Source organism: Solanum dulcamara, chromosome 9, assembly GCF_947179165.1.
Source record: "Solanum dulcamara chromosome 9, daSolDulc1.2, whole genome shotgun sequence".
NCBI lineage: Eukaryota > Viridiplantae > Streptophyta > Magnoliopsida > Solanales > Solanaceae > Solanum > Solanum dulcamara.
The window spans coordinates 66,660,580-66,732,668 of record NC_077245.1 but is presented as its reverse complement, the minus strand read 5'-3'; the positions used below and the strand labels follow the sequence as shown (position 1 = coordinate 66,732,668).

At 35.5% G+C, this 72,089-nt stretch overlaps 1 protein-coding gene across 2 annotated transcripts; it reads right to left on the bottom strand.

Moving 5' to 3' along the window:
- Positions 1-32,622: 32,622 nt before the first annotated feature.
- LOC129904140 (adrenodoxin-like protein 2, mitochondrial) lies at positions 32,623-47,101 on the bottom strand. Of its 2 annotated transcripts, none has more exons than XM_055979677.1 (8): positions 46,833-47,101; positions 46,637-46,736; positions 35,928-35,995; positions 35,690-35,736; positions 34,193-34,299; positions 33,393-33,442; positions 33,173-33,279; positions 32,623-33,089 (listed from the first exon to the last, which is right to left on the bottom strand). In XM_055979677.1, the coding sequence occupies exons 1-8, from the start codon at positions 46,914-46,916 to the stop codon at positions 32,975-32,977; spliced, it is 678 nt and encodes a 225-aa protein (XP_055835652.1). In that variant the 5' UTR covers positions 46,917-47,101; the 3' UTR covers positions 32,623-32,974. The 2 variants fall into 2 exon arrangements, with proteins under 2 accessions (XP_055835652.1, XP_055835653.1); XM_055979678.1 differs by having other exon boundaries at positions 33,173-33,255.
- Positions 47,102-72,089: the final 24,988 nt, after the last annotated feature.

Here is a 72,089-nt window from a genome sequence, read left to right as displayed (position 1 = left end):
TTAAAAAATGTAAGCTTAATTTTGTATAAATTTCTTATCTTTACACCCCTTGACGTCAAATTTTTAGTTCTGATTTTAAAATTTTCTTCTTCAATTTTTATGTATGAAATGTTAGGGTTAGAAATGACAAAATCCTACCTTTCTTGAATGGAGTCCAAAATTAAATATCAAATTTGAGCCTACATACTAAGTACATAATTGAAAACTATAATTTAGGTGAGAGGTTAAAGAAGGTGTGAGGTTGGATGTAGAGAGTTATTTTATTTTTGTAAAGTTAAATATTTTTGGGAATATAGTGACATCTTATTTGTGTAAAAAAAAAAGAAGAAGATGAAAATGTAAGTGGTAAAAGTTAATGGAGGTGGCCCTTTTTGTAATAAAAGTGTGTTATACACCGCACGTTAATTACCTGGACAACGATGTCACGTAAACATAAAGGAAGCACAAAAATATAGAAATAATGTGTTAGGGGGTAATGAAAGCCACATAAAATTTATCACTCAAATTTCTAGTCTAGTTCGGAGTGATACTTATGTCTCATCTCTTTATACAACTGAGACGTATCTTTTTTGACTGTAATGTTAGGATAACATGTTAGGTGAGCCTGATAGAAAGAAAGGACAGGTTGGAGATATATCTTTCTCAGAAAAAAACATAAGTTGATTTTAAATTTATTCAAAAAAAGTTATTTTAGCACGAATATCTAAGCAGAATTTTTTTTTATTTAGTTAACTCGAGGCATATCTTATTTGATTATATTATTATAGTAGCTTGCTAGATGAGCCGGATAGAAAGAAAAAAATGGAACGAAGAGGGGGGCGGGGTTGGAGAAAGTGTTACTACCAGAAAAGTATATAAGTTACTTTGAATTTATTTGAAAAAATTATTAAAGCATGAATACCTATAAGAAACTTTTAATTTTTTTTTTATCTAGGGGCGTGCCTTTTTATTTTTATTTTTATCGTAGCATTAGGATAGCTTGCTAGATGAGTTTGACAAGGGTGGAGAAAGTGGTGAATTTACACAATTTTTTGGGGGGCTTAACACCAATTGGCCTTAATATGATTATTTTTGGGTAAATCCATTCTTTTACTTATTGGACCACAATTATCCTTTATAGTTGAAAATGATGCTCCTTAAACAACACTATGAGATGATATATGTAGACTTTAATTAAATAGATAATATTGATATAATGATCCTGAAGGTCATTTTTACAAAATGACCGTTTACTCCTCCTAATGGTTGTCCCGAGTTATTTTTGATCAACGTTGGTATAGATTTTGAAAATTCGTTGAAAAGTTTTGAGTTTTTGAAGTTTTTGGGTTTAAGAGGCTTAAGTTGTTCAAAAGTGATATCTGGGACCAACCGAAGCTACGGATCTAGGAATGAAATTCTGTCAGTTTCATCAGCTCCGAAATGTAGAATTTGCTCTAGGAGAGTCATCGTTTTAGAAATTGGAGTTGTATCGGAGATTCAAGGTCCAAAGTTGGAAGTTAGAGTTATTTTGAACTAGGGTTTGACTTTGGTCAACATTCAAAGTTCGGATGCTCAGATTAAATTTTTCCATAATTTCGTTGGATTCAGGAGGTGATTTTAGGCTTAGGAGGAGTTTCTATATATTTTTCGGGAGCTCTGAGGGCATTTTGGTCTTCTAGAGTCCTAAACTAGTTTAGTTGCGACTAAATGGATTTTGGGTCAAGAAGACCTCAAATTTGAATTTTGAAAGTTCCATTGAGTCTTGAACGTCGAATTTAATGGGGTAGCATATTTCTTTTATGTGCATGGGGTTCCGAACGAATCCCGAGGGTCCAATTCATGTTTTGTGCTAAGTGTGTTGTTGTTGGTTTGCTGATATATGGTGCATTATCTTTTGCGCATCGCGATCACAGACTCTTTCTCGCGATCGTGGGGCTTTGAATCTAAGTGAGTATCTATCGTATGGACATTGTCGTGATCGCGTAGTAGTGATTCCCTAGGCATCGCGATCGCTTGAACTTCATCGCGATCGCGAGGGTCAATAAATGAGTTGACCCCCCTGACTCATCTCGATCGTGAGGTGTTGGTCATCGCAATCACAAAGGGTAAATTGTGCTTGGACAATGTTCTTCCCAAAACTCGGGAATTTGCCCATTTTAGCCATTTTTGAGTTTTGATAGTTTGGTAGAGGCAATTTCTTAAGTTTTTTTTGAGAAATATCGATTGGGTAAGCTATTTTTGTCTATAATCTTCTTTACCCATTAATTATATCTCGGTTTTGGCCTTTAATTAATGATTTTGGACTCAAAATTTTAAAGGTTTTTCAAGAATCTAAACTTCTCTTAAAATGGTGATTATGAGATAATTTTAATTCCGTTTTCAAAACTGTTTTTGCCAATAGATTCCTTATGCCGTAAAGAATGTTTTAATCTAAAAATTTCAAAACCCTTTCATTTTTGAGTTTGAGTTTTTGGGTTTATTTCAGCCCATTTCTCAAATTAATGATCCGGGTGTCGTTGAACTTGTATTCTTATTGGAAATTCATATTTGATTAGATTTGGTCGATTTAGAGAGCCATTGTAAAGGCAAAGCACTAGTTTTAGAGTAGTCGAGATTGAGATTAAGGCAAGTAAACCTCTAAACCTTTGTTTGAGCTTGTATATACTAGTATTTTCTCATTATATGCATTGGGGAGTAATGCGAATTGGACTGAGCTATTAGATTGTGTAATTGACCTTTAAAATGAAGAAAAAAGGTAATAAAATGAAAATTTGATGATGTGTATTGGTGTGATCGATGTGATGAGATTCTTGACTTATCTTGGACATGTGAAATGATTATATTGATATGAGATGTGAATTATTGTTGATATTATTTTATTATCGTGAATTATATGAACATGATTTGATTGCATTGGTTTTGTTATACTGTGTTGAGACTAGAAATGATATGAAACAAAATGGGTAGGCCATACGCTCCGTAGCAGGTATTATGAAATAAAGGGTTTGAGCCACACGCTCCATGGTGGAATATGTATATTTGAGGGGACAAACCATACGCTTTGTGGTAGGTTACATGGACAAAAATATTCCCCATAAATTCTGAATTATGATTCAGCGGATGTGTATCACTAGGACAGACATGCATCATTTTATTGCATTCCATCGCACCTTTCCGGTTATTATGAATTCATGTTTACCCCTCATTGCCTTGTATTTGCTGAACTTGACTTCCTATGATTCATTTACTGAGACTATTGATGAGTATTCGTGGGCTGTATTTTTATTATTATGCAAATTGTAGAGATTGGTTGGTTTTCATGTAGGTTGTAGTTGAGGAGGTTTGGTTGGGATAACAGGAGTGCTTGTATTCTATTTAGCTTATCTTAGCTTTATTATCTGCTTGTTGAGTGCCATGTTGCTTGGTACTTACTCCTTGCTTATACACTTGTATAGGTTGTGAGTCCGGACCAGCATAATCTTCTAGCTTTCCTATTATCTGAGGCTATCATTCGAGTTGTTGAGGTAGTTGTTGCCTTCATCCAGCGAACACCTCTTATTCTTTTCCATTATGTTTTAGTCCTATTCTAGAGACAAATACATTATGACTATATTTTGTTTCTCATTTCTATATTACATTAGCAGCTTGTATACGCGAAAATTAGTCTTGCGGGAGTTTTGAGATTATTTATCTATTTTGCTTGAGTTAAACCTTATCTTAGTTCACTTGCTTCAGCATTTTACTTCAGGTCGTGTCAGAGGAGCAGTACTAGCTAGAGGCTGCTCTAGAGAGGCTTCTCCGGAGCCACATTTTGATGCTAGAGAGGAACAGGTCCCTCCAGAACTTGCTACTACACCATGGTTTTAGGCTAGTTTGATGCGAGTAATGGGTACGCTCAAGGGATTTAATCAAAGTGTAGGTGCGATAGGTGCACCTGAGGATTCTCAGACTATAACAGGGGCTCAGACCCTAGAGCAGCGTCAGATTCCAATTGTTCAGGGTCCAGTGGACCAGCCACCTGCATGCCTTATAGCTAATGAGGGTGGAGTACAATGGGAGAGAGCTCAAGGTGCACCTACGGTTATGTTGACTGATGACAAGAAGAGCCGATATGAAAGGTTCCAGAAGATAGACCCACCCAGTTTTAGGGTGGGAAGACTAAGGATGCACATGATTTTTTGACTATGTGTCAGGAGCTGTTGGAGGCAGTAGGGTTTGCTAAGACCCACAAAGTTTGATATGCCACACTCCAGTTATGTAGGTATGCCAGAGAATGTGGAGAGTGTATTTGAGTTCCAGGTTGGTTGGGTCACAACAAGTAGGAGGCGCCTTTTATGACAGTTTCATCCCCTGGAGTGTAAGGGAAGAGAGCCGATTATAGTTCGAGAGTTTGAGGCAGGAGGGCCTCACAGTTGCTAAGTATGAGACTCATTTCTACCAGCTGTCTAGACATGCCATGACCGTCCTTCCTAATGACATAGAGAGGGTTCGCAAATTTGTGCGAGGATTGACCTATTCCATCTGTACAATGGTGTTTTGATTTGCATATGAGGGGGCTTCCTTCCATTCCATCGTGGGTGAGGCCAATGAGGAGAAGTTTATGGGGAGATATGATTTTGGGGACCTTAAGAGGGACCGTGCTTCTTGTAACACCCCCTAAAACGTTGTATGTGGTGTTTCAATTCTCGATGAAAATAATACTGCTTCTGTATTTTGGGTATCACTTTTCATATATTTATCCAAATTAGGTGATTCAAATTTTTGAATAACTCCAACGGCATTAATTACAACTTCCATGAAGACTATATCTTAAGATTCAGAGGATATATAGATCAAATAAATTAATTTTTACAAGACACGGTATTGTGATGAAATAGAGTATTTGTAGAAAAAAAATCATATCTCACGGTAGGTTGCTCCAAATCGGTTGATTCTTGAACGTCATGAAAGTATACTTCTAGATCTACAATTCATATGAGACACCAAATCCTACTTAGGAAGTATCTTATTCAAACACAACTCCGAAAAAGGGTATTCCGTTAAAAGAAGGTTCATCTCACCAACCATGGAAAGATCTAGATCCATTTGACATCACCCATGACATCAATAGGCCTCCATTTGACATCATCCATGAGATCACAATCCTCCATTGAATTTTCAAGATCATCCTTTGTAATTATTTTTATTTATTGTTAGGTCCCTCCTCCACACCTATAAATACCCACCTTATTTCCTTATTTTATTCATCAACCTTTCTCAAGAAACTCTTCTCTCTATACACTTCTTTACTCATTCTTAAATATAGTTTTAGTTTTTAGTAGTGTAAAAATACTATTTTGGTGATTCTTATACTTCAGATAGTACACAAAATGCTTCGGCGGGGAGAAAAGGCTAGAGGTTCAAGAGTGGTCATTGAGTTCTTCAATTCGGAGTAAAGCTTCGAATTCTAGGTATGTAAGGCTATTCATAGCATTGGATTGAGTTCGTCCATGCACCCAATATTTAAATTCATCGTAATTGAGTTATAGTTGAGTTTTACCCAAATCTTGAATTCTAAATAAATTCTTCTTCTTCTGTTGAGTTAGCTATATTTATGCATTGAGATTATTATTATTTTTATCTCTCATATTATTGGAATTATTGTTCATGACTACTTTCCCATGAAACCTAATTGATTTGATGTTCATAAATATTTTTACACGTGTTTTGAGTAAAGATGTTGGCTTTTAATATTTATTGACAAAAAGAGTGATTTGAATTAATACTATATATGTATTTTATTGAGTTTTGAAAGAGCAAAAGAATTGAGTTTAAATGAATTTGAGTAAATGATATTTTGAGCAAGATGTTTTGATGAGATTTAACTAATGTTTTGAAGTGTAATGATTGATGAAAAGGTAATAAGATGAGTTTGATATTTCTTCAATAAGACTAGATGATAATGTTAATATGATCACATATTTTAAGAGTAGTATTGAGCACCGAGTTGGGTAAGAGTTTAATTAACTCAAACCCCAGAACTACGTAGCCAGCGTAGGATGGAGGCTATACCTCTTAAGTCCCAAAAAAGGACTTTGATAATTAGATCCAAGATGGTGGTGTCCTTTACCCTGGCAAGGTAATGGTTGGATGTGGCAACGACATCACTTCGTTGTATCATCACTAGCTCATAAGTGATGGTTGTCGGTTAGAGAAACTCTCAACTGAGTAAGCATTGCTTATTATTATTATTATTATTATTTTTAAACTTGCATTACATATTGATGTTGATATAATGTTGAGTTTTGAGCCGAGTCTTCCTGAGAGGAGTTTCTTGATATCTGTCTTTACTTTCCTACTATTTTACATACTCTTACATTCCATATACTGATGTCATTCGACCTGTATTATTTTATGATGCAGATACAGATGTTAGAGATCATCAACAAATACATCATTGAAGATCATTACTTTCCAGCTATTTGGTGAGTTCTTTTATTCGGAGGAACTCTTTATCCTTTTAATATTATTGAGTATTATGTTTCTTTTGAGGTAGCCATGGACATGTCATTGGAACTGTCTAATAGTGTTAGATGCTTCATAGACAGAGTTTGATGATGTAATTGGAGTAGTTCTCCTTTGAAACTACTTCTTCTAAGTATTATTTCTTTCATTTGATGTTGATAATGATGAGCCCACATAAATATTCTTATTTTTTCACTTAAGTCTTTCGTTGATGAACGAATGCGTGATGAGAGCAAGTGGTTCTCTCGGAGGCCAGAGATGATTTCTGAGTGCTGGCCACGCCTAGGATACCCTCTCAAGGCGTGACAAACTTGGTATTAGAGTACAGAGTTCAAGAGTCTTAGGGTCTATGATGCTGTGTCTAGTAGAGTCTTGCTTATGGGTGTGTTGTGCACCACACTTATAATCAGGAGGCTATAGGACATTTAGGAATTATTTCACTTCTTTCATAATCTAAGTTCGTGCCATAGAGTTTAACTCTATAAAACTTTCTTTTTAATTCGTGCATTTATATGTTACAGACCATGCCTCCTAAACGTACAGCCAGTCAACAGAACACTACCAGTACTGAGGTTCCACAGTCAGAGATACCTCCATCGAGAACTAGGGGCCGACCTGCAAGATCTACTGAGGTACCCTAAATATCTACTATTCGTACCACTAATATCTACTATTCGTACCACTCCTACTTCGGAGGTAGAATTTAGAGGAGCTATTGCCATGCTCACTCAACTGGTAGCTACCCAGATGGGTAACCATAGTTCACCAACTCCTTGCTCTAGCTCTCAAGAGTCGTCTTCCACCACAAGGATTAGAGATTTTCTGAGGATGAATCAGTCAGTCTTCACAGGGTCTAAGGTTGAGGAGGATCCTCAAAATTTTATTAATGAGATATGGAAGATCTTGAAAGCAATGTATACTACCGAAGTTGAGGGTGTTAAGTTGGTTTTCTACCAGCTCAAGGATGTAGCGAATGTGTGGTATGTCTAGTGGGAGTAGAGTCGTGGCGAGGATGCTAGACCTGCAGTTTGGGATGAGTTTGAAACCGCTTTCCTTGACTACCTCTTTCTCTAAGAGCCACGGGAAGCAAAAGTTGAAGAGTTTGTGAACCTCAAGCAGGAGAGCATGACTGTAAAGGAGTATAGTTTGAAGTTTATTCAGTTGTCCAAATATGCCCTAGAAATGATTCCTCATATGAGGTCCAAGATTAGGAAATTTGTCTCTGGCCTAGGCAAATATGTAAAAAGAGAATGTAAGGCAATGCTAATGATTTATAATATGGATTTTTCTAGATTGATGGTGTATGCTCAGCAGGTTGAGGATGACAAGAAAAAGGACCGAGAGGAACACTTAAGCAAGAAGGATAAGTTTGTTGGGCATGAGAACGAGCAGAAGCAAGGGAAGGGTGACAAGTCTTTCTTTCAGAAGGGATTTTCTAATTATGCACCTTCTTCAACAAGTACTTTTACACCTAATCAGAGGTTGCTGAGTCTTCATAACTTTTGAGCTCAGGTTCTGAATCTCAATTAAGTGTGGCTCAAGGTTCTAGAAGAAAGCCACCATATGCTATATGTGGGAAACTCTATTTGGGAGAGTGTCGTGTGGGCACCAATGCTTACTACTGATGTGGAAAGACAGGTCACTTCCAGAATAAGTGTCCTTCAAAGAGATAGGGAGAGGAAGTAGTAGACCTCAGTTTTCTTCTGCAGCTCCGCTGAATAGAGGTAATCAGAGAGGTGCAGTTTCAAGGGCAGGCGGGGGAATAAACCGTCTATATGCTATGGGTAGTCGCCAAGACTAAGAGAATACACCCGATGTTATTACTGGTATGCTCTGAGTCCTTTCTTTTGATGTGTATGCATTACTTGATCCGAGTGCTACATTATCTTTTGTGACTCCTACTTGGCTAGTAAATTTTACATCCTTCCTGAGTGTCTTCTTGAGCCTTTTAGCATGTCTACTCCTATTGGTGAGTCTATCTTAGCTAAGAGGGTCTATAGAGATTATACTGTGTCAATCTATCACAAGGATACCATGGATAACTTATTAAGTTGGACATGGTTGATTTTGATGTGATTCTTGGCATGGACTGACTTTATGCTTGTTATGCCTCAGTTCATTGTAGGACCTGAATTGTCAAGTTTCAATTTCCAAATGAGCCTATCTTAGAGTGGAAGGGGAGTTCTGTAGTGCCTAGGGATAAATTTATTTCCTACCTTAATGTCATGGACTTAGACTTCAACTAAGACCTCCATGCGGAACTTGACGACTTACTCACGAATCTTTCATGATCTTGCAAGCTCAAGTAAGCCTTTTAGACTAGATCTCTAAGGGAATGCTAGATTGTAAGAAAGACAAGAGAACTTTTATGAAGAAGGCTTTATATTACTTGGAAGAATGCTTGATTTCTGGATGGTTTGTTACAAATTAATGCCCCCTCTATTTATACTACTCCTAAGGGGCTTAAGTATAAATAAAAATTGCTATACAAGTTCTTCCATATTTACAAAGAAGTCCCTACTTTAGAATTCTCTACACACTCTAGAGAATTCTAGAGAACTCTATGTCTTCCAAGACTTCTCTATCATATTCTACAAGAATGTAGAGTCTTCTACAAATCTCTCCAAGACTCTAGGTTCTTCCCCCTTCTTCAAGATCAAGTGGCAGGTCATAACATTAAGGACAGAAAGTTAATCTCTAAGGGATGCATATATCATATAGTCTAAGTCAAAAATATTAATGATCAGGATCTATCTCTTGAGTTAGTCCAGTTATGAGTGAGTTTCGTGAAGTCTTTCCTGAGGATCTACCTGAAATCCCTCCTGATAGAGAGATAGACTTTGGTATTGATGTCCTTCCTAATACACAACCTATCTCCATTCCTCCTTATAGGATGGCTCCCATTGAGTTAAAAGAGTTGAAAGAACAACTGAAAGACCTCATAGATAAGGGATTTATTAGGCCAAATGTCTCACCTTGGGGCGCTCTTGTCCTATTCATGTGAAAGAAAGATGGGTCCCTTAGAATGTGCATTGATTACCGACAACTGAACAAGGTCACCATAAAGAACAAGTATCCTCTCCCCAGGATAGATGATTTGCTTGACTAACTTTAGGGTGCCACATGCTTCTCTAAGATAGACCTCAGATCAGGCTATCATCAATTGAAAGTGAGAAAATGTGACATCCCAAAGACGACTTTCCAAACCCTTTATGGTCATTTTGAGTTTCTTGTTATGTCTTTTGGATCGACAAATGCTCCTGTAACTTTTATGGACCTCATGAACTGGATATTCAAGCCATACCTGGATACGTTTTTGATTATCCTCATCGATGATATTTTGGTCTACTCTAGAAGTAAGAGTGAGCATACTAACCACCTTAGGATTGTAATTTAAACTCTTAAGGAGAGGGAGTTGTATGCTAAGTTTTTGAAGTGTGAGTTTTGGCTTGCGTCTGTAGCATTTCTAGGCCTTATTATATCTAGTGATGGAATGCGAGTTGATACACAAAAGATTGAGACAGTTAAGAATTGGCCCAAATCCACCCCTCTAACCGATATAAGGAGTTTCTCCAGTTTGGCTGGTTACTATAGGAGGTTTGTTAAGGGATTCTCATCCATATCCTCACCGTTGACTAAGCTGACTCAGAAAAAGGGCAAGTTTCAATGGTCTGATGCTTCTGAGAAAAGCTTTCAAGAGTTGAAAGCTAGATTGACTACTGCTCCAGTATTGTCCCTACCCAAGGGAACAAATGGTTTTATAATCTATTATAATGCTTCTAGAGTTGGGTTGGGATGTGTGTTGATGCAAAAAGGTAAGGCCATTGCCTATGCCTCCAGAAAACCTAAGACTCATAAGAGAAACTACCCCAATCATGACCTTGAGTTGACAGCTGTGATATTTTATCTTAAGATTTGGCGTCACTATCTTTATGGTGTACATATAGATATATTCACGGACCACAAGAGCTTACAGTATGTATTCAGTCAGAAGGAGCTGAACTTGAGGCAGAGGAGATGGCTAGAGTTGCTCAAGGATTATGACATGAGCATTCTCTACCACCCAGGTAAAGCAAACGTAGTTGCCAATACTCTAAATAGGTTATCCATGGAGAGTACGGCTCATGTGGAAGAGAAAAAGAAGGAGTTGGCAAAGGAAGTGCATAGACTTGCACATTTGGGAGTTCAACTTATTGACTCTAGTGAGGGCGGTACAATAGTCTGGAATGTAGCTGAATCATTTCTAGTTTTAAAGGTGAAAGAAAAGCAAGATCAGGACCTATTCTCCTTTAACTGAAAGACGAGGTTCACAAGAAGAAGGTAATGGCTTTTGCCAAAAGGGGAGATGGAGTGTTGAGATATCAAGGGAGATTATGTGTTCCAAGTGTTGATGGAATTCAAGGGAGAATCATGGCAGAAGCCCATAATTCCAGGTATTCCATCCATCCAGGTTCGACAAAAATGTACTACAACTTGAGAGAAGTATTTTGGTGGAGTGGAATAAAGAGAGATATAACAGAGTTTATGTCCAAATGCCCGAACTGCCAACAAGTTAAAGTTGAGCACCAAAGGCATTGTGGAGTGGCTCAAAATATAGAGATCCCGAAATGCACATGGAAGATGATCAATATGGACTTCATTACTGGTTTACCGTGAACCCACAAACAACATGACTCTATTTGGGTGATTATGGATAGGATGACCAAATTGGCTCATTTATTGCCGGTTAAGACTACGGACACCGTAGAGGATTATGCCAAACTATATCTTAGAGAGATTGGTAGACTACATGGAGTTCCTTTGTCTATCATCTCAGATAGGGGAGCTTAATTCACTGCTCAGTTTTGGAAGTCGTTTCAGAAGGGTTTGGGTTCAAGAGTGAACCTTAGTACTGCTTTTAATCCATAGATGGACGGCCAAGCAGAGCGTACGATACAGACTTTGGAGGATATGTTGAGAGCCTATGTCATCAACTTCAAAGGTAATTGGGATGATTATTTACCTCTTATTGAGTTTGCATACAATAATATCTTCCATTCGAGTATTCAAATGGCTCTTTATGAAGCTCTATATGGGAGGAGATGTAGATCACCAATTGCTTGGTTCAAAGTTGGCAAAACTGAGTTGATTGGACCAGATTTGGTTCACCAATCTATGGAGAAGATGAAAACCATCTAAGAGAGGTTGAGGACTGCTCAGAGTTGCCAGAAATCCTAAACTGATGTTAGGAGGAGAGATTTGGATTTTGAAGTATATGATTATTTATACTTGAAAGTTTCACCCATGAAGGGTGTGATGAGATTTAGAACAAAATGAAGCTTAGTCCCCACTACATTGGTCCTTATCATATTGTGAAGAGAGTTGGTAACGTAGCCTATGAATTGGAGTTGATTCCAGAATTAGCAGTTATTCATCCCATGTTTCACATCTCTATGCTTAAGAAGTGTTGGGAGATCCTTCACTTGTTGTCCCGACTGAGAGCATTGGGGTGAAAGAGAGTTTGAGTTATGAAGAGATTCCAGTCTAGATTCTTGATCGTCAAGTTTGCAAATTAAGAACTAAGGAAGTGGCATATGTTAAAATCCTATGGAGAAATTAATTTGTTGAAGAGGCAATATGGGAAGCTGAAGAAGATACTAAGGCTAAATATCCTCATCTATTCATGCCTTTCGAGGATGATGTTCAAGGTAATATTCCTTATTTCTACCTTTGAGTCGATGTGTATACAAGAGTGGTCATTTAGTTCTTCAATTTAGAGTAAAGCTTCAAATTCCTGGTATATAAGGCTATTCATAGTATTGGATTGAATTCGTCCATGCGCCCAATATTTAAATTCATCGTAATTGAGTTATAGTTGAATTTTACCCAAATCTTGAATTCTAAATAAATTAATTCTTCTTCTATTGAGTTAGATATAGTCATGCATTGAGTTTATTATATATATTTTTATCTCTCATATTATTAGAATTATTTTTCATGGCTACTTTCCAATGAACCCTAATTGATTTGATGTTTATGAATATTTTTACACGTGTTTTGAGTAAAGATGTTGGCTTTTAATATTTATTGACAAAAAGAGTGATTTGAATTAATACTATATATGTATTTTATTGAGTTTTGAAAAAGCAAAAGAATTGAGTTTAAATGAATTTGAGTAAATGATGTTTTGAGCAAGATGTTTTGATGAGATGTAAATAATGTTTTGAAGTATAATGATTGATGAAGAGGTAATAAGATGAGTTTGATGTTTTTTGCAATAAGACTAGATGATGATGTTAATATGAGCACATATTTTAAGAATAGTATTGAGCACCGAGTTGGGTAAGAGTTTAATTGACTCAAACCCCAGAACTATGTGCTAGCGTAGGATGGAGGCTATACCTCTTAAGTTCTAAAAAGAGGACTTTGATGATTAGATCCAAGATGGTGATGTCCTTTACCATGGCAAGGTATTGTATGGATGTGGCAACGACATCGCTTCGTTGTATCATCACTAGCTCATAAGTGATGGTTGTTGGTTAGAGAAACTCTCAACTGAGTAAACATTGCTTATTATTATTATTATTATTTTTAAACTTACATTACATATTGATGTTGATATAATGTTGAGTTCTGAGCTGAGTCTTCCTGAGAGGAGTTTCTTGATATTTGTCCTTACTTTCCTGCCATTTTACATACTTGTATATTCCATGTACTGACATTATTTGACCAGCATTATTTTATGATACAGATACATGTGTTAAATATCATCAACAGGTGCATCGTTGAAGATCATTACTTTCCATCTATTTGGTGAGTCCTTCTTTATTCGGAGGAACTCTTTATCCTTTTATTATTGTTGAGTATTATGTTTCTTTTGAGGTAGTCTTGGACATGTCATTGGCACCGTCTGATAGTGTTAAAGGCTTCATAAATAGAGTTTGATGATGTAATTGGAGTAGTTCTCCTTTGAAACTACTTTTTCTAAATATTATTTCTTTCATTTGATGTTGATGATGGCGAGCCCACATAAGTATTCTTATTTTTACTTAAGTCTTTAGCTAATGAACGAATGAGGGATGAGACCTAGTGGTTCTCTCAGAGGCCAGAGATGGTTTCTGAGTGCCGGCCACACCTTGGGTACCCTCTCAATACGTGACACTTCTGGTCAGTTTTTAGGTTCTCATCTGGAGGTAGAGGGTCTTATAGAGGAGGTGGTAATTTCTAGCATAAAGGACTAGTTCATGCATCTATTCTAGCTTCTGAGGGTGGTTAGATACCTCATGGGTCCTATAGTGCGGGTTAGAGTTACCAAGGGTCACGGTAGAGGCCGATGAGCTAAGGTAGTTATACAGGTTCCTCAAGTTCATCGCAAGGATTTTCACATGGGAGAGTGTGATATACTTGTGGAGATCCAAATCATCTTTCATGGCAGTGTACATCTCAGGGTCGAGGAGGACCTCAACCTAGCTCTTCAGCTCCAATTAGAGGACCATCATCGCCGATCAGAGGTCGAGGTAGGGCCCAGACTATTATAGGTGGTCTCACTTCTGGTAGGTGTGCTGGTGGTGCTATAGTCCCATAGGGAGGAGGTAGAGGTATTGTATAGGCTGAAGGTGATAGGGGAGCTCAGTTTTATACTTTTTCAGGGAGATCCGAGGCTGATACTTCTGATACAGTTATCACATGTTTGGTCCTAGTCTTCCATTAACCTGCATCTATGTTATTTGATCTAGGGTCTAAATTCTCCTATGTGTCTGCCTATTTTGCATTTGGATTTGATTTGACCTGTGATTGTATGCCCGTGCTTGTTCATGTTTCTACACTCTTAGGTGAGCCCTTAGTGGTGGATCGAGTTTGCCAATCCTACCTTATTTTCTTGGCCGGGTATGATACTTGGGTAGATATGAATATTCTGAAGATGGTAAATATTTATGTGATATTAGGTATAGATTGGTTTTCTCCCTTTTATGCTATTCTCGATTGTTATGCTAAGACTCTTACCTTAGCGATACCTGATTCCCCAAGGATTGAGTAGAAGGGTACTAGTGGCTCGTATCCTAGTAAGGTTATCTTCTATATTCGTGCTCAGAGGTTGATTGATAGGGGGTGTATATCTTATTTGTCTTTTATTGGGTACACTAGTGTTGAGTTACCTCCTTGGAATCTATTCCCGTGGTTAAGGAGTTTGCTGATGTATTTTCTATTGATCTTCCTGGTTTTCCTCTGAATAGGGACATTGATTTTTTATTAACTTGGAGTCGGACACTAAGCCTATTTCTATTCCTCCATATCGCATTGCTTCGGTTGAGCTGAGGGAGTTGAAGGATCAATTATAAGATTTATTGAGTAAGAGGTTTATTCGCCCTAGCTTGTCGCCTTGGGGTACACCAATTCTGTTTGTGAAGAAGAAGGATGGGTCAATGAGAATGTGTATTGATTATAGACAGTTGAACAAAGTGACTGTCAAGAACAAATATCCTTTTCCCTGTATTGATGATTTATTTGTTCAGCTTCAGAGAGCGGCCTTATTCTCTAAGATCCATTTGACGTCTTATTTTCATTAACTGAGGATTAGGCCCTAAGATATTCCTAAGATAACTTTTTAGACCCGTTAGGGCCATTATGAGTTCTTGGTTGTCTTTTTGGTTGACTAACGCTCCAACAACATTCATAGAGTTGATGATTGGGGTGTTTCACCGGTATTTGGACTCAGTCGTGATTGTTTTCATTATGATAGCTTAGTGTATTCCAAGATTGAGGAGGATCACACTATCCATTTGAGGTCGGTACTTCAGAAGTTGAGAGAGCAGAAGTTATATGCAAAGTTCTCTATTTGTGAGTTTTGGCTTAAGTATGTGGCATTTCTAGGACATGTGGTGTCCAAGGAATGGATTCGAGTGGATTCGACCAAGATTGAGGTAGTTAGAGGCTGGACGAGGCTGACTTCACCTATCGAGATTCGGAGTTTTGTGGGATCGGTTGGTTATTATAGATGCTTTGTGCAGGGTTTCTCCACCATTGCAGCTTCTTTGACTAGATTGACTCAGAGGGTTATAGATTTTCATTGGTCCAATGTGTGTGAGTAGAGATTTCAAAAGCTCGAGACTTTATTGACTTTGACTCCTATTTTAACTCTACCCCAAGAGGGTGTGGATTTTACTATATACTATGATGTTTTATGAGTTTGTTTAGGTGGGGTATGTATACAAAAAAGGAAAGTGGTTGCCAATGCTTCTAGATATTAAAGGATCATGATAAGAACTACCCTACATGAATTTGTAGTTAGCGGCGGTGGTGTTTGTGTTGAATCTATGGCGTTATTACATATATGGGGTGATTTGTGAGGTATTCACCGATCACCGGAGTTTCAGTATATTTTCAGTCAGAAGGATCTAAACTTAAGGCAATGTAGATGGCTTGAGTTACTAAAGGACTATGACATAACTATCTTATATCATCCGGGGAAGGCTAATATGGTGGCCGATGCTTTGAGAAGGAAGGGTCCTAGTATGGAGAGTCTTGTCACAATTAGCATTGATAGGAGACCCTTGGCTAAGGATGTTCAGAGGTTAGTCAACGGCTTCATCTGTTTGTAGGTTTCACAAGAGAACGAGGTTTTTATTGCTTTCATTGAGGCTTCGTCTTCATTAGTGGAGCAGATTCAAAAGTGACAGTTTGATGATGAGAACTTGTGTCTCATTCAAGGCAGGGTGTTGAGGGGCAAAAATAAGGAGGATCAACTTAATTCAGATTATGTTTTGAGGATTGAGAAAAGGATTTGTGTGCCCAAGATGGGTGATTTGATTAGGTTAATTCTAGAGAAGGCTCATTATTCTAGATATTTTATTCACTCAGGTACAACAAAGATGTTTCATGATCTAAGCCAGCACTATTGGTGGTATGGGATGAAGAGGACATCATAGAGTTTGTTTCCATGTGTTTGACCTGTCAATAGGTCAAATGTGATCATCAGCGGCCTAGGGGTATGACTAATAGGATGCCCATTCCTATATGGAAGTGGGAGAGGATTGGACTTTGTTGTGGGTTTACTTACCACCGTGGTTGGTTATGACTCTATTTGGGTAGTTGTCGACAGACTGACCAAGTCTTCCCATTTCATTTCAGTACAGGTGAAGTATACAATAGAGAAGCTCTCCAAGTTATACATCAGTCAGGATATTTGACTTTATAGGGTGCCTATATCCATCATTTCAGATTGGAGTTCATTATTTACTTTGCACTTTTGGAGAGAATTATAACATGGTTTGGGTACTAGGCTAGTTATGAGTATAAATTTTCATCCAAAGACTGTGGCCAATCCGAGCTTATATTATTGATTTTCATGCCAGGTGGGATCAATATTTACCCTTTAGCGGAGTTTACCTACAATAACAATTATCACTCTAGTATTCAGAAGGCCCAATTTGAGGCGTGGTATAGTAAGCGGTGTCGATCTCCTATTAGGTAGTTTGATTCAACTGAGATGGACTCTTTAGACACTGTTTTCCTTAGAGATTCCATGGAAAAGGTTTATATGATTCAGGGTAGGCTCTTGACAACTCAGAGTAGGTAGAAGAGTTATGCAGATTAGAGGGTTTGACCCTTGGAGTTCATGGAGGGCAATCATGTTTGTCTTTAAGTATCACCCATGAAGGGCATGATGCATTTCGAAAAAAAGGGCAAGCTCAACCCTCAGTTTATTGGCCTATTTGAGATTTTGGGGTGAGTGGGAGATATGGCTTATAGATTGGCCTTGCCACCTAGATTGTCAGTAGTACATTATGTATTTCATGTCTCCATGCTCTTGAAGTATGTTCCGAATAAGTCCCATGTGATCTCCCTCGATTCTGTAGAGTTGGGTACAGATTTGACCTTTGAGGAGGAGCTCATAGCTATTCTGGATAGGCAGGTCCATGAACTTAGGACCAAGAAGATAGCTTCAGTGAAGGTTCAGTGGAGGCACCATTCAGCTGGAGAAGCTACTTGGGAGGCAGAGTCCTATATGAATGCCCGATATCCACAACTTTTTGAGGCTTCAAGTACTTTCTTTTACTTTATGTTCAAGGACAAACATAATTTTTTGTGGTGGATGATGTAATGACCCTGAAGGTCATTTTTAGAATTTTTTGCAAAATAACTATTTTCCCCCTCCTGATATTTGCCCCTAGTCATTTCTAATTGGTGTTTGGTGTTGGTTTTGGAATCATTGAAAAGTTTTGAGTTTTTGAAGTTTTTGAGTTTTAGAGGCTTAAGTTGTTCAAAAGTGGTATTTGGGACCAACCAGAGCAATGAATCTCGAAATGAAATTCTATCAGTTCCATCAGCTCTAGAATGTGAAATTTGGTCTAGGAGAATCGTCGTTTTAGAAATTAGAGTTGTATCAGAGATTCGAGGTCCTAAGTTGGAAGTTGGAAGTTAGTTTTATTTTGAATTAAGATTTGACTTTAGTCAACATTCAAAGTTTGAATGCTTGGATTGAATTTTTTGATGATTTCATTGGATTCAGGAGGTGATTTTAGGCCTAAGAAGAGTTTCAGTATATTTTTTGGGAGCTCTGAGGCTGTTGTGGGATTTTTTAGTCCTAAAGTAGTTTAGTTGCGACTAAATGGACTACGGATCAAAGATATCTCAAATTTGAATTTCGACGGTTCCATTGAGTTTAAAATATCGAATTTAATGGGGTAGCTTATTTGATTTATATGCACAGGGTTCCAAACGAATCCGTGGGTCCAATCCATGTTTTGTGCTAAGTGTTTTTTTTTTGGTTTGCTGAAATCTGGTGCATTATCTTTTGTTCATTGCGATCGCGGACTCTTTCTCGTGGTCGCGAAGCTTTATTTCTCAGTGAGTCACGATTGCGTGGACACTGTCACGATCGCGTAGTAGTTATTCCCTAGACATCGCAATTGTGTGTCCTTGGTGGCAATCATGTGGTCAATAAATAAGTTGACTCCCTTGACTCATCGCTATCGCAAGTTGTTGTTCATCGCGATCGCGAGGTGTTGGTCATCACAATCACAAAGGGTAAATTGTGCCTCAACAGTGTTCTTCCCAAAGTTGGGAATTATCCCATTTCAATCATTTTAAAGTTTTGAGTACTCGATAGAGACGATTTCTTGATGTTTTTCCAGGAAAATCGATTTTGTAAGCTATTTTTTCTATAATCTTCTTTTCCCATTAATTATGTCTTGGTTTTGGTGTTTAATTCATGATTTTGGAGCCAAAATTTTTGTGGTTTTTCAAGAACCCAAACTTTTCTTAAAATGGTGATTATGAGATGATTTTAACTCCGTTTTTGAAATAGTTTTCGCTAATAGATTCCTTATGTCGTAAATAATGTTTTCATCTAAAGATTTCTAAAATTGACCTTTCCTTTTCAAATTTTAGTTTTTAGGTGTATTTCATCCCGGTTCCTAAAATTAATGATTCAGGTATCGTTGAACTCATATTCTTGTTGGAAATTCATATTTTATTAGATTTTATCTATTCAGAGTGCTGACTTAAAGACAAAGCACAAGTTTCACAATAGTCGAGGTTGAAATTAAGACAAGTAAACCTCTAAACCTTTTTTTAAGCTTGTAGATACTAGTATTTCCTCGTTATGTGCATTGTGATAATTTTCTACTGAATGCCTCTCAAAGTGAGAGTCTTTCCTTTATATAGAGAGTATACACATTACACATCCCTAAAGATCCGTCATTCCTATTTCTAAAGATCAACTATTCTATCCATTTAAATATGTCATTCAAATCCCTCTAAATCTGTTATTGTGTCACAATATTTATTCTTTATGATTACTACAACAAATCTCTATAATTACACTCATTTATAGCACTATATTGGTACATTAATATATACAATCATTCACTATTAAGTCATGACTTATGAGTTGTCCATCATGCTAACATTCCCCTCAAATTGGATGTTGGTGGATCAAGAAACATTAATTTGCCTACTAGAAATTGATGGCACTGTCGTGCCATGGATTTTGTAAATACATAAGCTATTTAAAGATCATTGGACACGTGCGGAAGAGTAATGACTCCTTTATCTACATCTTCTCGTATATAATGACAATCTACTTCGATGTGTTTGGTCCTCTCATAATAAATTAGATTTGTAGAAATCTGAATAGCACTTGTATTGTCAGCGTGGAGAGGCGTAAGATTAGATTGAGGAAATTCAATCTGAGCAAGTAATCCACAAATCCATATAACTTCGAAACAAGCAGTAGACATGGATCGATATTCAACTTTTGTTGAAGTTTTTGACACACGATCTTGCTTCCTACTCTTCCAAGATATCAATGATTCTCCAAGAAACATGCACCAACCAGTGACTGAACGACGAGTATCAGAACATCCCTTCAATCAGAATCACTAAAAGCATTAAGAAAAAAAGGAGAACCACTAGGAAAGAATAATCCACGAGTAGATGTTCCTAGAAGATTTTGAATGATGAGACAAACAGCCACCAAATAGAGATGACGGGAGCTTGCATAAATTGACTAACTTGTTGAACTGCAAAAGAAGTATCAGGCCGAGTAATAGTCAAGTAATTTAGGCTCTCAACTAATTGTCAAAATATAGTTGGATCAGGAAGAAGATCGCCTTTCTCACGACGATACCTCATATTCAATTCTAATGGAGTATCCACAGAGGAGGAATCTTGAAGACCAACTAAATATATCAGATCCTAAGTATATTTTTGTTGGTTTAGAAACATACTTAAAGAATTATTATGAACTTCCAAACCCAATAAATATGTAAGAGTACCAAGATCTTTCATATGAAAAGAATCTTTAATCTGCTATTGGAGGCTAGTGATCAATGAAGAATCTGTTCCTGTGATAATAATTTCACCTTCATACATCAAAAGAAGAACACAACCTATAGATATTTTTTTTGAAGAAACAAAAATGAGTCATATTTTCTCTTCTCATAATAAAATTATAGCAAAGTTGACCGGAACTTGTCAAATTAAGCCCTATGGGCTTGTTTTAATCTATACAAAGACCGTTTCAACCTGCATACATTTGATGTAGGTGATGAGAACAAACCAGGTGGAGGTTTCATATAAATATCTTCTTTAAGACAACCATGGATAAAAGTATTTTTGACATCCATTTGATGAAGAGACTAGTTTTGTGAAGCAGAAATGACAATAATAGTTCGCATCGTAGTCATTTTTGCAACTGGTGCAAAAGTCTCTTGATAGTACTCACCATACTCCTGTCTATTACCAAGAACAACCAACCGAGCTTTGTACCAATTAAGAGTTCCATCAGAATAAAGTTTAATTGAATAAACCCATTTACACCCAATTGGATGGACATTTGAAGGACACGAGACAATATTCCATGTGTTATTTTCTTTAATAGCCAAAAGTTCTTCCTCCATTGCTTTCTGCCAACATTCATGCTTGGAAGCTTGTGAGTAACAAGTTGGAACAGAAATGGTGGCTAAAGTAGAGGAAAAACCATAAAAATTAGGAGTATGAGATACTTTGACAGATCGCCGAGTAGGATCACGAGGATCAGACCTTGAAGAATTCTCAAATTCTAGTTGTGGTGCAGTCTCAGGTGGCAGATCAGTTTCAGAATGGGTAAAATTGGCTGACGTCGTTCATACACAAATCTAAATTTGAACTGCTTAAAAAAAGATGAAAAATCCTCAAAAGTAGGAAGAAGAGAAGAAACATAAGATGACTCAAAATGAGTAGGAAACAATACTAATTTTCAAAGAAAGCTACATTTTTGGAAACTCAAAATTTGTTAAAACATGAATCGTGGCAAACAAAACCTTTCTGTAAAGAACTATAACCCATAAAAGCACATTTAGTAGACTGAAAAGAAATTTTATTGGGCTGAGAAGGAGGCAGATGCACAAAATAAATATAACCAAATGTATGGAAATTATCATAGCTAGGATTTTGATGATAAAGACGATAATATGGAGACTCAAGATTTAACACTTTAGATGGTAGTCTATTAATTAAATAGACAGCAGTAGACAAAGATTTCACCCAGTATTTGAATGGGATAGAGGACTTAATCAATAAAGTACGAGCGACATCTAAAATATGACATTTTTTATGCTCAGCAACCACATTTTGTTGTGGTGTATATAGGCAAGAGCGTTGTGAAACAATTCCTTTCCCAAGTAGAAATTTTTTGAATTCATAAGACATATTCTCCACCAGAATTATATCTTAATAATTTGATGCATGTAGAAAATTGAGTCTCAATGTAAGCCAAAAATGTCTTGAATATGGAAAATACCTCAGATTTGAACCGAAGAAAATACACCCATGTAAATCAACTATAATCACCTATGAATATCACAAAGTACTTGACATGTGTATGAGAAATAATTGGTGAAATGCCCCAAACACCACAATGAATGACATCAAAACACTTTGTAGCACAACAATCAAAATTAGGAAAAGGAAGAGTTTTACTTTTTCCTAATTTACAAGTAGAACAATCAATGAAAGCAAATAACAATTGATTTTTATCCCCCAATAAACCAAAATTTGATAGATGAGACAACACAAAAGAATTTGGATATCCTAGACACTTAATGCCAAACCTCAGTCTTACTAGCTGTAAAAGTATAACTAAAAGATAGAATGGGAGGAATGAAAAAGTGTATAGGACATAATCATCCAACTTTAGGCCCATTCATGATTATCGTCCCCGACACCTGATCCTTCAGAAGATAACCAATATGAGAAAAATTCACATCACAATTTTCATCTACCAATTGTCCAACTGAAATAAGACTAGTTGAGAGCTTTGGTGAAACAAAAACATTCTTGAAAATTAGAGTAATGTCCTCAATCTTGGTAATGGGTAAATTACTATCATTGAAAATTTGTATATGTGATGGATCTTGATATTTACAGACAGTTTTTAATATGCTTGTTGAGTTGGTCATATAATTGATAGCACCCAAATCAACAATTCGAAAATTAGATGTAACATCATTACCTTGTAATCCCAATACTGAAAAGGCTGACACGATCATTTGTTGAACCATTTCAGGAGTAAGAACTTGTCCTGAAAATAAGTTATCAATTGTGGAACCATTTATCCCAGCTTGAAAAGCATTGACTTTATAATTTTGAGGATGCGTGGGACACTCTTTGAGAATGTGTCCTTGTTGTTTACAATAATTATAGAACTTCTTTCCACAATTGCTAGCAATATGAGCATATTCCTTGCAATTGTAGCATTGAGTTCTAGTCATATCCATACCCTTTAGTTACCTAGAGCAGCAAATGCAACAATGACATCATTTCTTTCTTGAAAGCATTTTGTGTGACAAGACGCTGCTCTTCACGAAGTAATTCCCTAAAACAAACATCCAAAGAGGGAGATGGGTCACGGTTCATCAAGTTAGTGCGAAACTCTTAAAGCTGGAGCATAATTTCATCAAAAAGTGGTTCCGCTTTCTTTGCTCATGAACTGCCTGAATCAGAGAGAGAGATTCGCTAGGTATTTTGGCATATACAATATCTGTAAATTTAGCCCATAATTTCTGAAATACAAAAAAAATAATCTTGAACAGATAGACTTCCTTGAGAGTAATTAGGAATTTTATTCTCTAACTGGAAGTGTCTTGCGCTATTATCTTGGTTGTAAATCTTTTGTAAATAATTCCACATGGCTTTAACTGTCTTGTACGACTTGATATTAAGAGCAATAAGAGGGTCGATGGATCCTAAAATTCATGTCATCACTAGAGCATCTTTAAACTTCCATTCACTTAGTTTTGTAGGATCAATAGGAGCAGGACCACTTCCATCTATATGGCCTCATATTTCTTTTCCGGTAACAAATAACTAAAATAAAATTCCCAAGAAGAAGAATTTTTTCCAGTGAAATGAACACTAAAGGATTCAAAGTGATGTGAATTCATGCTTTTGAATAGCTATGAAAACTATAAAGACTCAAGAAAACAACTAGAATGACCAAAAACAAAAGTCCTAGGTGTTAGGACTGATTGTCGACGAACAGTCAATAAAAATCAAGATTTTCAAAAAAGAAATTTGAAAAAAACCACAAATGGACTCTATGAAACAAGACGACCAAGAGAAGGCTTACCATGCCAATTTTCGTTGAATGCCTCTCAAAGTGAGAGTCTTTCCTTTCTATAGAGAGTATACATATTACATATCCCTAAAGATCCATCATTCCTATCCCTAAAGATCCATCATTCCTATCCCTAAAGATCAGTTATTCTATCCCTCTAAATTTATCATTCAAATCTCTCTAAATCTGCTATTATATCACAATATTTATTCTCTATAATTACTATAACAAATCTCTATAATTACACTTATTTACAACACTATATTGCTACATTAATGTATACAATCATTCAATATTAAGTTATGATTTGTGAGTTGTCCATCATGCTAACACATTGGAGAGTAATAAAAATTGGACTTGGTTATTTGTGTAATTGACCTTAAATATGAACAAAAGAGGTAATAAAGTGACAATTTGATGACGTGTATTGGTATGATCGATGTGATGAGATTCTTGACTTATCTTGGCCATGTGAAATTATTATATTGATATGAGATATGAATATTGTTGATATCATTCTACTATCATGAATTATATGAACATGACTTGATTGCATTAGTTCTGATACACTATATTGATACTGAAAATGGTATAAAACAAAACGGATCGAGTTACACGCTTTGTGACAGATATTATGAAACAAAGGGGTCAGGCCATACATTTCGTGATAGGATTTGTATACTTGTAGAGATGGGCCAAACTCTCTGTGGAGGGTTACAAAGATAAAAATATCCCCCATGAATTTCAGACTGTGATTCGGCGGATGTATACCGATAGGACAGACATGCATCATTTCTCTGCATCGCATCGCACCTTTCTGATATTTATGAATTCATGTTTACCCCTCCTTGCCTTGTATTGACGGAACTTGACTTCATATGATTTATTTGATGAGACTATTAATGAGTATTCGTGGCTGTATTTTTATTATTGTGCAAATCGTAGAGTTGGGCTGGTTTTCATAGACGTTGTAGTTGAGGAGGTTCGGTTGGGATGATAGGAGTATTTGTATTTTATTTAGCTTTGCTTAGTTTTAGTTGTTCACTTCCTGAGTTTCGTGTTGTTTGATACTCACTCCTTACTTCTACACTTGTGTAGGTTGTGAGCATGGATCCACGTGATCTTCTAGCTTTTCTACTATATCTAAGCCTATCATTCGAGTTGTTGAGGTAGTTGTTGCATTCATCCAGCGAACACTTCTTACTCTTTTCTATTATGTTTTAGTCCTATTCTAGAGACAAAGAAATTATGACTGTATTTTGTTTCTTATTTTTGTATTATATTAATGAATTGTACACGTGACAACCAGTCTTGGGAAGTTTTGAGATCATTTATCTATTTTGCTTGAGTTAAGCCTTGTCCTATTTCATTTACTTCCGCATTTTACTTTCTGTTAGATTTTAGACTGACTTATCTCAATGGGTTGAGACGAGTGCCATCACACTCGAATTCGGGTCGTGACAATTGATTTATTGGTTCATTGTGGATATCAGACTTAACCCATAAATATTCTTAACTCATTTGAATTTATTTGATGAAATTATCGAGGGCTGAATTTTTAAAAAATCACAATTTTATTTGACAGAATTGTTGGTGTTGGATATTTAATATCCCAACCCTTTTTCTCATTTCTTTACATCTTATGTATCAGTATGGACTCAGACGTGACAACACCTCCTTCAAGCATGTAGATATCTGAAAAATGCTCTAACAAATAGAAATGGTCACATCTCAATCCCAAAGCTGATTTTAAGAATTCTTCATCCAACCACATGCTCTTTCTCGTCATTTTATCACCCATTTTCAAGAGCTAAAAATTCAATAAAATCTCAGCCAAATTTGCACCTATCAAGCTCAAATTTAAACTGCAACCTCACAACAACATCATTATCAAATTCCAGTAATCAATTTGGCCAAAATAATTTGACAAATTGATTTTTTTGATTATACAAGGCTGAATGAAAATTGTGGAACAATTTTTTTTCTTTTTGCACACCAAAAAAATAATAGAATGGATTTTTCCAATTTTTGGATTTTGGGGGAAAGAAGGGAAGGGTGTGTATGTAGTGTGGAGACTGTTTTTTCTTTTCAAAAAGCTATATAAATTATTTTTAAATCTATTCGAAAAAGCTATTTAACTATGGAAATGTACGCAAAACATCTTGTGTTTATTTTAGGTAAAATAGGTTGGTTGACAAGTACTTGTATGAGTTTTTATTTTGGACCTTCCTACTCATCACTTTGTTAACCGAACCCTTAAATCCATTAGAACATAATATTTAAAATCCCTCTAACCATTTACCAAACCTATGTGGCATGAATCTTGTTGAGTTGGAAAAATATGTGATTGCACTATCTTCAAAGCGCGTAAATACAATATTTTGTATTAAAAACATTACATTTTAAGAAAAAACAATTTAAAAAAAAACGTATTTCTTCTTCAGCCATCTCCCTCAACACCCCAATATTTCTTCTTCTCCAACAAATTCACCCACCACATCTATTCTCTTTTTTTCTTTGAAATATCCTACCACTCCTGCTGGAAAAATGTGGCTAAAATAAAAATATATATGCTTAAAATAGTGGAAACAAAATGAAAAAATAGTGACACCAAGAATTTTACGTGAAAATCTTTTTAAATAAGAAAAAAATTCACGATCCAAGAGAAGCAACTGATATCACTATATTAAAGAATTTTACACTGAGTAGTCACGAGTACAATACTCAAAGTGACCACAACACACTCAAAAGGATCAACACTTTTTTGATTTTTTACCTTACTAAAAATATCGATCACTCTATTTTTTTTACAGACTATTTTTTTATATAGTCTATGGTATATCTCACAGTTCTCTATATTTTTCTCTCTCTATGGTTTGTATTACAAATGAACAAAATCTCTTAATTTATAGAGATGAAACATGTCAATTTTTCTTCTGTATATGAAAGTTGGCTGGTGTCAACTTTCAAAAAACTTATAACAAACTTTCCCCACCTTTTCTTGGGCCAATCAGAAAAGAGGAAAGGTTGAAATTTGCAATTGCAAATTGCTATATTTGTTGAATTAAAAAAAGGTGGGCTGCAACATTTATTGACTTTGAAAAATAGGGTTGGACCCCACAAATCTCCCTCTCATATCCTATGCACGAGAAGGAGGTCTTTGTCTTATCAGAGAGAGCTCACGCCAACAAGTTCTTTGCTCAATTCAAACTTATCCCTTATTACCACTTTGGTTAGCATATTTGTGGGATTCTCATTTTTAGAGATCTTTTCAACCTGCATAGATTTCGTCTTCTATCTTTTCTCGAATCCAGTGATATCTTACATTTATGTGTTTTGTTCTTGCATGGTACATGGAGTTCTTGCTCAAGTTTATTGTACTTTGACTGTCACAATTGACAACATACTCCATCTGATATAAGCCAAGCTCTTGAATAAATTTTTTGAGCCATATTATATCCTTGCCAGCTTCAGTAGTCGTAATATATTCAGCTTCAGTTGTAGACAGTGCAACACACTTCTACAAATTTAACTACCGTAATATAGCTCTTCCTAAAAACGTAAACAAATATTCAGTAGCGGATTTTCTATTATCTAGGTCACCTGTCATATCAACATAATTATTGCCCTTCAAGATTGGATTTGATACTCCAAAGCATAGGTTTTCATCGGAGCTTCCGTTCAGATATCTGAGTATCCATCTTTACATCTTCCCAATGCTCTTTTTATGGATTATTGGGAAACCTGCTGACAACACCACCTGTGTGAGAAATATTAGGTCTAATGCATACCATTGCATATCTTAAACTTCCGACGATGGAGGAATATGAAAATTTGGTCATGCTTTCTTTTTCCTCCCAAGATATAGGAGACATCTTCTTGGTCAACTTCATATGACCCTCAAGATGTGTGCTAACAGGCTTAGCATTCTTCATGTTGAAACTCTCCAATACACGTTCAATATACTTCTGTTTTGACAAATAAATCTTCCTTTGATCTCTGAGACGAGTAATTCTTATGCCCAAAATTCTCTTAGCATGACCCAAGTCTTTCATAGCAAAAGACTTACATAACTCTTTCTTCAACTCGTCAATTTTGAAAGTATTCTTGCCCACAATCAACATATCGTCCACATATAGCAAGATGATGATAAAATTATCCTTAGAAATTTTTCATATAAACACACAATGATCTGAGGAAGTCTTCTTGTAGGCTTGCTCCCCCATAACAGATTCAAACTTCTTGTACCACTATCTAGGAGATTGTTTTAGTCCATAGAAACCTTTTCTGATTTTTTACACAAAACTTTCTTTACCATTTACTTTGAAACCCTTAGGTTGTTTCATATCTGTTCTCTTCTAGGTCACCGTGAAGAAAATCCATTTTCACATTCATGTGCTCAATCTCTAGATTAAGACTAGCATTCAAACTAAAAGTTATATGAATAAAAGACATTTTCACGACAAGAGAAAACATTTCGTGAAAGTCAATACACTTTCTTTGAACAAATCCCTTAACAACCAATCTAGCTTTCTACTTGGACTTCAAACTGTGTTCTTCAACTTTAACTTTGAATACTCAGTTTTTCTTCAAAGACCTCATGCCCTTAGGCAATTTCACCAACTCATAAGTATGATTCTCATGTAGAGATTTCATCTTATTTTGCATGACATCAATCCATTGATCCTTATGCTCATCTTCCATGGCCTCCTCATAACATTCAGGTTCACCCCCATCAGTGAGTAGCACATACTCATTAGGCAAATAATGAGATGAGGAAATGCGTTGTCTTGTGGACCTCCTAAGAAGAACATTTGATTTGTCCACAACTTCATGAGAATGAGAATTATCAATAACAACATCATTGTTAACATCAACATGTTGCCGAGACTTGATTTTGGGAATCACTATGATCATCAAGCCCACTAACACCATCCATACTTATAGAGGAACTTGATCAAGATAAACTACGCCATCTGAAGTTGAAGATTCTAGCTACTCCACTTTGTTAATATCTTCAATGATTTCATTCTCCATAGAGATGATATCGCGACTTCTCATAAGTTTGTTCTCAATTGGATCATATAGGCTGTAACTAAATTCATAAAGGCCATAACCAATGAAGATGCATTTCTTTGTATTGACATCTAACTTTGACCTTTCATATTTTGGCACATGTACAAAAGCTTTGCAATCAAATACTCTCAAATGGTCATAGAAATCATCCTTGCCATAAAAAAATTTATTTGGAACATCGCTTTGCAATGAAGCAACAGGAGAAAAGTTAATAACATGTGCCGCGATCAACAAGGCTTTACCCCAAAAGAAGTTTGACAACTTTGCTTCAGAAAGCAAACATCTAACTCTTTCCATCAAAGTCCTATTCATCCTCTCTGCCAACTCATTAAGCTGAGGAGTCTTATGAGGAGTCTTTTGGTGTCAAATACCTTGATGCTTGAAGTATTTGTCAAACGGTCCACAATATTCACCACCGTTATCAGTACAAATAAATTTTAGCTTTTTTCCAGTTTCTCTTTCAACTGAAGTCTTAAACTGCTTAAAGACACCTAGCCTTGGTCTTTAGTCCTCAAGATATAGACCCAAATTTTTTTTGAGTAAAGTGCACCACCCAGAGTCCTTGTCTTCATTGGAAAACATAAATCAGAGTTCACTAACTCAAGCAACTCTGTCTTTCTTAAAGGAGGGCTAGACTTAAAGAGACACTATTTTGTTTTCAGTGAAGCAATGCTCACATTTTTGTAATTTAGCACTTTGAAAATCTGACAATAATTTTCTCTTGGCTATAACATTAAGTCCTTTCTCACTGATGTGGCTAGGCCTTTTGTGCCATAACATTGAAGAGATATCGCTCTCAACTGCATTCACCATATTGGCACAAGTAGAAGCCGTAGTCCAATATAGACCACGACATTTGTTAACACAAGCCACAACCAAGGGACTCTTAATGAGTTTCCATGTTCCTCTAACATTGGTACTAACATATCCTTCATCATCTAGAACACAAACAGAAATAAGATGTAGACAAACATCAGGTGCATGTTTTACACCGTTGAAAACTAGTTTAGTTCAACCACTAGTTTCCAAACAAATTATACCAACACCAACCATCCTAGATATGGTCTCATTACCCATACTCAAGGTTCCAAAGTCACCAAGAGTATAGTAAGAGAAAAAAAATCATTTCTTAATGTCACTTAGATGCGGCATCAGTGTCCACAACCTAACTTGACTCATCACAAGCAATATTTATCAAATTCGCATCAAGAATTGTAACAAGATCTTCGGTGGTAATGGCGGCTACGAAATCTTCATTGTCATCTTTTTTATTTTCCTCTTTGTCTTTGTTCTTCCTCTTCAACTTTCGACAAAACCTTTTTATGTGCCCTTTTATGCCACAATGATAGCACTCAATATCCTAAAGTCTGCATCTGGATTTTCTTCTATTATGTTCTTTATTCTGAGAACTATGATTCTTATTTCTTCCCTTAGGGTTAGTCACCAGAACATCAGATGAAGAAGAATCTTGAGTTTTCTTCTCCTCTCTTCGTTCAAGACAATGTGCTTGGTGAAATCCATAGAGACCATACCATCCGAAGTAAAATTTGATAATGAAGTTCTAAATATTTTCCAAGAGTCTGATAGGGAACTAAGTAGAAGAAAGCCTTAAATTTATTTGTCAAATTTAATGCACATAGTAAACAACTAGTTCATGATCCTCTAAAATTTATTTAGGTGTGAAATTTATTCAGGTGATATATCATTAGAGAACCATCATGATATTTTAAACTCAACTTTATTTTATTTAAAAATATTTTTTTGTTCCTAGTCTTCCGAGCATACAAGTTTTCAAAGTGCTCTTATAGGGTTCGAGCATGTGTCTCTTCAGAAATATAGTTCAACACATTATCGTCAATTAATTGCCTAATAAATCCACAAATTTGTAAACGCAACAGCTTTCACTCTTCATCTGTTTTATTTTCAGGTTTTATAGTGATAAAAACGGGTTGACAAAAATTCTTAACATAGAGCAAACCTTCTTTTTTGCCCTTCCAAATGACATAATTAACTTCATTCAAAGTAACCATTCTACTTGTTTAGCTTTCATCGTTTTCCCAAAAATATAGATTGTGAAAAAACTCTCTGATACCAGTTTGTTGAAAAAATGTGGACTAACACAAAAATATATATGTTCAAAATAGTGGAAATAACGTTGGAAAAATAAGGACACCAAGAATTTTATGTGAAAATCCTTTTAAATAAGGAAAAAAACCACGGCCCAGCAATTGATATCGCTATAGTAAGAAATTTTACATTGAGTAGACACGAGTACAGTATTCACAGTGACCACAATGCACTTTTGATTTTCCACCTTACTAAAAATATCGCTCACACTTATTTTTCTTCAAAAATTATTTTCTTATATAGTATGTGCTATACCTCACAGCTCTCTATAGTTTTTCTTTTTCTCTCTGGTGTGTATTACAAACGAACTAAAACTCTTAATTTATAGAGATGAAAAGTGTCAATTTTTCTTCTGTGTACAAAAAATGACTGGTGCCAACTTTCAACAAATTGCAACAAATTTTGCCCACATTTTCTTGGGCCATTCAGAAAAGAGGAAAGTTGGTAATTTGCAATTGCATTTGTTGAATTAACAAAAAGGTGAGATGCAACATTTATTAACTTTGAAAAATGGGGATGGACCGTACAACACCCTCTCTTTTTCTTTTTCATCTTCTTTATTCCACTCTCCTCTTTTGCAAAAAATTAAAACTCTTCCCCGAATCTGTTTTTTCTACTCCCACTCTTTTAAAATTTTTAGATTTTAAAAATATTGAGATCATTGTTTGTGTTAGTTGGATTCAAAAAAGAGGTGTGGGTATGGATTAACGTAGAGGATAATTGTGGGTATTGAAAAATTTAAAAGCTCCACTGATAAGCTTGCAAAAGCTAGAAGTACAACAAATGAGTGTTACGAATTTGTGAAATTAATTCAAAATTGTAATTGGAGCTCGTTGAATTTGTAGTTGAAATTTCAAGTCAAATAGAGACGAATTTCATCTATTTGATATTAATTTGGTGCTCAAGTTGTGAGCAACTATGCAGATTAAAGAACATGACTATTTAAATAATTTCCAGAATTTGCAAAAGTGACATCTTTAATTTTTTTTTTAATAATTAATTTCTTATGTTAATTACATGTGTAAGCGGTTGGATCACATACACACCAATTAGATGAGAAAAGAGTTTAAAATAATTTGTATTAATGGGTTCAAGAGTTCAGTTGACAAAATGTTGAGTAAGAGGGTCTAGAATACAAATTCATACAAATACAATGGTCCATCAGACCATTTCGTCTTTATTTTACTAGGACTTATCTTCTTTTGGCTATAGCATCAGATTAGCTTGCTAGATAAGCCTGATAGAAAGAAAGGACAGGTGGAAATAGTGTTTTTTTAGGAAAATATATAAGTTATTTTAAAATTTATTCAAAAACGTTATTTAAGCACGGATACCTATATAGAACTTTTGTTATTTGAAAGTTATTTAAGCACAAATATAAAACTTTATTTATTTATTTACTTAACTAGGAACTTATCTTTTTTGATTGTAGCTTAGGTTGCTTGTTAGATGAGCCTGATAGAAATAAAGGACAGGATTGGAGAAAGGGGGTTGGGGTGAAGAAAGTGGTGGATTTACGGCTAATTCTTTTGGGGCTTTACACCTATTAACTTTAATGTCATTATTTTTGAATAAAAATTACTCCATTCTTTCACCTATTGAATCAGAATTGCCTTTTACGGTTGAAACTGCCTCTTAAATGCACATGTCAATTCAAATTATTCATATGAGTTTTATCACATTTTTGAGTAATAAAGTTTAAACATGCGAAATGTTTTCAGAATAATTTTTTTTCGAGTTTCGAAAAGAATGTTTTCTTGTATTTTAAATGCTTTGAATTGCATATAAGATTAAAGGTAAGATGAGAAGGGTGCGTTTGTTCAAGGCAGGCACCAGATGCCGATCATAACTCAAAAAAAACATAATACATGAGTTGTGGATTGAAGCATATACTTGAAATGAAGATAAGACATCTTTAATGTTGATTTGACACAAATGTTAAACCAAATTCAAAAAATGCAAACCTAGTGAAACGATACACTATCAAAAGAGGAGCTGAGCCTTAAGATATTATTAATAAAATAATCAATCAATCCTTTTGACTAAATGCCTAAACAACAGCTGACTTTAGCAACAATTTCCAGCATAATATGAGATAACCATACTCACCCTAGCGGTATTATTATACACTCACTTGTAAGAGGCCTACAAAACTGGTTAGGTTTTTGGCGGATACCCATGAGTAATCTTATATCCATGTTAAGAGATTCTCTAATGTGGTTTCGGTTTAAAGCCATCAACAGCAAAGTTTCTCGTGGCTGCAGGAAGAGCTACCCGAATTCCATCAAGTTCAGGTTTTGCAATTACTTGACAACCTAGACGAGACCTGCAGATAACGTATGCACAATATTTGAGAAGCTTGAGAATATTACGGTAAACTGAAAGATAATATGAATAGAAGGGACCTACGTCTCTGTGAGGCCAAAAGCAAGATCCAACATGTCATTCTCTTCATCTGTTGGATCTTCTAGCTTGTTGTAGTAGTCCACATCCTGTCCAGAGTCGTCAAAGTTCAGCTAACAAATGTAGCTCAGTTAAATGATTACAACATTCAAATGGATTCTTGAAACGTCTAAGATTTAGGTGAAGAAGGGGTTTATGGCATTGTCCTAATCATATGATTACATACCATAACTATCACATGACATGTGGAACAGGCAAGTGACCCTTCACATGCTCCTGCATCAAAGTCAATTTTGTTTGGTTAAACTTAACAGCTGACAAGGCACCGAAAGTTAGATATGCTAAGAAATGTAAATTCCACCAGTAACACCAAAAACATTTTTGGTATACAATCCTAACTGTAGGGAGCCGGAGATGGTCACTCAGTCATGTTAACAAGACCTATGTAAATGAGGCTCATATTAATTATCTAAAGGTAATACTGAAATCGAAAGATTACACCATAATTTGAAAAGAATGTTAGTACGTGTCCAATACGCTCAACTACCACCATTGGGCCATGCCAGTATCCAGCTAGTTTTGCGGCATTGCCTCTCTAGACGATGTCTCAAGATTCATTACCAACTTTCACACACCATCACTATCACCACTTGATCAATATCTTTAATATGAAGACGAGAATACTTGCAGTGCTCCCCCGTATTCCTTTTGAATTGCTTTGAGTTCAGATTCTTCTTTAATTAACTTTGAATAAACTCAGGGTCTTCCCTCATGTACTCCAAGACTCAAAATGTGAACTTAGATTATTATACTATTGAATTAATTACTCTATGTTTTTCAGATAAGAAATGATTGTGAGGTGGAAAAGTTTGATCAGAATATCAGCCCAATAAAGGCATACTAATTGCAAGCAGCCATCAGATTCATAAAGGTCCTATATCATCCTAAAAATCTAGCCTAAACTGGTTAAGGATGCCAATATATTGAATCAGCATATAAGATTTAGCATGCCTCAACAAAGCTAACCTTCAAGCTCAATGTCATTCTCATGTGCAGCTTCTAACAAAGACATTCCAACAGGGACCTTGATATGCTTCTCTTCTCCATCCTTGTCAACAAATGCTACAGATATTCTGTGCAAAGAGAGAACATGAAAAAGTTTGAGGAGAACAAAGGCAGATATGTATAATCTTGTGGCACGCCACCAGCCATATTGGAGATGAAATTATGCAACAAATGCAACAAGAGATTGGACTGCAATCCAAGATCAAATTAACCATGTACTTAAAAGGCTATTCAACTACTGACGAAGTATCTCTGTGAAACAATGTATATTGTCTGACAGAGAAAACACAGGGTGTATACAAAGATCATAAGATGCAGAAAACATAATATATTTGCCCAATCTCCAGGGAAGTTTTTGGGAACTCACAAATCTAGATTAGGAGGAGCACGTGTAAATATGTTCCATGAAAGTAGCTAAGAGAAGAAAACATCAGATATATCAGGGCATCAGCTTTGATCTGATTATGTTAGAAATGTCAGAATTTGGATTTGCATCAATGCATATTTGGACCAACCTCGAATAGGACTTGATTTAGAGAAGGGCATAGTTTACGCACAAATCGTTAAAATTGTGCTGTCCATTCTATTTGTATTTTGTACCTTCTCCAAAAAAATGTATTTCAATATTATCACATGACCCTTTTCTATGACGGTGTATGGACTAACTTACAGGCACCTCAACAATTGCATTGGGTGTCTAGTACCTCCCACCTGTACAAGTACCGGGTAACTTTGTCCACCAAGCATACGGAAAAATCACCTAAAGTCTTTTTGTCACTACCAAGGCTCACATAGGGAAAAATCACCTAAAGTCTTTTTGTCACTATCGGGGTTTGAACCCTGGTCTCCCATGGTTTTCACTTTTTATTGACTGTCAAGCCACATCCTTGGGTTATGATATGATATGCCTTTTTATACAACTTCTACAGAAAGTAAAGTCAAATTAATAAGCAAAATTACTAGTAAGTACAAACAAACCTAATGGTTATCAATTTTAACTAGGCTAGAACAAATACTAAATGGATCAAACCATTTGTACATCAATTGTATTATTAAAGGAAACTCAAAAAAGAACAATCAAAATATAATATAATCAAGAAATTTGCCAAACCATCCCTAGTTGACCTTGAAAATCCAAGTTCATTGCATGGATCCCCTTCCCCAAGAAGCAAATTCAAGGTCCTAATCCTTATCAAAATAACTTCACATTTTCAATCAATTTATATGCCACGAAAACTGCTCTGCTACATAGCAGTTAGAAGTTGCCCTTGAAAATTGAGATGTTGATCAATACAGTTAGGTCAACAATTATTAGCAACACATCTTTTTTTTTTAGATAAGCATCGTTAGCAACATAGCAGCATCTCCTGAGTAAAGAAATCCAAGGTTTCCTAGTTCAAAGAGAAAGCAACTGGTAAAAGAAAAGAAAATAATGTTAACAATTCATACATAACTTACGTTTGCTTTTCCTCCTTCTCTGTAGTAGTGCAATATTCTTTATGCCTCTGAGACAATGAACAAAAGTTCAGGTAAAACAAAAGGAGAATGATGTGAGTTTCAGATTTAAAAAATTGTTTCTTAGAATGAAAACAATGGAAAAGAAACAAAATCCAATGGGATGGGGTACGAAAGAGTCTCACAATCAATAATTTCTAGAAACTTTTCAAGTATTACATTATCTTGCAAAGCTACTGACCAGGCCCAAAAAAATTTGGTATCTCGGCAAGGGTCCATATGATGTCCCTGGGGTGCAGGGTGATGTGGCTGCAATGCATTCAACGAGAAAACAAGTAGTTTAGAAAATGAAATATTACATTAGACCCATGAATATTATGCAACTTGAGTTTCTGTCAAATCTATGCATAGGAGAACATACATGTCAAGCTTATCACACTGCATATTTTATTATTAATTTTGTATACGCGAGAAATTAGTTGTCTCCACCTCTAAAGCTTATTGGATAATGTATTTTCCCCTCAACCGATCTACATCAAAATATCAGGCTCGGTTCACCAACCAAAATTCAAACTTGAGCGAGCACCTACTACACTTTTTGCATACCTTCGACAATGAACCAAAACCGAGGTAGGATTTTTTATCACAAAATAGCATCAAGTGGTTGCTATACAAGATGGCTATGGAAAATCATGTTACTTTAATTATTACCAATGGCCACTTGCTTTAATAGTTCTCTGTGGCCTGTCGTTGCCACTTCAGTTCAAACTTCCACATTCTCTTGAGCAATGAAACACTAGGAAATGGGTTTGATATTTAGGTGAAGAGGACAATGACAGTTCCGGAATGCAACAATAACTTTGCCTCAATCCAAACTTCACGTATATGAACCTCTATATTCATTCTGCTATACTAAAGCTAATTTCATTCCAATACTCAAACGGTGGAATTTTGTGAAAAGTAGAGGTAAATTTCACATTTGATCCTATGCTGATATGCAATTCTAACCAAATAAAAGACTCTTGGAAATAGAAGACCTAATGTAAGTGTATCAGTAATAGCTATACCTCAATCTGCACAAACTGGTAGTGCAGTATGAATCCATTGGGCTATCTGTTATATTCTTAATCAAGTCATCATAACTTCCGCGAGGTTGTAAATCTTCTATCTAATACAATTTTCCGCCATGTGATTTCAAGTCTATCTCGTCTCATTTTATCACCTTCAATCACTATACTGTCACATCCAAGGATCACAGCATTTGGCTGTCTACATAAAACATGACCAAACCTTCTCTCAGTTTATCTTCTATGCGTTACTTGCACCTTCTATCAGATGTGATTTCAAATCTTGTCTAATGTTATATTCATCAACATTTGCATTTCCTGGTGCAACTAAACTAAACTTTAGGCTCACAGACACCAAATCAAGCTCGGGACCTCTGAAAATTCAACCAAGGCCTAAAATCACCCCTGGATCCAATGGAATTGTCGAAAGTCCGATCCGAGCATCCGAACTCTGGATGTTGACCAAAGTCAACTCTAAGGCCAAAATCTCAACAATTTTCAACTTAGGACCTTAAATCCACGATACAACCCCAAATCTGATTTTGACGACTCTCCTAGAACAATTTCCACATTCTGAAGTTGATGGAATTCCATTCCGAAACTCATAACTCCGAAAGGCACCAAAAACCACTATTTCACAACTTAAAACTCAAAACTTTCAAAAATCACAACTTTTCAAGAGATTTCCAAAAGCCATCATCGTAAACTGATCAAATACGACTCGAGGCAACTACCGGGAGGGGTAAAATTGTCATTTCATGAAAATTCCCAAAAACCAAGTTTGCCCATTTTATTTCAGTTTGAGGAAGTATATGGCTGAGAAGTTAGCCCAGCTTTACATCGGTCAGATAGTCCGACTTCATGGGGTGTCTATTCCATCGTCTCTGATCGAGGTTCATTGTTCACTTCTCACTTTTGGAGGGCTTTACAGCATGGTTTGGATACTCGATTAGATATGAGTACAGTTTTCCACCCTCAGACCGATGGCTAGTCTGAGCGGACAATTCAGGTGTTAGAGGACATGCTTGAGCCTATGTGATTAACTTTTGCGCTAGATGGGATCAACATTTGCCTTTAGCAGAGTTTGCCTACAAAAACAGTTATCATTCTAATATTCAGATGGCCCCATTTGAGGCGTTGTATAGCAGATGGTGTGATCTCCGATTTGGTGGTTTGACTCTAACTGAGATGGACTCCTTAGATACAAACTTGCTCAGAGATGCCATGGAGGTCCGTATGATTCAAGGTAGATTGTTGACAGCCTAGAGTCGACAGAAGAGTTATGCAGATCGAACAGTTCAACCTTAGAGTTTATGGAGGGTGATCATGTATGACTCCAAGTGTCGCCCATGAAGGGCGTGATGCGGTTTAGGAAGAAGGGTAAGCTCAGCCCTCGATTCATTGGCTCATTTGAGATTTTGGGGCGAGTTGGAGAGGTGGTCGATCAGTTGGCCTTGCCACCTATCTTATCAGTTGTGCATCCTGTATTTCATGTATCCATGCTCTGGAAGTATGTTTCGGATGAGTCCCATGTGATTTCACTTAATTTAGTGGAGTTGGGTCCACATCTGACATTTGAGGAGGAGCCTATAGGCAGGTCCGTAAGCTTAGCACCAAGGATATTGCTTCAGTAAAGGTGTAGTGGAAAAACCGTTCAGTCGGATAAGCGACTTAGGAGACGGAGGCTGACATGCGTGCCAGATATCCCTAGCTTTTTGAGGCTTCAAGTACTTTCCTTTACTTTACGTTTAAGGACAAACATGATTTTTAATGGTGGATCATTTTAATTTTTTTTTGTAAATTGACTGTTTTACCCCTCTTGATAGTTGTCCTAAATCGTGTTTGATCAGTTTACGATGATGGTCTTCAAAATCTCTTGAAAGGTAGTGATTTTTGAAAGTTTTGAGTTTTATGAAGCTTAAGTTGTGAAATAGTGGTTTTTGGTGTCTTTCAAAATTTTGAGTCTCAAAATGGAATTCTATCGATTCCATCAGCTTTGGAACGTGGAAATTGATTTACAAGAGTCGTCGAAATAAGATTTGGGATTGTATCGTGGATTTAAGGTCCTAAGTTGGAAATTATTGAGATTTTGGTCTTAGAGTTGACTTTGGTCAACATCCAGAGTTTGAAAGCTCGGATCGGATTTCCGACGATTCTGTTGGATCCGGGGGTAATTTTAGGCCTAGATGAGATCTTGGTTGAATTTTCAGAGGTCTCGAGCTTGATTTGGTGTTTGTGAGCCTAAAGTTTAGTTTAGTTGCGACTAAATGAATTTCGAATTAAGGAGATCTCAAATTTGAATTCCGACGGTTTCATTGAGTCTGGAACAACGAATTTAGTGAGGTAGCATATATGGTTTGTGTGAACGGAGTTCCGAACGAATCCAAAAGGTCTATTCGGTGAATACTTGAACGTTGTGTTGTGCTGTGTTCTGGTGCCCTCACTATCGTGAAGGGAGTGTCGCTTTTGCGACCTCCACTTTAGCAAAGACCTTTTGCTTTTGTGATGGGTCGGCTTGAAGTTGTGATCGCTATCGCGACCTCCTCTTAAGCAAAGACCCTTCACTTTCGCGAGGGCCTAGCTTTTTGCGGGGTTCGCTTTTGCAAACGGTGGGTCACAATCGCAACATCAGAGAGGTTTTGGGACTGGTTTTGGGATTTCACCCCACTTTCACTATTTTGAGTTTTGGAAAAACCACTTGGGGCGAATTTTGAAAGGATTTTTGCGGTGAATCGATTGGGTAAGTGTCTTTGACCCTAAAACTTCAATTCCCCATTATCAAATGTGATTTTAACATCAACAATTGAGATTTTGATTGGCAAATTTGAAGTTTTCAAGAACTTGAGTTTTCAAATGAAAAATGGTGATTATTAGTTGAATTCAACTCCTTTTTTGAAATGGTTTTCACTAATGGATTCCAAATGCCTTGAGGAACATTTTCATGCAAAAGCTTTTAGATTTGAACCTCGTTTTCGGAATCAGACTTTTGAGTCATTTTGACTCTTTTGTCCGAATTTTGTGAATTTGGTGTCGTTAGTTCCGAAATCTTATTGTGAATCATTATTTGATTATATTGTGGTGTTTTGAATACTGTTCGAAAGAGGAAGGCTCAAGTGGTTGATTGATTGTGATTTGATTAAAGCAAGCGAACTTCTAAAACTCCGTTAAATCTTGTAGAATTTTTGAGTTTCCTTTCTTATGTGTGTTGGGGAGTAATAGGAATGAGGTTGTGGTTTATTTTCTTACATGAATTAACCTAAATTAATAGACGGGGTTAACAAAAAGGCAATGTGTGCTAATCTTGTGATGGGAAAGTGTGAAATGCCTCAATCTTGATATGGATGAGTATTTGATGAAATGCTTTGATAGCTTCATTGTGATTGTGAACTTCTTGAATTTGTCATTCCTCATTATTATGTGAATATGCCGATTGCATTTTGTTCTTAAACACTGCGATGTGACGAATATGATGTGATGCCGAGGTCATTGCCGGAAAGAGTGTGTGATGCCGAGGTCATTGCCGAAAAGAGTGTGTGATGCCGAGGTCATTTCCGGCGAGAGTGTGATGTCGAGGTCATTTCCGGCGAGAGTATGATGTCGAGGTCATTTTCGACGAGAGTGTGATGTCGAGGTCATTGCCGGCGAGAGTGTGTGATGTCGAGGTCATTTTCGATGAGATTTATTGCCGAATTCATTTCTGGTGAGAGTGTGATGCCGAGGTCGCGAGAGAGATGCCGAGGTCATTGCCAGTGAATGTGACTGATGCTCAGTTATTGTTTGTGTATGAGAATCCTTGTATATTTATGTGGTGTATTGACTTTTGTGTATGATCCGCGTGATACTTGTGACTTCTGTCTTGTGATGACTTAACTGTGATTGTGGAACTTATTTGAACTGTGTATTGTGAACTCTAGGTTGGGCTAATTTTCTGTGTAGGTTGTAATTATGGAGGTTCTGTTGGGATGAAGGAGTTTTTGAATTCTATTAGATTTGCCTAGTTTTTATTAGTTGGCTTGTTGAGTACCGTGTTGTTTGGTACTTAATATTTGCTTCTACACTTGTATAGGTTCTGAGCCCGGACAGTGAGTTTGAGTCATTCTTTATCCTCTGAGGCTTCGAGGTGACCTGAGAGGTAGTTGATTGACGTCCGGCAATCTCCCTTGTCCCTTTTACTTATGCTTTATTCTACTTGAGATACAAACACATTTGAGACTGTATTTATCTTTCATTTCGTATTTACTAGTTGCTTGTACACGCGACAACCAGATGTTGGGGGTTATTCAAGTTTATTTAAGACTTCTACTTTTGTTTATTTAATCTATTTAGTATTTCCGCATAGTTTTTCCGCATTCTGTTGGTTTAGGCTAACTTGTCTTGGTAGGTTAGGACAAGTGCCATCACACCCGGTTCAGGTCGTGACACAGTTTATCCTCTATGCATTACTTGCACCTTCTATCAGATGTGATTTCAAATCTTGTCTAATGTCATATTCACACATATTCATCTTAACATTTGCATTTCCCAATGCTCTTTTTGTTAATATTGCAATTCTTGCATAAACAAAACGGGAAAAAATCCCAATCATAATTATTTTTTAACTTCAACTGCTATTATTGCATCCTATTCCAAAGTACCAAGCCTTTTTCTAGTTGTTTAGACCAATATGTGCTACATTAGCCCTGAGTGAGAGTACATTATGGATTTCCAAAGAAATTGTTCTGTTCATCAAAAGTTATTGTTCATCAAAAGTTATAAATATAGTTTAGGCACACCATTGACCAAAGATAAAGGTTTGTATCACACAAATTAAATGTTCTTTTTAGTAAGTTGGATAACATAACGAGCACAGATTAACCCATAATACAAGGACTAATTTATTTGGCAAGGTAATAAAGACAAGAAAGCCCTTCACTTAGTTAACTGGAGCACTCTCACTAGTAAAAGGAGTTGGGGACTGGGAATCAGGGACCTCAAGAACCACAATCAAAGCTTACTAATGAAGCGGCTATGGAAATACAATATGGAATCCAATGCTGTGGAGACGGGTTATTCATGACAAATATGGACAGGATGGCCATATGGTGCTCTAAAATTGTCAATAGTCCATATGGGATGGGGGTATGGAAAGCCATAAAATTCCATTGGAACTCTCTATCTAACAACACTACCATAAGGATAGGAAATGGTAGGAAGACTCTTTTCTGGAGTGATAACTGGCTTGAGCATGGCCTTCTCAAAGACTTTTTTCCTATAGCATAGCCACACTACCTGAAGCCAAGCTAGAAAAATCGTGGGGTCAACATGGAGGGAATGTTACTCATGACTGGTAGCTTGAAAGAGCTGTGGAACTTTTCACGAAGTATGGAAACTTTCCAAGGTTTTAAAGATGAAGAGTTTCACTTTTCTGGAAGAGCTGTAGAAATGGCATCTTTACCATTAAATCAACTTATCTTTCCCTATCCAACACAGGGCAGATCACAGTTAGTTGGCCAACAACAATAACAACATACCCACTGAAATCCCACAGGTGGGGTCTGGATGTATTGTCTGGGAGGGTAGAGTGTACGGGGACCTTACTCCTACCTCGTGGAGGTAGAGAGACTGTTTTCGAAAGATACTCAAGTATCACATAAAATGAAAAAAGAATGTACAGAAGTAAAGAAGGCATAGCAAATAATAGAAAAACATTACATAGGATTCAGCGAAAAGGAACAGCAGCAGTAGCAAAATAATGTGATAGCCGAAGCATAAGAAACAACATGTAGTAACAAAAAGTGAGGGACAAGAAAATCACAGGTAGTTTGGCCATGGAGGTTTATTAGCAAAGTCAATACTACTTTCAAAGTGGTCTGTTTCTCATGGACTGCAAGACAAGCTTGTTTAACTCAGAAAAATCTAAAAAAAAGGGAGGATTTCAGCTATGCTCCATATGTCCTCTATGTGGTTCTGCTTTGGAAAGTAATACTCTTTTCCTCCACTGCCCTATCCCTAACCAGCTAGGTAACTCTTAGCATTGTGGGCCTTAGTTGGGTAATGCCAGCTACCACTAGTGAAATGCTCCACTACTGAAACTATAATGGAGCTGCAGTAAAACTTGAGCTGGTGGAGAATGGTACCTGCTCGTTTATGGTGGACAGTACGGCAGGAGAGAAATGCAAGAACTTTTTACAACAATCACACTTGTCTCCAAAAATTCAAGATGAGTTGTATTTTGTTGTTCTACTTTTGGTGTAAAGAAAGTAGCTTAGAGGAAACAGAATTCCTAGTATTTTGCTTGGTTCACTGTAAACTCAGTTTTTATTTCTAGCAGGGATGGAATTCTATTATAAAAATGGCTTCACACTTCCTTAGTGCTCTCATGTATATATTACCAGGTTCAAACAGTTGCAAGTTACTCAAAATTTCAATGAACTTAAACATAATGTTCTAAATAATACAGGTTAGTCTACTAGCCAAACCGAAATCCAATCACTAAGAATACTCCATTATATTTCAGATTGGGAACTTTCCCCTTAAAGCACCAGTATTATGAACTCGAACTCCTTTTAAACTTCCTATTTGGTAAGAATTATCATCATTTAAGGATTAGAACTATGTGAGATTAGAGAAAGGAAAAGATAAAAGTATTAACTCTTTTAATATATTTGGTGAAAGAAGCTGCTTGAGAAGATTAATCCTCTATATTTCTGATTTTAAGAGGAAAGAAGGGTAAAATCAAGAGCAATAGCATAACCTTTCTTTACGCAAGCCTTTTAAATGAAACTCTTTCATACTTCCAAAACAAACATTTGTCACAATGATCAAAAGTGCAAATCATTAGTATTAGCATCAACTAATGCCATTCGCTTTCTCTTGTCATCTTGTCAATTCAAACATGGAGATTTCACTTTCCTTCTCTCTATGAGATAAGCCATACGAATTGGAGGTTTTTTTAGGCCTCATTTGTTTCCATTAAGATTCAGACGTCTGAATCTGAATACGCATCTAAATATTAAGATGTGCATTAAGATTTAGATGTCTAGATCTGAATATTAAGATATGGATTCTAGATCGGAACACTGAATGATTAAGACTGTTTGCTTTTAATATCTGAATGTGCATATGAAATTAAACATTTTTAAAAAATAAAATGAAGAAAAAATTTATTAAATAATACTAACATTTATGTACTCATCCCACTCACTATTAGACATCAGAATAGTATTGGTTGTTGGATCATACATAAAGTTAATGACAACCAATCTTGTTATTTTTTTTAGATAATCATAACGATTCTTCATCTATTTTGGGTAACAATAAAGTCATGATAGGTTATCAGAGCTATTTTAACCTTATTCTATGAGTTTGGCTTCAAACTACTTCCAAGTCTCCCCTTTAAGAATATTTCTTGGATATAATTTTCTAAAAAAGTTTTATCAACCTCCAAATTCTTCCAAATCACTCTTGAATTTTCACTAGATTGTTCCATAGTTGAAATATAAAATATAACAAATATAACATATGAACAGATGCAACAACAAATAACTAAACAAAGAGAATCAAGATGATTCAAAAGATCAAAAACGAAGAAAAAAATCTTCATATTTAGAATATAGAAGCAAAAACTAATCTAGCTGTAGTATGTTTTGATATTTCTTCTTTTTACTACTCTCTGATTCACATGTATTGGGAGATTAATAAAATTAGTGGCCTAAAATAAACTTCTAATAAAAGGCCTAAAGTATATACATAGTTCAACAATAATAATATATCTAGCGTAATCTCATAGTGGGTTTGACCATTCAAAGTGTCAATAAAATTAGTGGCCTAAATCAAAATTTTAATAAAACACCTCAAGTATGTACATAGTTCAACAACGATGATATATCTAGCGTAATTTGACAAGTGAATTTGATGATCAAAGAGTATCAATAAAATTAATGGCCTAAGATCAAATTCTAATAAGAAACCTCAAATATGCATATACATAGTTATTGTTTTAAATCATAGCTAGTATTTTTTTCACTCAAAAACTTGATACACATCAATACACCAAAAATATTATTGCAACAAAAGTTCTTGACAAACATCAATATATCCCATAAAAATTGTTAATATCAAAAAAATATTTGTAAAAATTATGAAAACTTACCGATTCAAGAGGAAAAAATTGGTGTTTGATTGATAAAGAGAGGAAGAATTTTTTTGGCAGTGAGAGCAAAGTCGTGAAAAGAGCAAAGAGGCGAGGCGGGCGGGCGTCGCATTACTTTTTTATGGTCATATTTAATAAGTCTGAATGTTGTAAAGAATCTCCTACAGACCTGATTCATTCAAATCTGATCTGATTAATTCAGATCTTTTCAGATTCATTAAAAGGCTTTTTAAAAGAAGAAACAAATCAACTTAATGGGCTGAATCTGAATGGTTCAGATTTAGACCTAAAAATCAAACGCACTTAATGGGCTGAATCTGAATGGTTCAGATTTAGACCTAAAAATCAAACGCACTTAATGGGCTGAATCTGAATGATTAAGATTCAGACCTCCATTAAATGCAAACAAATGAGGCCTTAGTGTGACAACATTAATATGTCATATTCCCAAGCACTTGATTTGCCTTGTGTATTCCTATCTCAAAATGGTATAAGATAGGTAACAACACTTCATACGGACAAAACCTACTAGGAAAACTGAAGGTGGAGAAGAAACAAAGAAAAGAGATATGGCAAGCAACACCATCTTGTATATTTTGGACATCATGGAAAGAAAGGAATGCAATATGCTTGAAAGAAGCTCAATGATAGTCTCTGAACTAAAAACAAAATGCTTTTTGGACCTTTCTTTTTTGGTGTAAATATTGGGATGTAAGTAAAGCAAATCTATTTTTAAATTCATTGGCTCCTTGAGTTTTGCATTTAGTACTTTTGTAATTATGTATCTATCAGACGCCATTATTAATAAAAGTATCTCTTCTTCTGTAAAAGCAAAGATTTTTCGAAAACAAATATGAGAACACTCGTACACTGAAGCATAATTGTATTACTTTTTTGGCTTTTTGGAGTAAACTAGAAGATGTCACTTCCGCGGACATGATGATAGATTTTCTCAGCTTCCTACAGTAATTTAAAGGAGCTGGAGTTGTATATAATTTTCTGGCACAATCCTTGTCCTCTGTTAATAAAATTTAACCATCCTCAAAATATCATAAGTATCTCTACTTCGCCTAAGAACCAAAAAACAAGATACCAAAATGCTGTAATTTACTTAATTCGCAAACAAGCCAAGCTACAATATAAGGCTATAATGTGAGACCCTCCAACACACACTAACATGAAAAATATTACTCCCTCTATTTTATTTGTCCTATTTTGACTTGGCACAGAGTTTCAGAAAGTAGAATGACTTTTGAATTTTGTGGTCTTAAACTAAAAATATGTCAAATGTACCAAAGTGTCTTAAACATGTCATGCGGAAAATTGGAATCAAAGAGTTGTCACCAAAGGAAAAGACACATTCTTTTTCAAATGGACTAAAAGGTAAAATAGGACAAATAAATTGAAACGGAAGGAGTAGTACAATATAAATTGGCATCAATAACCTAACGCTTCATTCTGCACCTAAATTGGCTTTCATTGACAATTTCTCAACCACTATTGTTTTGCTTCACATAATTCAACATATACATAAACTAATTTTTATTTTTATTTTTATTTTATAACCAGTGTCCCAGCCAGTTTGCACGCATATGGGGTTTGAACATGAGACTGCTCTCAACACCAGTTATTGACCACTAGGCCACATCCTCGGGGTTCAGAGGCAAAAACCAATATCAAAATACAAAAAGGCTGTAACTTTACTAAAATTAACTCAACTCCAGATGCAAATGAAGCTCATATGAGACATACCATTTGAACAATTGGATGGAAACAAACCCCTAATTTGATTCTTCGCTGCGGTGTTGTTGTAACTCCTAGAACCCACTTTCAATAATGATACATGCGCCGCCTACATTGAAAATAGAAACTCTTTAGAAATCAACCAAGTAAATAAAAAATATGCACACAAAGAACACATAACTTTTTGAATAAAATATGCACATACAGTAGCAGAATCATGAAGAAGAAGGGAGGAGAGAGAAGAGCGAGTGAGGCGATGGGACAGTCGGCGAACGTGGAAGCCGACCATTTTGGAGAGGGAGGAGAGGTCACCGGCCGGAGAAGAATGGAAAACGGGACGGGACGGGTCAGGTCGGGTCGGGTTGGGTCGCGTAAACCCCTGTAACCAAAACCTCTATTTATTGGGGTCGGTCTGGAATTTGGGAGAGTGCAAAATTATGAAAAAAAAAATAGTTGGCACTTGGCGATGGCAGATGGCAGTGACAACCTCTGTATCCTATATATTTGTATGTCTATTTATCATATTAAAAACGGAAAATAGTCGACAATGTTTTTAAACTAGGTAAAATAAATAACAAAAATATATTTTAAAAATAATATTTTTGATTCATTAAGTAATAACGAAGGTATTTTTGGATCAAAATATTGATAATAAGGATATTTTTCTATATATATTTTTAAAATTCTTTTTCTTCCTGTCTTTTTTTTTTGGGGGGGGGGGGGGAGTTTTCGCATATATCCACTCAAAAATACCTTAATTATGCTTCATAGCTATGGTTTGCTAATTACAATTCGTAGTTATAGTTATAGCAGCATTTGTATATGTTTGTATAATTCGCTATATAATTCTCAGTTTTTGTATAACGTTTGTATATTTCACTATACAATTCATGCACAACGTTTGTATAATTCGCTATACAATTTGTAGTGTTTGTATATTTCACTATATAATTCGATTCGTGCACAACGTTTGTATAAATCGCGCGAGTTATACAAAACTCAAATTATAATTACAGCTAGATGTTTGCCGCGAGCCATAATTAATTCAAACTATAATTATGTTAGCTAATTAACTAGTATATGTTTGTTTATCCGCATATTTTTTTCTTTTTATTTCCTAAGTAGTTCTTCATTTTCGTACTCACCTTCAACTTCTCTTTGAGTTAATCTTTTGATTTCATTTTAATGATCATTAGGCACTTTTTCTTTCAAATTAGCTATAAATAGGAACGAAGATACTTTAATATTTTTAATAACCAAATTTCTTTTAATTATGTTAATTGATTATTTCTATAACAGAAAGAAAAAAAAAGATAAATATATCCCCTGAACTATCATAAATGGTATCTAAATACCATATGCTATACTTTTAAGACATTGATGTCCTTATCGTCTAACTTCTGGGTTTATATACCTTTTTGTCACTCTCCGGGAGGGTACCATAGGTGTGGCCAATACTCGAAGATCATTGATGGTCCCCAAGCGAACCACTTGATCCAATCACACATTTATTCATTCATTCATGCACTCAGCGGAAGACTCAATATGAATTTAAAAGACATTCAAGTGGGCTAACCAAATCAATATTTCGAGAAGAAAAATGTATTTATAAAAAATCTCAAATCAACTCCATAACATAAGGATAGTTTTGAAAACCAAGACATCTACTCGACACTATCATCTATCTGTCTATGAAGTCTCTATCACTATCAAGAAGGTGCCAATTACAAGCTCATGGCTACCGCAAAGAAAATACTCAAAATAAAAGATAATAACTCAAGAGTGCCTCCGGATGCAAGAAGGACTCACCAAAAGCTGAGAATAGAAATGATCTTCAACAATGCGCCTATTGAGGATCTCTAATACCTATATCTGCATCATAAAATGATGTAGGCCAAATGACGTCAATACATGGAATGCACGAGTATGTAATATAGGTGAAGGAAACTTACTCAAAGATATTAAACTCAACTCAAGGGACTCAACTTTGAAAATAACTCAACTCAATAAAGATGCAACTTCAAAAATATGCAGTGTCTTTCAATCGACTTAATCATAGTTTTTCCAATCGACTCAATTGTATGCAATCTCAATCAAATCAAATAATTCATTTTGTATTATTATTAAGGAGCTTCTCTAACCGACAACCATTACCATATGAGCGAGTGATGTACAACGAAGCGGTGTCATTGCCACACCCGTCCAATACTTTGCCAGGGTAAGAGACAAATCACTATCATTGGATCCACAATTAATCAAAGTCGATCATTTTGGGACTTAACCCTACATCTTATAGTGGCTACGTAGTTTATGTGATTTGAGTTACAACTATACTCTTACCCAAATCAGTGCTCAATACTACCCCCAAAATATATGATGCTCATATCTATCAGGTAAAATATTCAAATCATCTCATCTGGTCTCATTGGACCCTTTTCAAAACTCAATCTCATTTCAAATCATCATGCTTTTTCATTTAAAAGAACATGTTATCAAGCTCAATCAAATCTCCTCAAAACTCTATCTCAAACAATCATTTATACTCGAAATACTCATGTTCAAAATAAGTATGTAAAAGTCATGACTATCAAATCAACTAGGGTTCACGGAAAAGTAGCCATGAACAACAATTTCAATCAAATGAGAGGTAGAAAACAACAATGATCTCAATACATAATCATATGAAACTCAATAGAAGAAGAAGTAAATCAATTAGAATTCAAGAAACTAGGTTAGACTCATCTCATTCACAAATCAACCTATCACAATCATGGGGCACATGGAAGAACAAGGTTCATGCTTTAGTTTAGCCTTACATACCGGAATGAAGATTATCTCACCGACAAGCACAGATTTAGCTTCAAGATATTGATCCCTAGCTCTTCTTCTTCTCTATCTCTTCTCTCAAAAGCTTTAGAGGTGAATGAGAAAAAAACACCCCTAAGATACTGATAAGGGGCGGATTTTATCCCTAAAACATAGTAGGTTAGGTTGGGAAAGATGGAAAAAAGACCTAAAAGTCCCTCACAAAAATTGAAAATGAAAAAAAATTGAACTAAGGAAGAACAAGTCCGCGTTGCGGATTTGTTCCCCCTTAGTTCATTTTTTTCGAAATTTTAATTTAAATCAAGATTGGCCAAGTCTGTGACGCAGACTGGTCGCGCACCTTTCTAGTTAAATTGACATAATATTTTACTCCTAACTCCAAAAAATTCAATCTTAGTGGTGTTGTAAACAAGACTCAAAGACCTTTAATTTGATAGGTCATATGCCACTTAATTCATTATATATTGAGAGATATGGTCATTTGAAGTTGACCCTTATACGGACTTATACGAAAACTTAACCGATAGAAATTCTTGGGGATTGGCTTGGTGTTAGAGATCCCTTATAACCCTAAACCACATCTAATACACTTTAAATATTTAGAAATTGATCCTAACTCATAAATATAATTAGAAGTCATTCAGTTCGAGTCTATACACATATGAAGAATAGTTTAGGTCTTGGCAAAATATTTTGGGGTTTACATTATCTCTCCCTTGGAATCATTCATCCTCGAATGCTGATCAAGCTAGGAAATTGCACAAGGCACTAGTGCAAACCAAGAACTCAAAGTCTCAAGCTCGTGAATAACTCACTTAATTACTCAAAATATTTAAGAAGGTACTATCCCGAGATAGGAATAAGAAAGTTACCTTCAACATCGATACTGAAGCAAAAATGAGAAGAGGGTTGTAATGTCCAACGTTTTCATCAAAATTTCTCATAACTCTAGGAAAGAGGCTTATGATCCTGATATAAGAATATGGCCACTATGAATTAAGCGACATGATTGATAACTTTCGAACTTATATACTCTTCTTTCTACATACAACTCTTTCTCGGCTGCAACTCATAACTTCCATAAGGATACTTATGACTATATTTACCAAGGCCTAGGACTCCAAGTCTAACTGCATGCTTTTACTATGTTCAAGCCTAATTCTAAGTCACGGGGTACTACAATAATATAATTATGCTAATTTAAGCCACAAGCTTCATATTCTATACCTTTATAGAGAACCTCATCTCAAGAGTACTACTCCTTTCCATTACATTCAACCAACCTTGAGTCAAAATCAAAAAGCACCTAATGTATCATGCATTCATCCACATACCATCAATACCACATTCAAGCCTAGTTTTATAGCCATCCCAATACACTTACACTTGAAAACTTTACAAAAGGACATTACTAGCCTACTCAATCACTCACATAACGACAACTACTCATTCAAGCCTATTATTCTAATCACATTATGGCTTCTTTGAATTCAACATCTCTTAAGAATTTTCATGTCAATCTTAGTATCTTTACACCGTCAATTGCATTAACTTCTACCAAGAGGTACACGAATATGCTCTTCCTATTTATTGCACACAACAAGATCCCATCTCGCTCTTCCTCCAGGTCTATAACCTTAAATGGAATAAACATACTATAACTATCACAATAAGGAGAACCCACTCTATTCCATCTCCCACAACTCATCTACTATCATCAACATCGCTATCAAAAAGGATCACGGAAAGTCTTAGAGTGAAATATCATAAGCACGATTTTAGGAAATCTAATCTGAGAGCATTCATAGTGGAACATGATTTCTCTAGCCCTTTAGGGCCTATCATGAGTTCATGGAACTGAACATAGGTGTGAATCTGTCTGAAGTGTATAAGCATAGATCATGGACATAATGCTAATATATGAGACATCAATAGGACGTTATAACGATTAAAATTTGAGGAATATGCTATAATAGAAATGGATTGATATATCACCATAACTCTTTCTGGTCATATCACTATCTGATCCTCAACACTCGACTTGGTTCCTCAAATTATCATCTCCCTCTTAGGTCTGAAGCCGACATTTTAAGGCTATGCACCTATTTCACATTCTCTAAACTAGTCTATATTTACTTTACTCTAATACTCGAAAAATGCTAATTTCATGTCTACAGAACTCTCCAAGTGCAGGTTCTGAGATTTCTTATAGGGTTTATTTTTGAGATGCTTCTCTTAACTTCTTCTTATTTCTATAGAAGTCTTTCTATAATCATCACTCGTATCACCTCATAAAGTTATATTACTCAACTCCTAATGGTTTGAATTTTCATTCTTAGCCCGCTAACACTTAACTGTTAGGTTCACATATACCTAACTGGAGGAAACTTGAACTATAACAAGAGAATCATTATTATCTATGTACAATTCCCTTCGACCCAATTCTTATGGATTCTAAATAAGAAGAAAAACTCACATCCATCCTTCTCCACACTAGCAGCTAAAGGATACTAACTAGTCACCCAAAGTAACTCATAAAATTAGAGCCTCATACAACTTTATATTATCTCGGATATAGATCTTAAGCCTCTTCTTACCACATGACTTAGACTCAATTCACTATTTACATCTAAGGGTCACCCTCTCCCCCCCTCCCCCCAATTTATAACACACACTCCTCACAAGTTAATATCTTAGTCTCTCGCATACGTCATGTCAAGCCTACTAAATCAAATCTCAAAACTAACACTATCACACTCATAAGGCTAGTCCATTTTTCTTCACACCACTCATCTCAAATACAAGCTTAGGTTCTAGTACTAACACGCATATCACACACTTCTCGCATAATATATCAACTTACAACTACTAGGTGAAATTAACAAACACTCTCCTACTAAGACCTCATGAAAAGTAATCAATCCTCGTCTCACTTTCTATCTAATTACAATTTATCTCCTCGTCTCCTTTCTTATCCTAAGTAATATTTACTTAGTTATATTCATATCCTCTAAATAACATGGGGCTCTCTCTTTAAAATCACAAGTCTAGGTTAGATCTATCATCTCATGACTCCTCCTCCTTTCTGTTCAACACCTATACTAGGTCTTTTACTAACACAAGGACACCTCAACGTAAAACTCCTCTCATGGTTCAAGCGTACTCTAACTCAGCTTAACTAACAACTCTTCCTCTACCTCCTGTGATGAAAGCTAAGCGATATTTACTACATATTTAGTCAAAGTCAAAGGTACTTGACTTCTAACCTCATTGCTTACCTTATAGATACCTAACTCTAGGTAAATACCTCAATTAACCATCATTCTCAATATTTGATTTTTACTCCTCTAACTCCATCTTTTTAGCTCTAGGATCATTCTATGAATCATAGCTTACTATGCCTCAAATTACATACCATCTGATGGGGACACTAATCATTTAGAGACATAACTTTCCTCTCGAGGATAACATCTGAAGAAAGGTTATAGAGAAGGGACTATGGAAATACATCTTGCTCTGGCTCAACATATGATTCATATGAATGAGGGTGCATTCTATCAAATCATTGGACTTATGCATACTAATCGGCTCCTCTCAATCCTGGTGCAGTCTCTTTACACTTCGAAAAACTTTATCAGAGAGTAACTCATCAATAGAGATCTAAGCTTTACTCTTCCAACCACCTTGAGTATGAGAGATAGTTGAACAAATCTGAGAAACACAAAAATCTGAATAAGTTTCATAGAAAACAACTCTGTTGCAAGATATAAAATTTGAAAGAAGGGAAACATTTCTTAAATGTCAATAGTCCCTTATTTATAAAAGTGGGGCCCTCATGACCATAAATAATACTACTCACGCGGCATTATAGACACCCTAGGACACTTGAACTTTGTGCTCTAATACCAAGTTTGTCATGCCCCGAGAGAGTACCCTAGGCGTGTCCAACACTCAAAGACCATTGCTGGTCTCCAAGCAAACCACTTGGTCCAATGACACATTCATTCATGCACTCAGCGGAAGACTCAATATGAATTTAAAAGACATTCAAGTGGGCTAAACCAAATCAAAATTTTGAGAAGAAAAATGTATTTATAACAAATCTCAAATCAAATCAATATCATAAGGATAGTTTTGAAAACCAAGACATCTACTTAACACTATCATCTATCTATCTATGAAGCCTCTATCACTATCAAGAAAGTGCCAATGATAAGATCATGGCTACTCCAAAGAAAATACTCAAAATAAAAGATAATAACTCAAGAGTGCCTCCGAATGCAAGGAGGACTCACCAAAAGCTGAGAATAGAAATGATCTTAAACGATGCGCCTGTTGAGAATCTCTAATACCTATATCTACATCATGAAATGATGCAAACCAAATGGCGTCTATTCATGGAATGTATGAGTATGTAACATAGCTGAAGGAGACTTACTCAAAGATATTCAACTCAAATCAAAGGACTCAACTCTAAAAATAACTCAACTCAATAATGATGCAACTTCAAAAATATACAATGTCCTTCAATCGACTCAATCATAGTTTTTCAAATTGACTCAATCATAGTTTTTCAAATCAACTCAATTGTATGCAATCTCAATCAAATCAAATCATTCATTTTGTATCATTATTAGAGAGTTTATCTAACCAACAACCATCACCATATGAGCGAGTGATGTACAAGGAATCGATGTCGTTGCCACACCTGTTTAATACTTTGCCAGGGTAAGGGACGAATCACTATCATTGGATCCACAATCAATCAAAGTCCATTATTTTTGGACTTAAGAGGTTTAACCCTCCATCCTACGCTGGCTACGTAGTTCATGGTATTTGAGTTGTAACTATAATCTTACCTAAATTGGTGTTTAATACTACTCCCAAAATTTATGATGCTCATATCTATCAGGTAAAATATTCAAATCATCTCATCTGGTCTTATTGGACTCTTTTCAAAACTCAGTCTCATCTTAAATCATCGTGCTTTTTCATTTAAAAAACATGCTATCAAGCTTAATCAAATCTCTCAAAATTCTATCTCAAACAATCATTTATACTCAAAATACTCATGTTCAAAATAATAGAAGTTTAAAGATCTTTCAAACTCAACTCATGCTCGATTCATGCTTATTTAAGACTTTCACAAAAATTCTTTAAGACTCAATAAAATCATGAATTACTCAAGAATTCAATTCATATGAAAACTCAAACTCATTTGAAATTAATGTTCATGCTCAAATCAACAAGTTCTTTTTATAAAATATGCTTTCAAAATCATTCACATTCCATCAAAACTCTTCCTCCATTTCAATCAATCATGTTCGTTCTCCATACTCATTTAGACTCTATAATGTATATATATATATATATATATATATATATATATATATATATATATATATATATATATATATATATATATAAAAGTTCAAATCACTCTCTTTATCAATGCACAAAAGCTATCATCTTTACTAAAAAATAAGTATGTAAAAGTCATGACTATCAAATCAACTAGGATTCACGGGAAAGTAGCCATGAACAATATTTTCAATCAATTGAGAGGTAGAAAATAACAATGATCTCAATATATAATTATACGAAACTCAATAGAAGAAGAATTAACTCAATCAGAATTCAAGAAATTAGGTTAGACTCATCTCATTCACAAATCAACTTATCACAATCATGGGGCACATGGAAGAATAAGGTCTATTTAGCCTTACATACATGTAGTGAAGATTATCTCACCAAAAATCAAAGATTTAGCTTGAAGATCTTGATCCCTAACTCTTTTTCTCCTCTCTAATCTCTTCTCTCAAAAGCTTTAGGGGTGAATGAGAAGAAAACACCCCTAGGATACTGATACGGGGCAGATTTTAGCCCTAAAACATAGTGGGTTAGGTTGGAAAAGGTGGGAAAAAGACCTAAAAGCCCCTCACAAAAATTGAAAACGAACAAAATTTGAAATAGGGCAGAACAAGTTTGCATCACAGATTTGCTCCAGCATAGTTCATTTTTTTCTTAAATTTTAATTTAAACCAAGATTGGCCAAGTCCGTAAAGCAGACTGGTCGCACACCTAGACATAATATTTCATACCGAAATCCAAAAAATGCAATCTTGGTGGTTTTGGAAAAAAGACCCAAATACCTTTAATTTGATAGGTATGATCCACCTAATTCATTGTAGATTGAGAGATATGGTCGTTTGAAGTTGACCCTTATATAGATTCATACAAAAATTTAGCCGATAGAAATTCTATGTGATTGGCTTGGTGTTAGAGATCCTTTATGTCCCTAAACCATATCTAATACACTTTAAATACTTATGAATTGATCCTAACTCATATATACAATTAGAAGTCATTTAGTTCTAGTCTATACACATATAAAGATTAGTTTGGGTCTTGGCGAAACATTTTGGGGTATTGCACTTTTGGACTAACAGAGGGATATGTGACTCAATCTTAAAGATAAACCTAAAATTTATTTAATTCTTACCCATAATTAAAAGACTCTCCCGATTAATTAAAAACTCACTCATATAACTTAAGACCCACATCTAAATTATAAACCAGCGCCACCCCTAACCCCATACACAAAAGACTTCACTTTCAATTCCTTAAATCAGATGATTTCTCAAAGCTATGGCTACTCTCTTTCGTCCCCTTTTCTTTATGTTCCTCTCTCTTCTCTTATCTTACTCTTAATTCACCTTGCCTGTTTCATCTTCTCCTCCTCATCCTCCTCCCAAAATCACCCTTAAAAAAATCTCTTCTCAAAGTGATTTTTGATTGTTGTCATTGTCGACTCGTCTCAAAAACTCACAACCAACACTATTTCTTCTTTTTGGTCTTATGTCAAACATATTTTCTCATTAAATAAATCCGACCTACTACAAAAATAAACAACCCAACTCACCATAACCTCAATTCAATAAATGTATTTTCTCAGACGAAAGACTTCACTTTCATTCAGCCATCTAGTTCCCCAAAAGTATGAAGGTGAAGTCTATTTTTGGAGGGAGAGGGGTTATAATTTGGGTGTGAGTCTTAATTTATTTGGGTGGGTTATTAATTAGTCTGGTGGATCTTTTAATGATGGGTAAATATCAAATAAATTTTGGATATGCCTTTAACATTGAGACGTGTGTCCCTCCAAAGAGTATATACACCCCAAAAGTAAGATGATGGGGACATCAATGTCCTAAAAATATAATGAAGGATATTTATATATCATTTACGATAGTTCTGAAGTATATTTATCCTTTTTTATTTTTTATAATAATATCGGTAATGCTTAATTGTATTATTATAATAATCTGCTAGACTTATAGATTCATATTCACGGAAAATATTACAGTCATGATTTTTGGTGTTGCCGACTCTCATTTGTTTTGGATAAAGAAGAGAAAAGAGAGTTTAGAAATTTGGCAAAAAGAGAAATACTAAAGATTTTAAACTGATAAGGGCATATTGTAATGAATCATTAGATCGTTTTGAGTAGTAAAAATCTTGCTTTCATAAAAGAGTCTTCCCATAAATTTCAAATAACAATTTTGAACTAGTCATTTGACTATAATTAATTAATTGGCATGTATTTGTGAAATAATTATATTTATTTGTTGATTGTAAATGGGCCAAGTTTGAAATTAATTTAGGAAAAACTACATAAGTAAGGAAAGTATTTATTCAAATTAGACTCAACCCAATATATTTATCCTTTTTGGACCCACTGTCCAAATATTTACCAGATTATCCCCAACACCCAAAATTATAGCGAAACTAATTTAATATTTTTTCACCGTGATTTGTGGTCCTTAAATCGTGCACCAACTCCCAGTTTCTTAAGCGGTACAAAATCTATAATTTGATAATTTCTTCTTGCTACTATTACTATTGCTTAAGGTGATTGGTATTTGCCATTGTACTATTTATTTTATTTGTAGTTCTTATATTTATTATATATAGCATGTTATAAATATATAGAATGTGTGAATTGTCTATTTAGTTAAATCATGAACCTCTTACATTCATGTATACATATTTTCTAGTTTCTATGAACCATTTTGGATAAAAATGTATCCATTAATTGAGTATTTGATATAATTATGAACCTCAACCTATAAATATGATTGTCATTCACTATTGTAAGAGACTTCAATAGAAGAAAAGTTCTCTCCTTCATCTAAATTTCTTGCCTTCTTCTCTTTATAGTTATATTATTCTGAGCTTGATTTACAACATATTATCAGCACAAGACTCTGGTATGATTTCTATCATCAACTCCAAAAGCAAGATTCTGAATTTTTGTATATATAGGTACAATCTATTATTTCCGATTTTAATCATGTATTCTTATGAATTATGGCACGTAAAAGAAAAGATGGCATTACATGATTAAGTTTATTACCTGATGCCTTAACATTTTCAGTTTATAAAACATGAGGAAAACACATGGTAAAATTTTGAGATTATGCTTCTGTTTTCTATTATTATTAATCCTAAACTAACCTATGAGATTTCATTTTTTTTGGAGTAGACTGGCACTGCTATCAACATCATTAAAGGAAAAGAAAACAATTTCTTTTAGATTGAAAAAACTAAAAAAATATATTGGGAGAGGCATATGTTTGTCTCTGGTAAGCAGTGAAGTGAATGATGTGATGAGACACAAGTAGGTTAATTTCATTTCACTTTAGACTATAATTTATTGGTTGAGGATAAGACAATGGATTCAAGCTCCATAGCATCATAAGGGTAAGACATTGGGTTTGAGTCCTAATGCACTATAATGATAAGGTATTGGCTTTAAGTCACATTGGCCTAAAAAACCTTCTTATGGGTAAGACGTTGGTTTTCAAGTTTCAGCGCACTATATTAATGACATAATGATGATTGGGCAAATTAATATGCTTTTGATAAAATTTATGAAATTTTCTCAATTGATTTACTCCATTCTATTATGTGAATGTGATAGTAGTGCATAATATGTATGAAACATGAGAAGTAGTTGAATGTATGAATATGGGCGTGGTAAAATGTTAATGGTCATTATTGTAGTAATTATAAAAAAAAGAACACTGTGATTTTCTAAATAGTCCTTCAAAATGTGAAGGTAATTTTTATCATCAAAATGGTATGAAAGGTCATTGACACGTGGTTGTCGTGTGACCTAATTTGATAAGTTTAATAAATCCTCCATCGAAATAAAAAAAACATGAAGTGGTGATAAACTTGAAATTTCAAAGTAATGTTGAGGTGAATCATGTAAATATGTCAAATATAAAGGTATGACATGTATAAATGGTTATTGTCAACTCCTTAAAGAGATTGTGACTTGTATAAGCATTGTGAATGCTTGCCCATTCTTGAAAGTGAATGTGTCAAAAAAATATGATAAAACATATGGATAAGGACATATTAATGTATGGTTAGATAAATGGCTAAATGCCATATCTCACCTTTACAGGAGGTTTGAGAGAATAAAAGAAAATATTATGGCATAAATGGTCATTTGATCACATACTTTGGGTATACCATAAATATCGTGGTATGGTTTTATGATGAACTACCCAAGGAGAAAAGAAAGAAACAATTCTTTTCTATAAAAATTGTGTCATGACCATAATGAATATTATTGTGTGACTACACAAATTTGTCATTGGTTGTGTACATATGGTAAAATAAAAGTAAAGCAAGGAATAAGTCTTGCCTGTAATAGTTTTGACTATGACAATAATAATGCAATTTTCTCTTTGATGGAGATCACCATGTGGATGTGTCATAAAATATGTGATAGTACATAAAATTAATTGTAAGCTACAAAAGAGCTATCGTGTTACTATTGAAGGAATAATATGGGGTTGTAGGCAGTCTTAAAAGAAACTTTTTAAGTTTCTGAGGAATTGAAAAGAAAAATTATCATATTGAGACTATAAATTATGAGAAGATTTAATATCTTCAGATTACTACAATTGAAATGAGTTGTAAATATTTACGTAAAAGGTTACCCGCCTTTTCCTCTTATTTGTTGAACACAAAAATGGACATGTTGATGAAATCACATGCAAAAGTAAACTAAAAGTTTACTAAAATAAAGATCAGTTGGCATGACCGGTTGGCCATTCCAGTTCAAATGTGATGTAAAAGTAATTAAAAATTGACGTGGCTATATGTTGAAGAAATAAAAGATTCTTCAAGAATTCTCTTGTGTTGCTTGTTCTCATAATGAAATGATCATTAAGGTTGGGATTGTATTTTTCTGAAATTTTGGAACATAAAAAGGTGAATATGGGCCCGTTCACTTGCCATGTGGACCATTTGCAACTATATAGTTTTAATAGTTGCATCATGGAGTGGTCACATATGCTTTTCTATCAACTTACAAATAGGTGTTTGTAAAGTTGTTTGCTCGAATTGTTAAAGAGCACAGTTCCAAACTATAAAATTATATTGTTAATGCTAGTTTGTATGCCTCCAATTATAGCTAAATCATGGTTATGAGAACAAAACTCTCAAATAAAATTTGGTATGAGATTACATGAAGTAGCACATGTATGCATCAAGCCAACAAGGTTCCCCCATCACAATTGGTTCAAAGGTCATGAACCAAATAATTTTCATCTAAAAATTTAAATGTGCGGTATCTGATTTAATTTTTTCATCACGCACAAAGATGGATTCCCAAAATAAGATTGGGGTAAATATTAGATTTTCTAACATTAGGGAGAGAGATCATTAGCAGCTAAAAATTATATCTGGAATGAATTATCTAGATCCCCATTAAATAAATATATGAACTTGAAGTTCTAAAGATAATTCTAATTGCAAAATATTACAAGTCAATTGCCAAACACTGTTTTTGACCTTATATTATAATTCAGCTGTAAATGCTCCACTGAGAAGTCCTTCAAGGATAGAGTCTATAGTACGCCTGAAGCGAGATAGACCAATCGGTTCTAAATGTAAAACTCCTTGAGGATGGAGAGGAGCGAATGATCACAATGGTTATGATAATGAGGCAAGTTCTATAAAAGAGCACCATGACATAACACTTCATAAAAACTTGTCATAGGTTTAGGTACCTAAAAATGATGAAAAATGAAGAGAGCTCGATAACTTATGTCATATTGAAACTGATATCAAATAACCGTCGATGATATTTTTACTATAATGTAGTGCTCAATATTATAAATGGTAATAAGGAAGATCTTGTTTTTAAATGTGTCAAATGGTATGGACAGATAAATAAATGATCAAATAAATATACTATTCAAGTATATTTAATTTCATTTGAAAAAATATGATGTTTTGGACTTATAGGCCATAGATCAAGGTATACTCTCAGTAGGGTACAAATAAATTATTATGGCGAAAGTATAACCGTAAGATATCAAGTACGGCTTGTGCCTTGGGGCATAAAGGTTTCTCACAAAAGTCCTGACATTATTGTGTGGAGATATATATTTTCCTATGGTGGATGCAAGAAGGTTTGTTTTGGTTTTGCAACATATGAAAAAGTTAAATGTGTATAATAAATAATTGTCATGTCTAGCTAGACGATGAAGGATATATCAAAATCCTTAAAACATTCAAGGTGCCTGAAGTATTTAAAAGGTTGAAGAAACTTGTTCAATAAAGCTTCAAGAATCCCTATGTGAATTGAAACAATCATGAAAGAAATGTTATATACCAAAAAATTTTTAAGATAAGACCCGAGTAATTCTTCTTATGCTATAGGCCTGATCCTGATGAATTATAATTTTATATATATTTTAGGATCAACTACTAAGTATTTAAGGTGTATTAGAGGTGAATTAGGGTCATAAGGAACCTCTAGTACTAAGTCGAGTTTAAATATCCTTTACCGATTGAGTTTTCATAGAAGATCATATTAGGGTCAACTTCAAATGTCATATATCTCAGAATATTAAGAGTTACATGTCCCATAACACATCAAATTAAAAATCATTGTATCTGTCACGCCCCAGGAGGGTACCCTAGACGTAACCGGCACTCAGAAACCATTTCTGGCTCCCAAGCGAACCACATAGCCTGATCACACAACCATTCATTCGTTCATTCAGCGAAAAGTTTAAAAATAAAGAATAATTTAGCGGGCAACTCAAATCACCCATCCAACTCAAAGAATAAAGGCATGGGGCAACAGATCAACTAACATATTTGTCATACAAAAAAATAGTTTGACAAGAATAACTCAAGTATAGAAATACTCAATCGACTCATCACTATCTAGTCTATGAAGCCTCTATCATTACTATCTAATTGGTACCAAGGACAGGTTCATGACTACCTCAACTCAAAATGAAAAGGCTAACTCGACGCAAGATTACATGAGCGGTGTCCTCCGAATGTAGGAAAGGACTCGCCAATACGCTGAGTGTAAATAGATCCCCAATGATGCTCCTATTGACGATCTCTTAAATCTGCCTCTGCATCATGAAACGATGCAGGTCCAAATGGACGTCAGTACGTGGAATGTATGAGTATGTAATATGGCAGAATGAAACATACCTCGAGGAAGAATAACATCGGTCCACATATCTCAAATCAGAAAGATAACAGAGACTCAAATAAGGTATCGTAAATCTAAAGTAAGGATACAGTTTAGACAGAGACCAATCATATACCATACAATCCAATCCAATTCTGTATAATACAGTTCAATCAAATCATTTACAATTCGATTATATACACTCAAATCAATAATCAACTCAATAATCAAATCCAATCTAGTCACATACCATTCTATTCAATCCAATCACAATTCATATAATCCAATCCGACCATATACAATCAACTCAACAATCAGCTCAAAGGACTCAACTCAGTAAATATGCAAATTAAATTATGCAACATTTTACAATTCAACTCAAAGGGCTCAACTCAATAAATATGTAACAACTCACTCAAATGTCCTAAGTCTAAACAAGAATATGATTTAGACGGGACCAATCACATATCCTTCAACTCAGTCTGACTCAAAGTACTATCAAGACCTATTTAGGAGTTTCTCTTAACCGACAACCATCACTTATAAGCCAGTGACAGTACAACAAGCCGACATTGTTGCCGCATCCATTCATACTTTGCTAGGGCATGAACGAGTCAACCAATCATGGATCCAATCTAACCAAGTCCTATAATGTCAGGACAAAACTCTCGGGGAAGCATCCGACTTTAACGGTTCAATCCCCCCTACGTTTGGCAACACAGGTATTGGGTTCGAGTATGGACTATACTCTTGCCCAATTCGGTGCTCGATACTCCTCCTAAGACTCAATGCTCATAAAACTCCATCCAATCAACTCAATCAACTCAATCAACTCATATCAACAAGTCTCATTACAACCTTGTCAACTCCTCAACTCCATCATGATCAAATCTTAATCATATCTTTCAATAGAAATTTAAAAGCGCATTTATAGCAACATATAGACATAACCAATCATTTACTCTATCCATTTGAGAAATCCTTGAGACTCATCACAACTCAAGACTTTAAATCACACTTTAAAATAGGCAACACTTCTTAAGAAAATAACATCTTTTATCATAATCCACATAGTTAAGAAGATCAATAAAACATATTAACAAGTAAAAATGCTCAACTCATTTATAATCAAAATACTCATGTTCAAAATAATTAAAAGACTCCTCAAACTCAACTCATGCTTAAACTCTTTTTAAATCATAGATGAAAATAATCATTTCTTAAACTCAAAAATAGTGTATAAATAGTTTATGCAAAAATGCTCACAAATTATTTATTTAAAACTCCTTCTCAAAAGATCCTTTATTTTCAAAATACTCATAAGACTCCAATCAACTCAGATTATGCAAACCACATATCACATAATCACATTAGACTCCAATCCGCTCTATCACATAACATCCTCATCAATACACCTCTTCATCAATCATTCTACACATATTAAATAAGCACCATTCACGTCATCACTCATATCGTCATCAAAACATCATCATCACATCATCATCATATATTATCATTTACATCATCATCAAACATTATCATCACATCATTGTCAAGTATCATTATCACATCAATCATCAAACATCTACTCCAAAATCCTTATTTTTGTCCTATGTTTATTTTATAGAAGCAAATGGACATTCTTGACTAACCAAATCATTCTTTTCATTCCAATCAATACATATATACACACAACTATCCATCTCAACCTCAAGACATTTATGACAAGAAATCTCATCTTGGGTTCATGTGAATGAAACATGAACCCATACTCTCAACAAAACTTAACTCAAGAATATCGTCAATACCTATAAATCTATATATAAAGATACATTTGTAGTTAATAATATGAAGAATAACTATTTAGTAACTCAATTCATTAAAATCATCAATCAACCATTTGTATCTAAAAACATTCCATAGTTTTAGGGAAGACTTTCAAGAAAACCTTTCTAGAAGGTGCAACTCTTTCACAACTCCTAACCAACACATCTATGTGCATATGGAAGAACTCAATCCATATTTTAGGTTAGCCTTACATACCTTAGTGAAGACTTGAAGAACATATTGGTGTTGGGTCTTCAATGGAGAACTCGAATCTTGATGCTCTTGGAACTCTTCTTGTTGGAAATGGAGAAGAAGAAGAAGAGAGAGAGAGAAAGAAGCTCTTAGGGCTCTTAGAGAGAGAGAGAGAGAGAGCTGAAAATATGAGCTCAAAATGGACTAGGGTGATACATATATAATTTGGGTAAGTTCCCAAATTACCCCTCCTCAAAAGTTCTAAAAATAGGCCTAAAATGCACCTGGCGCGATAGTGGCGCATCGCGCCCTTGTAGCGCTAGTCTGATTACACCTAAAACCTGCACACCTTGTAGTGGTGCGCCGCACCAAGGACCAAACTACTGAGGCACATTCTTGGCGCGATAGTGGCGCGTCGCGCCCTTACAGCGCCAAGGCCAATATTTTCTAAATTCTAGAAATTAGCTTGAAAAACCCTGCACACCTTTTAGTGGCACGCCGCGCCAGAGCCCAAACTACTGAGGCATATTTCTGGCACAATAGTGGCGCGTCGCGCCACTGCGGTGCCAAACCCAGTTTTCCAGCAATTGTAACCCAGGCCTGAAAATCTCTACTGTGCTAGTTCATCTTAGGATCGTCATATCTTTTGACTCTGAACTCCAAAAATTACATCCTTGGCGGCGTTGGAAAGAAGACTCGACGACCTTTAATTTGGTAGGTCGTGGGCCATCCAGATCGTCATATTTCAAAAGATAGGGTCGTTAGAAGCCAACCTCTCATGCGAACTCCTCCTCAAACTTAGCCACGATGAATCTTTTGGCTTGATTTGGTCCTAGGGGTCCTTCATGACCCCACATCACCTCTAACGCTCTTTAATTACTTAGGAACTCATCCTAACTTATGGGAAAAATTTCAAGTCCCCCGGTCCGAGTCTACACTCACGTGAAGAAATGTTCGAATCTTAGCGAAAAAAATTCCGGGGGTGTCACAATGTCCTCTTTCCAACTCTACCAAGTTTGACTCATTTGGAGTTCGGAGTAGAAAGTTATGATCTTTTTACTGAAGGATGTTCGAACAGGATAATTCGGAGAGCTCAACTGCCAATTTAGTGACTCGCTGAATGGTTCAGCGACAAGCCAATTTAGCTTGCCGAATAGATCCAAAATCCTCCATAAACTATTATTTTAGGCGAGCTAAAACATCATTTGGTGACTCGCTGAATGGTTCGGCAAGGAGACCTCCAACTCGCTGAAATTGCCGACAGGATTTATTAAAATGTGATTTTTCTCAATCTTTCAACCTAATAACATTATTATACGAGGAGATACTCTAAAAATCCTAAATTCTTCTTCTTCCAAAGATCAAGAACTTTAAGAAAGGGATTTTTCCAATATTGGAAGATCTAAAGACTCGAAGTTCAAGATCTCCTGCACAAATTCATGGATTGGTTTCTCAAGCTACAAGGTTCCAAACCCAACATCTTTATCCATTGATTCCTAAGATTCTTGTATGTAAGGCCAACTAAAATATGGATTGTGTTCTTCCATGTGCTCCATATACGTTTTGATGGAATTGTGAAAGACTTGAATCTTTTATGAGTGTTTTCTTGAATTTTTCCTAAACTCTAGAATACTTTTACATACTATTAACTAATTGATGATTTTTATGACTTGAATTCTTGAACAATTATTTTTTTTATATTTTATTTCATAAACCGCAGATATATATTGACTGTAAATGATTATGTGTATGTATTTGATTGGAATGAAAAGTATGAATTGGGATAACTATGAATGTGAATAGCATAAAATATAAATGAAACTTTGGTGGAACTAGAATGTCCTTTTGTGTCTCCATAAAAATTGAACCCCAAATGATTGAGCATAACTGATTGTTATCATAAAAGCATATCTAAACTACTCTTGAAAAATATGATTGGGATCAATTGGGTAGTATAATCTGTTGAGAGGTTTGATTGTGATAGAATTGATGAATTAGTAAGGGCCCAAATGAGACTTGTCGAAATGAATAGATTGAACTGATTTGATAGAGTGTTATGAGTATTGAGTCTTAGAAGGAGTATTGATGAGCACCGATTTTGGTATGAGTATAGTTACAACTGAAATCCCATGAATGAGTAGTCAGCGTAGGATAGAGGGTTAAACCTCTTAAGTATTAAAATGATGGACTTTGAATGATTGTGCATTCAATGATAGTGATTCATCCTTTACACTGGCAAGGTATCAGATGGGTGTGGCAACGACACCACTTCGTTGTACATTACCAGCTCATAGGTGATGGTTGTCAGTTAGATAAACTCTCAGGTAGGTTTTGTTAGTATCTAATGATTGGATTGGATTGTATATGATTGGTTTGTCTAAATCTTATTCTTACTTTAGACATATAACATACTGATTAAGTCTCTCGTCTTTCTGATTTAAGATATCTAAACTGATATTATTCTACCTTGATGCATATTTCATTCTGTCATATTACATATTCATACATACCATATACCGATATCCTTTTGGGCCTGCATCATGAATAGATTTTAGAGATCATCAACAGGCGCATCGTTGAGGATCTTTCCATATTCAGTTGATTGGTGTGTCTTCCTCTGTATTTGGAGGATACAACTTATGTTATTCTTGCTATGAGTTTAGTCTTTTCATTTTGGATTAAGGTAGCCGTGAACCTATCATTGACACTATTTAGACAGTAGTGATAAAGAATTCATAGACTAGATAGAGATGAGTTGATTGAATATTTCTTTTCCTTAAATTGTTCTTGTCCAACTATTCTTATGACATAGATTGGAGTTTGGTTTGTTGGCCTATGGATTTTCTTCCTAAAGTTAGATTGTTGATTGGATTTCCTACTAATTTTTCTCTTTATTTTAAGTCTTCCACTGATTGAATGAATAAACGGATATGTGACAAGGCCAAGTGGTTTACTTTGGATCCAGTAATAGTTTTTGAGTGCCGACCATATCTAGGGTACCCTTTCGAGGTGTGACAAGCTTGATATAAAATCATAGAGTTCAAGAGTCCTAGAGTGTCTATGAAGCCTTGTTTAGTAGAGTTTTGTTTATGGGTGTGTCGTTCACTACACTTATAATCAGAAAGATATAAGACAGTAGGAATTGTTTCTCTTTTTCATATTCTGAATTCGTTCTAAAGAGTTTAACTATAAGATTTCCTTCCTAATTCGTGCGTTATGCGTTTGCAAATAATGCCTCTAAAATGTACCGCAAGTCAAAGGAAAGGTTCCACAGTTAGAGATGCCCCCACCCAGGACTAAGGGCCAACTTGTAAGTTATACTGAGGCACCCAAGTGCCTGTGACACAGACTGCACCAACTTCAGAGATAGATTTCTGAGGAGCGATTACTATGCTCACTTAGTTGGTAGCTGCTTATAATGGTAGCCATAGTTCACCTACTCCTAGCTCTAGTTCTCAAGAGCTGTCTGCTTCCATGAGGATTGGAGATTTTCTAAGAATGAATCTGCCGGTCTTCACAGGGACTAAGGCTGATGAGGACCCCCAGAATTTCATAGAAGAGATATGGAAGATACTGAAAGCAATGCATGCTACTGAGATTGAGTTGGTTTCCTATCAACTCAAGGATATGGCGAATGTTTAGTACAACAAGTGGGACGAAGGTAGAGGTGAGGATGTTGAGCCTGCCATTTGAGATAAATTTGAGGGCGCTTTCCTTGATCACTTCTTTCCTAGAGAAATGAGGTAAGCAAAAGTAGAGGAGTCTGTGAATTTAAAGAAAGAGGGTGTGATAGTGAAAGAGTATGGTTTGAAGTTCATCCAGCTATCCATATATGATCTAGAGTTTATCCCAGATATGAGATCAAAGATGAGGAAGCTTGTCTCCGACCTGGAAAACATATAAAGAAAGAGTGTAAGGCATCATTACTAATTTCTGACTTGGATATAAGAAGAAATACAAAGAAGCACTGAGCAAAAGGCCAAATCAGCTAGGCAGGAGAATAAACAGAGGCAAGGTAAGGGCAACAGGTCCTTCTTCCATAAGAGATCTTCTAACTATTATCCATCGATAGCAAATGCACCTGCTCCCAATCACAAGTATGATCAAAAGGCACAGAGCCACCAAAATTCCAGGGCCTAGGGATCTTAATCCCAAGATAGTATGGCTCCAGGGTCGAAAGAGAGGACACCCTGTAGTAAGTGTGGCAAGCTTCACTTAGGAGAATATCGAGATGCGAGTAATGGTTTTTACAAATGTGGTAAAATAGGCCATTTTTAGTGGCAGTATCCAATATGGGGCGACAAAGCCCAATCCTCTAATGCAACACCCCCAACTTGAGGTAATCAGAGAGGTGCTACTTCAGGTACGACGGAGGTTCAAACCACTTGTATGCCATGGTGGTCTCTAAGATTAGGAGAACTCCCCTGAAGTTGTTACGGGTATGATTCAAGTCTTTTCCTTGGATTGTTATGTTTTGATGGATCCGGGTGCCACTTTGTTATTTATAACTCCTTATGTGGCTAGTAGATTCGATAAAATCACTGAGTGTCTTCTCGAGACTTTCAGTGTATCTACTCCTTTTGGTGAGTCTATCTTAGTTGAGAGGGTCTATAGAGATTGTATTATGTCAATCTATCATAGAGATACCATGGCTGACTTAGTTGAGGTGGACATGGGTTATTTTGATGTGATTCTTGGCATGGACTGGCTTTATGCCTGTTATGCCTCTATGGATTGTAGGACTCAGATTGTTAAGTTCAAATTCCCAAATGAGTCTATCTTAGAGTGGAAGGATAGTATTGTTGTGCCTAAGGGAAGGGTCGTCTCAACCATAAGACCACTAAAGCCCTCGCTTGGGGCTCAAATTTTCTCCCAAAGATGTATATGTATGTATACAATACATATATTGTTAAAACAAATTCATGCATTGATAAATTTGAAAATAATTTTTTGGGTATAAAATATAATAGTTTTTTACATCATTTAATATAGGAATCGCTGTAATAATTGAGAAATGAAATAGTGTTTAGTTAATTATAGCATTTTTTCTTCTATGGCTATATTTTTTATTGCCTCATTTATATTCTGACGATTATCATGAACCAACATTATTATTCTTACATTTACTTTTTTGCTCCCCTTTCACTATTTTTATTCTCACATTATTGAATATTCTAAAGTCTCTCAAACGGGCAAACCTTCTACATTATGCAAAATTTATTGTTGTGTGTTTCTCAAAAGATCAAATTTATTTTTTGGTGTCTTTTTCAAATTTCAAGCACTAAAATTAATCAATAATTCAACACTATTTTAATATCATTATACCAACTTATCAAATTCAGTGCAATGCTATTTCAATATTTATATAAACTTTTTAAAATTTCTAGTCAGGTTTTATTATTTTAACTTATATTATATATTTTTCATTGAGACTTTACATTATTTATATTCTTACTATAGAATGCCCGTGTATATCCTACCTCTCTAGACCTCATTTGTAGGATTACATTGAGTATGTTATAATTATTTAATTTATATATGTCAACTAAAAAATATAAGGCCTCTTTATAAAATTTGGCTTTAGGCCCCAAACTTGTTGAGACGGCCCTTCTTAAGGATAAATTTATTTCCTACCTTAGGGCCTAAAAGTTAATCTAGAAAGGATGTATTTATCACATCGTCCTAGTGAAAGATGATAGTGTTGAGTCTCCATCCCTTGAGTCTGTTCTGATTGTTAATGAGTTTCTTGAAATATTTCCTAAGGATCTGCCCAAAGTCCCTCCTGATAGGGAGATCGACTTTGGGATTGATGCCTTTTCTAATACGCAGCCTATCTCTATTCTGCCATATAGAATGGCTCCTACCGAATTGAAAGACTTGTTAGATAAATGATTCATTAGGCCGACTGTCTCACCTTGAGAGCTCTTATTCTATTCATGCGAAAGAAAGATGGGTCCCTTAGAATGTGCATTGATTATCGGCAACTGAACAAGGTCACCATAAAGAATAAGTATCTGCTCCCCAAAATAGATGATTTGTTTGACCAACTTCAAGGTGCTACTTATTTTTCAAAGATAGACCTAAGATCAGGTTACCATCAATTGAAAGTGAGGGAGTGTGATACCCCAAAGATAGCATTTCAGGCCCGTTATGGCCATTTTGAGTTCTTGGTCATGTCCTTTACGTTGACCAATGACCTGCAGCCTTTATGGATCTTATGAATTGGGTGTTTAAGCCGTATCTTGATATGTTCGTGATTGTCTTCATTAATGACATTCTAGTCTACTCCAAGAATGAGGAAGAGCATGCCTGTCATCTTAGAGTTGTCCTCTAGACTCTGAAAGACAATGAATTGTATGCAAAGTTCTCCAAATGTGAGTTCTGGCTAGCATCAGTGGCTTTCCTAGGCCACATTATATCTGGAGATGGTATTCGGGTTGATACTTAGAAAATTGAGGCAGTGAAGAATTGGCCCAGACCCACATCACAACTAATATAAGAATCTTCTTGGGTTTGGCTGGCTATTACCGAAGTTTGTAGATGGCTTCTCATCCATATCATCACCATTGACTAAGTTGACTCAAAAGAAGGCTAAGTTTCAATGGTCCGATGCTTGTGAGGAGAGTTTCCAGATATTAAAGCCCAAACTGACCACCACTCCTATTTTGACTTTGTTCGAGGGAATAAAGGATTTTGTAATTTATTGTGATGCTTCTAGAGTTGGTTTGGGCTTTGTGTTGATGCAAAGGGGGAAAGTGATAGCTTATGCTTCGAGACAACTTAAGATTCATGAGGAAAATTACCCAACTCATGACCTTGACCTAGCAGCTATGGTATTTGCTCTTAAATTTTAGCGTCACTATTTATATGAAGTACATGCGGATGTGTTCACAGACCACACGAGCATACAATATGTATTCAGTCAGAAAGAGCTCAACCTAAGGCAGAAGAGATGGCTAGAGTTGCTCAAGGACTATGATATGAGTTTTCTCTACCACCCAGATAAAGCTAATGTGGTTGTTGATGCTCTTAGAAGGTTGTCTATAGGGAGTACTACCCATGTTGAGGAGGAGAGGAAGGAGTTGTCTAAGGAGGTGCATAGACTTGCATGTTTGAGAGTTCATCTTATTAACTCTAGTGAGGGTGGTGTCATTGTTCGAAATAGAGCGAAATCCTCATTAGCTGTTGAGGTTAAGGAAAAGAAAGAACAAGATCCTGCCCTACTTCAGTTGAAGGAAGTTGTGCATAAATAGAAGGTGATGGTTTTCTCTAAAGAGGGAGATGATGTTTTAAGATACCAAAAAAGATTATGTGTCCCAAATGTTGATGATGTCCGAGAAAGGATTATGGCTGAAGCTCATAGTTCCAGATACTCTATTCATCCTTGTTCTACAAAAATATACTACAACTTGAGAGAAGTCTACTAGTGGAGTGAAATGAGGAGTGACATTGCTGAGTTTGTTTCCAAATGCCCAAATTGTCAACAGGTTAAAGTTGAGCATCAAAGGCCATGTGGGTTGGTTCAAAACTTTGAGATCCCTAAATGGAAGTAGGAGATGATCAATATGGAATTCATTACAGGTTTGCCGAGGTCCCGAAAGCAATATGATTCAATTTGGATTATTGTGGATGGAATGACCAAATCAGCCTACTTTTTGGCAATTAAGACAATAGACACCGTAGAGGATTATGCCAAATTGTACATTCGGGAAATTGTCAAATTACATGGGGTTCCCTTGTCTATTATCTCAGATAGAGGAGCCTAATTCACAGTTTTGGAAGTCTTTTCAGAAATGACGGGTTCAAAGGTTAATCTTAGTACAACCTTTCATCCTCAGACAGATGGCCAGGCAGAGCACACAATTCAGACCTTGGAAGATATATTGAGGGCATATGTACTTGACTTCAAAGGTAATTGGGCTGATCACTTACCTCTCATTGAGTTTGCATACAACAATAGCTATCATACAAGTATTTAGATGGATCCTTATGAAGCTTTGTATGGGAAGAGATGTAAATCATCAATTAGGCGGTTTGAAGTTGGTGAAAGTGAGTTGATTGGGCCCGATTTTGTTCTCCAAGATATGGAGAAGGTGAAGG

What these genes read in the sequence shown, in the direction of transcription:
- LOC129904140 (XM_055979677.1), bottom strand. Translation starts at nt 46,916, where the DNA reads ATGGTCGGCTTCCACGTTCGCCGACTGTCCCATCGCCTCACTCGCTCT. An exon ending in TTCTTCATGATTCTGCTACT is followed by an intron (nt 46,737 to 46,832) that starts GTATGTGCATAT and finishes TTTTCAATGTAG; the next exon opens with GCGGCGCATGTATCATTATT. An exon ending in TCCATCCAATTGTTCAAATG is followed by an intron (nt 35,996 to 46,636) that starts GTATGTCTCATA and finishes AATGCATTGCAG; the next exon opens with CCACATCACCCTGCACCCCA.